Source organism: Pyrus communis, chromosome 2 (assembly GCF_041283825.1).
Source record: "Pyrus communis isolate YQ-2024b chromosome 2, ASM4128382v1, whole genome shotgun sequence".
Taxonomy (NCBI): domain Eukaryota; kingdom Viridiplantae; phylum Streptophyta; class Magnoliopsida; order Rosales; family Rosaceae; genus Pyrus; species Pyrus communis.
The window spans coordinates 8,578,168-8,650,256 of NC_142566.1; the positions used below are offsets into that span (position 1 = coordinate 8,578,168).

The 72,089-nt window shown below is 36.4% G+C and overlaps 4 protein-coding genes, 1 long non-coding RNA gene and 2 pseudogenes across 5 annotated transcripts; 3 read left to right on the plus strand and 4 right to left on the minus strand.

Moving 5' to 3' along the window:
• The first annotated feature begins 14,985 nt into the window (after positions 1-14,985).
• LOC148698521 (homeobox-leucine zipper protein HAT3-like) lies at positions 14,986-17,760 on the plus strand. Its single transcript, XM_088683931.1, has 4 exons — positions 14,986-15,392; positions 15,626-15,930; positions 16,041-16,120; positions 17,072-17,760. Exons 1-4 carry the CDS (start codon positions 15,212-15,214, stop codon positions 17,427-17,429), a joined length of 924 nt encoding a protein of 307 aa, XP_088540057.1. The 5' UTR covers positions 14,986-15,211; the 3' UTR covers positions 17,430-17,760.
• A 790-nt stretch (positions 17,761-18,550) lies between these two features.
• On the minus strand, positions 18,551-20,700 carry LOC148698522 (actin-related protein 2/3 complex subunit 5A). The gene is made up of 4 exons (XM_088683985.1): positions 20,500-20,700; positions 20,320-20,392; positions 20,029-20,129; positions 18,551-18,874 (listed from the first exon to the last, which is right to left on the minus strand). The coding sequence occupies exons 1-4, from the start codon at positions 20,595-20,597 to the stop codon at positions 18,739-18,741; spliced, it is 408 nt and encodes a 135-aa protein (XP_088540111.1). The 5' UTR covers positions 20,598-20,700; the 3' UTR covers positions 18,551-18,738.
• A 2,390-nt stretch (positions 20,701-23,090) lies between these two features.
• On the plus strand, positions 23,091-26,104 carry LOC137733157 (uncharacterized). The gene has a single exon (XM_068472319.2). The coding sequence runs from the start codon at positions 23,206-23,208 to the stop codon at positions 25,912-25,914; it is 2,709 nt and encodes a 902-aa protein (XP_068328420.2). The 5' UTR covers positions 23,091-23,205; the 3' UTR covers positions 25,915-26,104.
• Positions 26,105-26,948: 844 nt separating this feature from the next.
• Positions 26,949-30,563, plus strand: LOC148698523 (peptidyl-prolyl cis-trans isomerase FKBP20-2, chloroplastic-like). The gene is made up of 7 exons (XM_088683991.1): positions 26,949-27,115; positions 28,151-28,229; positions 28,334-28,554; positions 28,689-28,798; positions 28,930-29,038; positions 29,202-29,278; positions 30,213-30,563. Exons 1-7 carry the CDS (start codon positions 27,079-27,081, stop codon positions 30,333-30,335), a joined length of 756 nt encoding a protein of 251 aa, XP_088540117.1. The 5' UTR covers positions 26,949-27,078; the 3' UTR covers positions 30,336-30,563.
• On the minus strand, positions 28,786-30,267 carry LOC148698524 (uncharacterized). The gene is made up of 2 exons (XR_015955659.1): positions 30,154-30,267; positions 28,786-30,116 (listed from the first exon to the last, which is right to left on the minus strand). It is a non-coding gene; the product is annotated as an uncharacterized LOC148698524 (long non-coding RNA).
• A 1,418-nt stretch (positions 30,564-31,981) lies between the features above and the next one.
• On the minus strand, positions 31,982-34,032 carry LOC148698525 (uncharacterized; annotated as a pseudogene).
• Positions 34,033-65,205: 31,173 nt separating this feature from the next.
• LOC148698526 (ethylene-responsive transcription factor 2-like) lies at positions 65,206-66,081 on the minus strand (annotated as a pseudogene).
• Positions 66,082-72,089: the final 6,008 nt, after the last annotated feature.

Below are 72,089 nucleotides of genomic sequence, written 5' to 3' on the forward strand. Positions count from 1 at the left end.
AAAAAATTTGAATCCAACGGTAACTGACGTCAGCTAGCCGTTGAATTCAAATTTTTCTTTAAGCAATCCTGTCAGATATATCCGACAGGATTGCTCTGATTTTCTGGCCAGGCTTTAGAGCCAGCCCTTTGGTGACATACCCCGACCCAGAATGTCCACTAGGGCTCCGAATTGAGATGTGTTGGCCGACACCTAGAAGGTGACGAAGCCATAAAATGTAGTGATGTGGAAAATGTGAATAAATTTAAACCTAAGAGTGCCTAGATACCAGAGTACGCTGGTGAACGGGAATGAACTCATTCACATGTGACGTCAGAGCTTAAGTAAAGTACAGTAAAGTAAGTAAGGATTATACCCTCAGACGTAGCCAATTATACTGAGACTCGCCAAGAATCCTTGTCGATATAAACTTTCAGCAGATAAAACCTAGAGGGGCGAAAAACAGAAAACGTGAGTGGGCTTTTGGTTTTATACACACACACACACACACACACACACACACACACGTATATATGCTTTACATTTTCCCGTGGCCAGGGCCTAGCCTTCACGTGATCGTTCACCTCCCGCATCACACGCTCAACTTGGATCCAAGTCAGGTGCTAGCCTGTTGTACAAACCACATTAGGTGGTTCTGACTTGTAGGTAACCTGCAATTCGTCAAACAACCTCCACATGATCGTAACACTTGAGCGTACTTATTTACACATAGCCTGACGTACAGACCACATTAGGTGGTTCCGACTCGTGTGCAAGAATTAGTAGATGAGCTATAGGCTCAGCCGTACAGGTCACGTTAGGTGACTCCGGCTGATATATCAGTTACATTGATTTATTTCACATGGCTTACTTATTTTATTGCTGAGATACTTGACATGGCATAAACTTGGTTTTCACTACGCTCAAGCATGATTTCTACATAAGTATGTATTACTATTTTTTGGGAAATTATACGGGTTTTACGGTGAAGTGTTATTATTTTTTTTGGGAAGAGAAATGGTTTAAAAAAAAAACATCCCACATCGCCCAAGGGAGTGGATCATGTAAGCCTTATATGTATATTCTCATCTCTACCTAGCACGAGGCCTTTTGGGAGCTCACTGGCTTCGGGTTCCGTAGTTAAGCGAGTTCGCGCGAGAGCAATCCCAGGATGGGTGACCCACTGGGAAGTTCTCGTTTGATTTCCCAAAAATAAAACCGTGAGGGCGTGGTAGGGGCTCAAAGCGGACAATATCATGCTACGGTGGAGTCGAGCCTTGGATGTGGTGGGGGCCCAGGATGGGATGTGACAATTTGGTATCAGAGCCAATCCTTGGCCGGAAGTGTGCCGATGAGGATGTCGGGCCCCTAAGAGGGGTGGATTGTAACATCCCACATTGTCCAAGGGAGTGGATCATGTAAGCCTTATATGTATATTCTCATCTCTACCTAGCATGAAGCCTTTTGGGAGCTCACTGGCTTCAGAGTTCATTGGAACTCCGAAGTTAAGCGAGTTCGCGTGAAAGCAATCCCAAGATGGGTGACCCACTGGGAAGTTCTCGTGTGAGTTCCCAGAAACAAAACCATGATAGCGTGGTCGGGGCCCAAAGCGGACAATATCGTGATACGGTGGAGTCGAGCCCGGGATGTGATAGGAGCATATTTATGCGACTTAGTTAGCTTGTTTTCTTGCATTTACATAGATAGTTTCTATTTATTATATTTAAACTATTTTCTCGTGTTTGTAGGTTTAAATGGAAAAAGAGGTAAGAAATTGCATTTTGGAGCAATTTGGAGCATTTTTGGGCTTGGAATGGATAGCTTGCATATGGAGTAAGGTGGATGGACAAATTTGAAGATCAAGAGAGGCTAGGAATGTGCTTAACATCTGGAGAAACAAATTTGGAAGCATTGAAGATAAGGAATCAACTACAAAGAAGGAACATTATCCAAAGAACCTTATCTTATCCAAACCTTATCTAATCTTATCTTATCTTATTTTATCTTATCCTATCCTAATCTTTTGCTACCTTAATTCCTGCTGCAAGGGGGACATCCAAATGACATTAGAACACCTAAATATCAGGTTTCTAGAAGCCCTATCCTTCTCCTACATTGGTGCCGCAACTAGCCCTTTTTAGAAGCCTAAATCTATGCAACATGGTCCCTTTAGTTTTTCTTCTAGAAGCCGTGTATCCCCTATCCCTATTCTCTTTGGTTTCTGATTTCTAGATGGCCTTTTCCTTGTTGATTTGGAGTGTTTAATTCTTCTCCAAAACAATGACTTTATGCTGTGTGTTTTAGCCCTACTACATTCTGCCACATAAATCAACCATCACCCTCATCCATCCATTCACTCATTCAAGCATTCATTCATTCAGCCATCTCACACCACATACACCTAATTCTCCCTAGTGCCGCAGCAAGGAAAGAATGAGGAAGAACTTGTGCCGTGCAATCTGCCATCCAAAGGGAGCCGTGCTTGCCATTGGAGTATGGAGCATTTTTGGGTTCTTTCTATCCTTATTTTTAGTTTGATGTTTATTTTAATTTGGTTTTCAATTATGATGAACATGAGGAACTAATTTCTTTTTAGTTAGAGGTGAATTTGAAGCCATGATTATATGTTTTATATGAATTGATTACATCCAGTTATTGTTTCTTGAGTCTTGAATGTGATTTGCTTATCTGAGTTATCAAAACTTGTTTATGTATGTTGATTGAGGGTCGACACTTAATTTGCATGCATGAATTTGATGCTAGAGTATAAGGGAGTTTCACCTAATCGTTATGAACTTATATTCACAAGTAGTGGAGGTTGCTAGTCATAATCGTGTTAAGTAAATCCTTGGTATGAGTATCATACTTTTCATAGTTACGAATGCCTCGTCAATGCTTATGGTTTTCAAAGAACTTAATGACCTTTGATATGTCTTTCTATCATGCTTTTCATAGTTAGGGAACTTGAGAAGGATAATTTGGTTGTGATGCGTATCCTGTCCAATTCAATGAGTTAAGGAAAATCTGATGGTTAATTTGTGCTGTCACGGTTAACTTGGGGTGTTGTCATTCATAGTCTAAAGGAATAATAACTGGAAATTGGTGTGTATGCATATGTCATGTGTGGAGAAGAACTCTCTAACTAGCCTTTCACCCTTTTCAATTTACCAAATTCGTTTTTATAAAGTGTTTTATGCAAAGTTTCTATTTTAAGTTTTAAATTCGTCAAAAACAATCCCCCTTCCATTGAGTCTTGTTATTTGAGTCAAAATCTGTTTTCTTTTAGTCTCTTGAGTCAAGTTAAGTCTTATTTCCATCAAAATCACTTATTAGGTCTAGAATTGAGTCTTTTTATTGTTTGTTGCTGTTTTAAGTGTTTTGAGTCAATTTTGAGTCTATAGAGTCTAATTTAGTGTTTTTAAGTCTTATTTGTGTTGATTAGCATCCCTAGTCAATCCCTGGTCTAGAACGATCCCTACTTACATATATACTACAATTGATAAATAAATATTTAAACTATTCAGTAGTACAATAAATAAACAGTTGAAATTAAAATGAAAATATTAGTTTCACTTACAAATTTAATAGATATAAAACGGAACTATCCACTAAAAAATCCTGACCATTAAAAATGTATCCTAAGACATTTAATCTTGTTGTCCTTCGAGTAAATATAAAATTCCTCATGAGATAGCTCTTTGATTTGATCCACGAGATAAGCCCATGATCTGCGAGGTAAAGCCGTAAAGGAGTGGCGCGTGAGAACATGTAAAAGCTTGAAAACAAAGAGAGAGAGAGAGAGAGAGAGAGAGAGAGAGAGAGAGAGAGAGAGAGAGAGAGAGAGTATCCCATGATTGAGAGAAGCATGTCTAGTTATGAAGAGACCAAAGTGACACGCACGAGGGCAATAATGGGGCCACGTGGCGACGAAAGGCATGTTGGTGCACGTGAATGTCCTCTCCCCACGTGATCTCACATTTTTAGGGTCATTCCACAGAAGAATGATTCTTTCCCTTCCCAATCTTTCTTTTCTTTCTTTCTCTTCTACTTGAACAATTATGATTAAGTCATGTCAATATTTTACATTGATTTTTTCATAAAGGTAATAAGACAAAAAGTAAAATAAGAGAGGAGAAGAGGGAATGAATGGAAATAAAAGAGGAGAAAATCTTAATCCTCGTATACAGTCCGCTGCATAAGTTACGACAAATTTTATAAAGAAATATCAAATCTTCCAAAGTGATCACGTTAAATTTGACATGAAAATTTGACGATAAATGAATGTTATTTAATTGTTTTGATTACATACCTAAAACCCTCTAATCTTTTAATGTCATTTCAAATTGGTCTTAACATTTTTAAACATTCCAAACAAGTACCCAACCTATTAAAAATGTCATATCCGTTAAGCTCATGTTAATTTTTCAAACATAGATTATATTCAAAACCCACCAACTAGGTATATCATGGACAATATTAATATTAGTTCCCTCAAAATCTAAAGTTCAAACATAGATTATATAATATGGAGCCCAATAATCAAACATATGTTGAACTAAATAGAAAATGGACTCAAATTGAAATTACATCAGAGGCAATCTTTTAACAAAGAAGAGGGTTAAGAATTCAGATAGGCTTTCAAGGAGCTTGTCTCTGCTCATGTGATTTCTCATTCGCTGATTCTCAACTTGTAAAGTTTCCAATTCTTCTTTGTGAGCAATGAAGATGGTGGTGGCCACATCATAGCAGTCCACACCATTTCAGCAATCTCTATGTCATTCTTCTCAATGTTGGTAGCTTGAGCAGTAAGGTTGAGTTGGTGGGAGTCGTTAGTTGGTGAATGCTCATGCTTCCATCACCTCCTATTGATTTTAGAGACAAAGTAAGCCTAGTTAATCTAATAGATTTTTAACTGGGGCTTAACAAATATGACATTTTCAATAGATTAGGAACTTATTTGAAATGTTCAAAAAGGTTGAGTCCAATTTAAAATGACATTAACAAGTTGGGAGTTTTTAGTACTTATTCCTAATTGTTTTTATCTTAATTCTTTTATATTAAATTTAAGAGCAAGTGACTTTTTTTCAGTGACCAAACAATCAAAATTCCTTATTTTAATTGAAATTGCACAGATAGTTTATGTGATTGTAGAGAGATGTCTCAAAATAATCGGAAAGATTTAACAATATTCATGTGGTGGAATTAATTGTCTATATCAATCTAAAATTGAGATTTTCGTTAAGGCTTAAATGTTAAAATGGTTCCTATGTTTTAGTCATTGGGCAATTTAGTCCTTGTGAATTTGGCCAATTGGTCTTTGTGTTTATCTTTGTTAGCCAATTAATGACATTTCCATCTAATTTCTGTAAAATAACTTATAAATTATTATAAACTTATTTATAAAATTATTTATTTGATTTAAAATATTTAAAAATTAAACAAAATTAAAAATTAAAAGGAAAATTATTCTCCTCCCAACTCCCCGACCTCCTCCCTAACATTAACCCTTCTCTTTTCTATGTCACAACCTTAATCATTTTTTAGATTGGAAGCTTTTATCTCTTATATGTGTTATTTCTTATTGATTTGCATTTTTATGTAAAGAGAAAAGGGTAATTATATCTCATATAATTTTTCTTATGAATTTTTTAAGAGAGATTGAATGAAATGTCCTTAATTGGCTAACAAAGACAAACACAAAGACTAAATTAGCCAAATTGAAAACACAGGGACTAAATTAGCCATATGGCTATAACACAAGGACCATTTTGACATTTAAGCCTTTCATTAAGGTTTTGTTCAAAAGTTTGACACGATATTAGTCTAAAAAAGCCATTTAATTTTGATTGTTTTTACGTGTGTGACCTTCATGTCACATCCCGGCCTAGGATGTGGATGATGATAAAAAAAAATATGAATTAATTTGAACCTAAGAGTGTCTAAATACCAGAATGCACTATGAGCGGGAATGAACCCATTACACACGCGATACAGAGCATAAGTAAAATACAGTAAGGTAAGGTAATGATTATACCATCATAAGAAGACACATGAACTGAAAAGTGCCAAGAATCCTCATCGATACGGAAACTCTGCTATTAGAACCTGGAAGGATGCAAAAATATAAAATGTGAGTGAGTGAAACAAAACTTTTCAAACCAAATTTCAATTACCAAATGCAGTAACCCTTCGCCGTAATACCTGTATAATTTCCAAAAAAATCATATTACGTAGAAGTATGAAATCAAATGTATACAAACAATAAATCCAGAAATATACCACCACTCAGCATCTCATTAGCAATATAAATAATTAGGTGCTTAATAACCCATACTAGCATGTAAGTGTGAAACATCTATGGTGCCTAGTACGACTGCACCTATATATCATCAATCAATGCTAGCATATAAGTAGGGGGTCACCTATAGTGACCTGTACAACTTATCCATATATCATTAATCAATGCTAGCATATAAGTCGGGAGTCACCTATAGTGACATATATGACTTATTCATATCTCATCAATCAATGCTAGCATATAAGTCGGAAGTCACCTATAGTGACCTGTACGACTTATTCATATCTTATCAATCAATGCTAGCATATCAGTCGGGAGTCACCTATAGTGACCTGTACGACTTATCTATAGCTCATCAAACATCCCTGCACACAAGTCGAAACCACCTCTAGTGGTCTATACGACAGGACTGGATGTAAATAAGTACGCTTAAGTGCTACGATCACGTGAAGATTGTGCGAATAATCACGAGTCACCTATGAGTTGGAACCACCTATAGTGGTCTGTACAACAGGCTTGTGTACCTACCTTGAGTCTAAGGTGAGCGTAAGGTGCGGAAGGTGAACATCACATGAAGGACTGTGCCCTGGCCACGGGCGAAAGCATTAACATCGGGGTGCAGGTTTATGAGCTCTCAATGCATCTCAATATAACATGTACAACTCATGGGCAACCAGTACGACAGTGTCGGAGTTGCCTAAAACTTACATGTAGTCATGCCATAACTCCATCATTTCAACTAATACCATAAACTCACCTGAACTTACTTGTGCATCCTGCGTTCACCTTTACACTTCAGAGCGTTCACCTTTAATTATGTGCAAGTAACATACATATGGATATACTAGAATGTAAATCTGAAATTCAACCATATCATAATATTTCCAAATATATAAACATATATACAAATGGCATAATATGCGTAAGGTGTAACACCCCATTCCCAAACTATTTACCTTCGGAAAATAATTATCGGTGATAAGCCCAACTAAACACTAGTTAAATTAACTATCATTCCTAACTATTTTTCACTTCAATATTACGATTCTTCACACATTAATTTATAACCAACATTTAACCACCAATAAATAAGGTTAAATCTCACATTTTCCATCAATCTCCTTCACATTGCTCAATTCCCCAAACAAGGCTATTGTCTCAATTATTTAGTCTTATTTATTGTATGGCTACATCTAACGTCTCGTTAGATTGCCTATGTACCCTAAACAGGGATCAAGCCATTCGTAGTTCACAATATCAACAATAACATAAGCAATCACTAGATGCATATTCTAAAACATAAAGCATATATGGTGTGTTCTATATAAAGCACGAAGGTTGAGGCGTCACGAACAATTGGCGCCTAGAACAATTATCAAACCATGACTCAGAATCCTTATCAATAAAATACATAATTTATGTAGAACACACCCCTACGATTTGATCTGGAAGATCCGCATCCCAGATTTCCAATCTGAAATTTCCAAGGATTCACATTATGCTTCTAGAATAATATACTGAAATTTCATTACGATCCAACGGTTGGATTTTCGCCAATTTCGATTTCAAGTGGCGATTAACTTTTTATTTTATAAACTTACAATTCCAATTCGGAAAGATCCGTACGTTGGATTCCCGATCCGTACATTCCTATGATGCTCAAATATTACGTACTATAACATATTAAAGTTTGGTGACGATCCAACGGTTGGATCGTCGATACATATTTTGACCTATTCATGTGTCGAAATGAAACTAAGTCCAAATAATGAAATTACGTCATACGGATATCAAATATGAACCTAGGGCATCTAATAGTACTTTAAAATAAATCATTGGCCCACAGGCCACGTGCCGCCGCACGTGTCACCACGGGTGGTGGTCAGCCGCCCCGACTCGCCGGAAAATTCAACTATTTTTTTTTTAATTCTCAAAAATTAAAAAAATTGAAGATCTCAAAGAGTAGAGTAAACTTTATACCTGTGGCCAAGTCCAATTTAGCCTAGAAAGGCTCCAATTTTGCTAAAACCGTACGAAACCCTAGAATTGGATGTGATTTGATTCGACCTCCAAACTTGCTTCGATGCCTCCACCACTGCTTGGGCTTTGTTCCTGGGTTCTAGGGGAGTGTTTTGGTAGTGGTAATTGAAGGAAAACATTTCACAAATGGGTGGATTTCGAGTAAGTTTCCCGCAACACCCATAGGTGTTCTTCGTGAAATTTCTTCCATTTCATGCAAATTTTGGTTAGAATTGAATGTTGGGATATGGTGATAAGGTTTGATGGTGGTGAATGGGTGAAAATCACCTGAAAAACAGGTGAGAATCGCCAGAAACCACCCCGGGTCAAAACCGGGTTTTTGGGTGTTCGAAGGCCGCGGGAAGAAAAATGGGAGGGAGGCTGAGAAGCTCCCTCTCTCCTCCTAATTGGTTGATTCTAATCTCCAAATTTTCTGATTGGTTCCCCTTCCCACAAAGTGGGAGTTAACACTTATAATCTAAAATACAATTAACTAGTTTCAAACGTCCATAACTATACCGTTATAATTCGAACTCGCAAATCGCTTTTGCCTATGCGTTCGTAAAGAGGAGTACTACAAGGACATACTAAAAGAATAAGTCCCACATGTCTCTAACCGATGGTCAACTAAGGTCAACACCCTCGCCTCTAAGGGCATTTTCGTAAAATCACGCTTTTAAAATTTATAAAATTGTAAAATTAGGGACAAGTTGTCACATTCACGCGCAATTTAATTTAGACAGAATGTGAATGAATACTTGCAATGTTAATTAACTTCAGTAACACTATGTTTAGATGATGAAGTTTAAGATTATTACGGAATTTTAAAATGATAGAAATTGAAATGACGAGATTTTATTTTCTAGAATTTTTTAATTTTCTTGTTTGGTTAACCTAAAAGAACAGTGAAAGTGAATAAGAAATTTGTTATTTTAAAACTCTCAATCATAGAAATTGAGAAATGACACATATTTACATTGAATTTAAACTTGGGAATTGGATGTCCCAAATTCTAAGTTTTTTTTTTCCATGCGGAAATTATAAATTTATATGCTTATGAATATAAATAAGAGAATTGGTGCATGTTAATTTATAAATTCTGATTTTTACTCAAATTCCAAGTTTATTTCTGTCATCTAAACGTAGTGTAACTAACAACAAAAGGAAAAGAAGGAAAGGCCGATGGACGGGCATGTTAATGGATAATAAATAGAAAGATTGGTTGTGTTAATCCCAATTAATTGTAGTCAAAATTGAGATTTTCGTTAAAGTTCCATTAAAAGTTTTACACGAGGCTCATATGCATGGTCTAAAAAAGCCACATCATGTGTATTTTTTTTCTTTTTACGTGTGAGCTTTTTTGGCACAACTTGAGCAAAAAATTGTATTTTGACTAAGATTGGTAAGTGATAAGAAAAGGTAAAAAAAAGGAGGCCGAAGCAGACCAAATTAACAAATAAGAGTAGCTCCAAGCGAGGAGTCGATTCGACGAAGGAGATGCCAACAAGCATTTTGACAGCAAAATCCAATCCAAGTGGAGGACTTGTGTAATGAGGTTTAACTTTTTGGTACACCAAAGAGGTTTGGACACATATCTTGAGCATCTCCAACACAAAATGCAAAGTGCCTTAAAATGAGCATTTGGCATTTCTCGTTAGCCGAAAAGCTCTTTAATGAAATGGATGAAAAATTATTAACCATTTTGAACGAAAATGTAAATAAAAAAAATGTAAAATACAATGTAAATGTAACTTTGCATCTCAAAGTTGCACTTCTTAATTACAAATGCTCTTAGAATCAAATAAAGAATTTGAGTGCAAATTTCCTACTGCATCGGAGATCACTTTATTGTTAGATTTCTTTCAATCAACCATAATTCTCCAATCCTTGTACCAAAGCAGTAATAGAATAAAGGCTCATTTGAAAGCGTTTTTAAAATAATTGAAAACGTTTTTAGTGAAAATGTTCTTAAAACCAATTCTTAGTAAATTTTTTAGCGGATTCTAGAAAAACACTTAAAAGTACTTTTTGGAAGAAGCATCATATATGTGCTTCTTCCATGAAGCAACTTAAAGTGTTTTTGGAATCCAAAATCAATTTCACCAAAAGTGCCTTCAATCTTCTGAAATACACTTTCAAACGAGCTATTATAGCAGGTGCAATCAATTAGGAGTGTGTTTGTTGCGCAAACTATCTCATATTAGATTAACTTCAAAATAAGTTCAAAATTGTTTTAGTAGGCTGATTTTTTTGGGGATCTCGCTAAGACCATCTACAAGGTCGTTAGTCCAGGTGAGTCTGACTTAATCCAATTAAAGAAGTCTCTACAAGTAACAAATACGGGATTACACTAATTCTTTGTCCAGTTCAGTCCAGTCAAGTAAAAACTAATAAGAACAAACAAACGCAACCTAGGTTTGCATTTAGGGATTTTTTAATTTTATTTTTTATTCTAGAGTATAGAATATTCTCTCAACTTTTTAACCGTGATATTTTAGTCAAAACATAACAAACTAAGATCTAACGATAAAATGATCCGGAACATCCGAATGACCATAGAAATATTAGTTACGTCTAATCTATGACTCAAGTAGGCGTTACACACAAAAGCAAACAAAGCAATGAGAAGAAAATGGGAATTCACGCCCTTAAATTAATTACAAAACCAAATTGCCCAATCCAATCGCTCGAGTGTTTGACTAACCAAAAACGAACATGAAAAAGTGTGTGAATTATTTTGACATTAATTTTGCTTTCAATTTGGAAACCAATCTCCATGTTCCCACTTCTCCCAACTTCACCAAAAATCAAACTGAATGCCAACCAAATCCCCCAATCCTACTTAACTATAGTGTATATTTATTATACATCTAATTAATTAACACATATTTTTCACTTAATTGTAGTTAATTTTCACATTGAATATTATTTTTCAACTTTTGAAGAAAATTAATTAAAATGCACTAGAACTTATAATGAGGAGCGAAATGCTCCCCACTTTCTTCGTCATCATTTCCCGCGGACCAAGACAAACGAAACGTACAGAAACCTCCCCACGCCCACCATTCAATCCACCGTTCAATCTGTGGGGGCATGCATGACCTGATTAAACCTCATCATGATCCGATGATTTTGAGGCGCGTGAATGATTCTCGCATGACTGTTGAACAATCCCCTAATAAAGCTTGTGGTCAACTTAGCATTCAAATCGTTTACCCTACTTCTTTTTGAGAAATTATAAGGATGGTTCTTTTAAAATGTTCATTAATTTTCTGCTATATCATAAATTAACGTTAATTTTTATATCAATAATATAAAAATTATGCAAAAAACATTAAGGGTAAATAGTTCTACATTTGAGAAAGTCTTCATAACATTTCTCTTTCATTTTTGGTAAAACATTTATAGTGACGTTACACCCAACTTAAAGGGTTATTTTTTTCACTCACATTCTAATCTCATCCACTACAAAAAATTAAAAAAATTAAAATGTTATTTTCTCATCCACTATTATTTTCAACATGACCTTTAATATATATTGAATTCTTTTTTAATATTTTAGAAGAATAAATATTAGAGTGCTGATAAATCCAACCGAGCCTCCACTCACCACCAAGGTCTACCTTCTCGATTTTTATTCCGATCAGTAGTTCAAAATTTGATCATGTCCAGATCTCCAGCCTATTGCAACTCTCATTCCTTCACTCTTTCTAGACCCCCAACACAACCTCCTTCCCTCATCCTTCCAAATCCCACGACAAACCGCATGTCGCATTTCCAAAATTTCATCCTCATGCCCCATTTCTAAATTCGCAACAACCCAATCCACTCCTCCAAGCTCAATTTTATAAAAAAAGTGGTGGGAATATAAAATAGTGGGATGAGTCTATCAACGCTCTCATTTAATATGTAAACTCTTTGTTAAAAAAAAAAAAATGTAAACTTCCGTTTTTTTATTGTCCTACATAAATTAATAATAATACCTATAATTTTGAGTTCTTTTGATAATACGATGAGATGTTTATGTTAAGAGCATGTTTACCCACAAGAAACAGTAATTTAATCATTTGATTCTTGTTTTCAAGTGTTTACCTACACCTAAAATCGAAAAATATAAATTCTCCTCTGAAATCCGTAATAAAATATCTAAAATTTGATAATTGTGGATGCAAATTTCTTCATTTTTGTTATTGGACAAAATTGCACCTACAAAACAAATAACACCTTAGGTCAAGGCCAAGAGCCTCATGCACCCACGATGAATTTTTTTGGGGGGGGGGGGAACCTCCGATGCCAAAGTTAGAATTTTGAGAGAAAAGTGTTTGGAGAATTTAGCAAGAGGATTCAACTTGGGTTTTTGGAGAAAATAGGGTGATATTTATAGGGGTGTGGCCAGCCCCTTTGGGAGAGATGGGAACCGGCCACTTGGATCGTTTTTTGGGTGTGATTCACAATTTATTAGCTAATTAATAAATTAATTGAGTAATAAATCAATTAATTAGCTAATTAATATAATTTGAAAGCAATGATTTGGGGTTACCTTGTGGAGAAGATTTGATGAGTATGGATGAAATAGGTTTTGAATAATTACCTATTTTGAGCACTTTTGACCTTGATTAAGTCATGATTGTCCATTGCTTGTACGTAGGAGTTCCGATGTGTCTCCAAGGTAATCTTATTTTTTTTACCCAAAAATCCATGTGTCGCCTCCATATTTTTCTTGATTATTTTTTGCTCCACAATAATCATATAAACTAGGGGCTAGTTACCTTACTTTCCTCATTTCTAAGTTCTCTGATTCCTTCATCTTCGTATATTTGTCAAGTAAACATACTCTAGCTTCGTCTAAAATACTGATAAAAGAATTCGAACTTGAGTGAATAGATAGTACACATGTTAAACACATATTAGGCTTTTTAGCTAAAATTGTCCTTGAGATTTGTATAACTCGTCACTTTGGTCCTTAAGATTTGAAATCGATAGAATTGGTCTTTGAGATTGTTCACCATCAATCATTTTGGTCATTTCATGAAAAAACTCCATTAAATAAGAATATATGACAAAAATACCTTCAATTTTTATCAAATCATTTTGACCTGTAGTTTATTAGAGTGAGGGTATTTTTGTCATTTAGAACATTATATAGCATAACTTCTTACAGAATGACCAAAATGATTGATGTTAGACAATCTCAAAGACCATTTCTATTAATTTCAAATCTCAGAAACCAAAATAAGGAGTTATAAAAATCTCAAAGATTATTTTGGCTAAAAAGCCAAAATATCGCTATACATGTCAAATTGTATTATTAAAGAAAAAGAACAGATATCGACTTGTAATTTATATGAAAAGTTAAGAAAATGTTACTTTTGAAAAGTAATCTACGAATTATTTTCCTTTATTGTTAGAAGACGTCACATCGTTATCTCAAACTTTTAGATAATTTTCCATTAAACAAAACTTTTGGATAATTTGATCGTGTTTCATCTCCTTGCGTTGCGTCCATTCCATGCCTAATTTTTAATTTTTTAATTTTTTTTTGGATTAAACAGGACATTGGCACATGAATTGAATTTTAAAAAAATTAAGAAAAAGTACATGATATTCTAGTATTATTGACAAATTAAAAGCATGAAAAGGATATTTTGCAACTCAGGGTGCATCCTGCTAGGGTTTCACATATTTATTGACAAGCCTGGAATGATAGAAATAATCTTATTTTTTGTGATTGCAAGCCGCATGCTACTAGGGTTCCTACGGTTGTTGCTACAGTTGGCAGACAATATTACCTTGCCAATAAAAACTTAAGATCAGTTCATACCCAGATTGCAACTCAAATTATCAAGTGGAGACCGCTTCATTCTCCCAAACTCAAAATTAATTTTGATTGCTCTCTGGTGAGTTCTAAGGTTGCTGCTGGTTTTGTCATCAGAATCTCTAACGATTCACCTATTGTGGTTGGCTCCCTCAATCTTGGGGAAAGTACAATTTTTGTTGTTGAAGCTCTGGCTCTTCGTGATGCTTTGAGGTTTGCAAATGTTAAAAGGTTTTAAGAAGATGTGTGTTGAATGAGATTCCAAACTCATAATTGATGCAGTTTTGAACAAATGTATTACACCTTGGCAGCTGAGGATCATCATTAAAAACATTAGATCGTTGGCCACTTCATTTTCTTTTATCTCTTGGTCTTATGTCTTTCGTGAGGCTAATTTCATTGTTGATGCTAATTTCATTGTTGATGCCATTATTAGTATTGGCCACTCAATAAAGGTAACTCATATTCGATATAGGTTCTTAAGAGATGTTTATCTGATTGATTGTACTGGAAACGGTTGTATTAGAAGTTTCTCTTTTTAATTAAATTTATTTTTCCATGAAAAAACAATCCCGCGTTCATTATCAAAAGAAAAGGAAAAAACATTAACCTTGCAATTTCTATACTCATTTTAACCGTGGTTAAAACCTTACACCTAATCATGGTTAAAAATTGTTGGTAACTGAGTCTAGTAGTAGTAAAAATGCCAAAGCCTATAGAGCCATCATGTCATATCATTGGTAGAGCCAACAGGCAATAGGGTCTGTCTCTTCTGATACAAAATCATGATTAACTCTACTACCTCCTACCTATGTCTTTCCCTCTGTATCTATACACCGTATCTATATATACACACATATAAATATATGTAGTCCCCATCATCCTTTTACTCTTACTGCAAAAAGCAAAAGCCCAAAGGCTGTGACGACCCTCTTGCTCCAAAGCGCACCCATTTTTTCCACCCCTTTTAATTTCCTGGAATCCAAACAGTAGACAAAACCAACCCAGATACCCCAACATGGAAAGAATGATCCTTTCTTTCTTCTCTCTGTAATCTGGGAGCCGGGTTTTTCTTCTTACTCTGTTTGGCTGCTGAGAAAATGAGTGAGAACATGAAAGATATGAATGGGTTGGGGTTGGGGTTGGGATTGAGTCTGAGCTTGGGATTGAAACCCAATGGGAGTGAGCCTTGTTTGCAGTTGAATCTCATGGAGAAGCCTTCACACCCCATGCAGAATCACCCTCACAGAACTTCATGGAATGAAAGCTTCCAATTTCCTGGTAATTAATTATTCTTTGTTTCCTCTATTTTTCAGTAATTTTGATTTTTTGGACGTTTTAATCCCCGTTTTCCTTGAATTATTGTTATGATTTTTTTTCAGATCTGATTTTCTGAGGGGTTTTTTTTTTTTTTTTTTTGTTTTTTTTTTTCTCCCCTTGTGTATAGTTATGAATTGGTTTTGTTCCACAATGACGTCTTTATTTACACCCTGCCCTTTTGAATTCTTAAACAGATCGAAACCCAGATACGAGGTCGTTTCTCATAGACGTGAACGAGGCGCCATCGATGGTGGATTTCGAGGAAGAAAACGGGGTTTCATCGCCGAACAGTACGGTGTCGAGCCTGAGCGGGAAGAGAAGCGATAGGGAGCCCATCGTCGACGAGAACGAGGGCGAGAGGACCTCGTGCTCCCACGGCGGCGGCAGCGACGACGAAGATGGCAACGGCGGCGACATGTCAAGGAAGAAGCTGAGGCTGTCGAAGGAGCAGTCTCTGCTCCTCGAGGAGACGTTTAAGGAGCACAACACTCTGAATCCGGTTAGTTATTTTCCTGTTTTCTCAAGGGTGTTTTGGTCTTTTCCGCTCGACCGAACAGTGGCAATTTTGTTAATTTGGTGGTGAAGCAAGGGTGTTACTTTGTGTTTCAGAAGCAGAAGCAGGAGTTGGCAAAGCAGCTGAACCTAAGACCAAGACAAGTGGAGGTCTGGTTTCAGAACAGGAGGGCAAGGTGAGAAATTTCTTCGCTGAAACAAGGGTGAAATTGTCTTTTGGACTATTTTATTTCGAGTGTTGCCACGCCCACCTGTTTTAGAAATTCAAACCTTTTATATTTATAAAGAAAAAAAGAAGAATTTTTAGAATGTTAATAACGGTTCATTTTATAAATTGGAAAATTTGTAATTAAATTATTTATTAAGAAGTTGGTAGGAAAATAAGACAATGAGATGATTTTATATTTTGGTTTCTTGTGTAACGTACCAATTTGGTGTCACAGTTCTCATGTGTTAGCATTTAATGAGATGAGTCCAAATGTAGATGTTTCCCATACATAAATAATGGTATTTTGGGTCACTCTGGGTGCCTATTTATTGAAATATGAACATAAGAAAAAGTTGCCATGGATTTAATTCATGTGATTGGTTTGAAATTTTCTAGTATGCATCGGGCGTACACTGCACACAGCATTTGTGTTCGCTGGATCTTCCATTATTAGATAATTGACCGCACAATGAACACTTCATTCACCTGATGGAATTTAACAACAAACCTGAAAATTCTACGATGCTCCCGCATTGGAGGCTCAATATATTTTATATTTTGTATCCGACGGTCCAAAACACTAGTGCATGGTAGAAAAACCCCAGCATTGCGTGGTAGAATTTTCATTTTTCTGGTAAATTTTGTTCCAACTAAGTTTCTTGTCAAGCACTTTCCTTTTTCGGGTTTAGAAAAGAACTTGCTTATCTGGGAAGTCGTTGGCGCAGGCGCGTGATCCTAGTGCAGTCGTCGATCTTTGTATGTTTACGGAGTGAGTCCCGCAAACACCAATGTTGGGCTAGCGTCACGAGCAACTGATGCTACTGAAATCCAAACTTTTATAGTTGGATTGTGTGAATGTGATATTAGTTCCGACTCTCTAATTTAGTTGAGCTTATTTGTGTTTTTTTTATAACTGCAGGACTAAGTTAAAGCAAACAGAGGTGGATTGTGAATTACTAAAGAGGTGCTGTGAGAAACTAACAGAGGACAACAGGAGGTTGCACAAGGAAGTGCAAGAGCTTAGAGCACTCAAACTCTCACCACAGTTCTACATGCAGATGAACCCTCCCACAACCCTCACCATGTGCCCGTCATGCGAGCGTGTAGCCGTCTCATCCTCGTCATCTTCTGCTGCTGCTCCTGCTTCCTCCCCAACTCTTGCAAATGGCCCGACCTGCCAAAATGGTCCGCCTAATATCCAACGCCCTATCCCCATCAGCCCGTGGGCGAAATTGCCGATCCAACATCGAACGCTTGATGCTTCCGCCCCTCGGTGATAATTTCCGGTTCGAAGTAGGGGGAAAATTGGAAAACTGATGTGACTTGGACAACATTTTCCTCATTAGGAGGAAATGGCTGACAATGTGTTTGGTAGACCATGTTAGGAAATGGTTTTGGTAATTGAAGGCCCCTCTGTTTTTTGTTCTTTCAAAAATTTGGGCTTTTACTAATTTTATGGTAGGCAAAGTGAAGAAGTTGGTGAGCAAGCCAAAAGAAGTTATTTGATATGTTTCAAGTAGTAGTAGGACAATTTCAAAGGTAATTAACAGAGGATAATCTAATTTGTTTATATAATCTCAGTGGATAACTTAACCTTTTGAATGTCAATTGTTAACTTATTTCATAATTTTCATTAGATCTTGACTGTTATAATCTCTCCCTTTCATCTTGCTATGGATTCGATCATGGGGCTTGACTATGAATTACCCATTAAAATAAAGGGCAATCCCAAGTCAACAAGGTTCCTTGTTTTGTGAGGATCGGGAGAGACTTGTCGTATGTAGCCTTACCCTTGCTTTCCAAAGAGGCATTTTCTATGACTCAAACTTGTGAACTTTTGGTCACAAAGAAGCAATATTTCTATTGCGCCAAAACTTGCCCTCAATAGGTTAAAATAAAATAGTATACTTTCACAAACTCCTTACATTTAAAAAGCCACTATCGCTTACAAATCTCAGTCTGATCCATATATAAAAATAAATATCTTGTTAAAAGGGCGGCAACTTTCTATTTAGGACTTGATGAAATCTTCTCTTGACAAAATAACAAAGGGGTAAATTCTAACAAAGGAGGGAGTAGCGTGTGGAGGGCTTTTCTTGCTTCGTAAAGCTTGAACTTTTTTTTATTTTTTATTTTTTATAATTTAATGAAAAGGTGATTCGAACTTGTGATATCTTTCAACATTGGTAAGATACCATTAGACCAAGACGCGTACCTAAAAGAGAGTAGATCAAAACTTAGCTTCACCTTATTTTCTCTACAGATAAAACACATTTCTTTTTCCATGACGATTGGTTTAAATTTCACTCACATTAAGGGTTATGATTCACATGAAGCCGTTTCAAACAAAACCAAATGAAATGAAGTAAAAAGTGAGACGCTAGAAAGACCGAGGTCCTCAGGAATCAAGTATGCCTACAAGGACAAATATATTGAGGATTTGAGTGTCGCAGAGCTATCTTAAACAGAGAAATAAAACCAACATTCAAAAGATCTGGAGTAGAATTTCTGTAAAGTTTCAATAATCACCGAAAGGACGCTGCATGCAGTAGTTTGCTAAGTGAGGATATCAACATTGTCTTGAGATCAAACCGTATTCACAGTGTCTGCAAGGCACCGCAATATGCATCCCAAACCAGCTTTCTCTGTTAGTTTTTCATGAATCCGAAGGCACTGGTCGCATGTAGGCCGGTCTCCAGTAGACAATCCTCTATACAAGTACCTTCAGTGAGAGAAACCCCCAAATTGTAAATGTCCTAAAGGTCAGTATATGTACCAAAGATGGAGAAACGAAAGGCAGGAGAGCATTCCTTATTGGAAAAGGAAGAATAATAAATAAAACTCATGAGAAAAACATCAATAAATCAAAATCACAAACTTAAATACACACACACACACACACACGCACCAAACATCGTCTAAAATTTTGGGGTAGAATACTTGCTCACCAAAGTAGGGCATATAAGAAACGCTCTAACGACTATAATCTGACTTCTTGGGAAGCAAAAGCAAAATAGATGAAACCTACATATATTTCGTATAATATGATACACATGCATGAATGTGCGACACATATAATACGTCCCAGTTTCTACTTTGAAGCCTATTTCACTATTTTATTTTCTAGACATTCCATGAAGCCAATACTTTGATTACCAAGAATGAGACTATTCGTTTCCCACTAGGTCCCAATCTCAACCATAAAATGCTGTGAAATGTAGACAGTCAAAGTGTGTTGAATGCCCGGAAAGACTAAAGAGCATAGGATTAGGCCTTGCGAGGATGCAATGCTGTCACGAACTTAAAACGGAACCTTGTTCTTGAATTTCCCTTAATCTCATTCACTAATAATTCAAGTTAGGATCTTTCAAAAATAAAGAACAATGAGATTTTGGAAAATAAAGAGCAAAGTTCCGTTGTAAGTTAGATACTCAACTGCCATATTTGATTCAAATAAATCTTTCTAAGGCCTGAATGATGGACAGTTAAGGCCCCTGTTTCTTCGTACCCTAACAAAGCAAAAGTCTACCTAGTCAAATTCAAGTTCATTTCTAATTTTCTATTGCTCACGACAATTTGGTTCTCCGTATGGGGAATTCTAGACCAGTTTAACTCAAACACTGCAGTATACTCATTACATGTACTCTATATTTGGTTAAAGAAATTCCAATGATTCTAAGCTCATTGAATCGTGCAATAAAACTATTACCAACCGCTAACAACATCCGTGTTATATACAGAAAACAACTCTATACAAAACCACCTTCTAGCAAAACACAGTTAATTATCTACATAAATTTCAAATTTGAATTCAATGGATTACGTCAAAAACTCGAAAGCAAAATTGGATGGCATTCATAAGGTATAACCACTCACTTCATGAGAATGTCGTAGTACTCGGGATCCAAAGAAGAAAACATTGCATCCACATCTTTTATAGCCATGATAGCTCTATGCACCATTATCCAATTTGCAGACTGCAAAACTCAAAAATAAATAAACAGAACAATTGAAGTGTATAATTAAACAGGGGAGAATTCTGATTGGTACCCAAGAAACCCACTGGAAAAGGAAAACTAAAGATCTAACTCGCACATCAATTTTCTTTTCCATCGATTGATTTTCTCGGCAACAAAACAGAAGATTGGAAAAAGAGAAAAGACAAACCTTGCAGCGCTCGTCCTTGGTGTTGAGAGGCGATCCTTCAAGAGCAGTTTTTAGAGCTTCCACTGTCTTGTACCTAGATGAAAAACGGATCCAACAGTTGAGGTTTTTGGTGAATTATCAAATTATTAGGGGGTTTTACAGAAAATTGTATGAAAAAAGAGGAAGGGATTAGAGTGTTACTGTTTGAGTAAGCTCTCGATCTTTCGAGACTTTTGTTCGATTCTGTTGATTATGGCCTCTGCATTATCTGCTTCCACAAATTCCTCCGTTCCTGCCATTTTTCTCTTTCTCCTTTTTCACTGTGATTTTCTCACCTGGCAATTGGAGAAGACTTGAGGAAACATTTTCCCGAGAAAGTGACACGCCAGGTGAACCAAACGGTGTATATTGGGCTGGAGCCCAGGTCGGCCCAAAGATAACCTTGAATTCGGACCCTTTGATGGCCAACTTTCAATTCTGTAGTTTACTATGGCCTCGTTTGGCACGTCGTATAAGACCACAGGATAGTATTAATAGTACGAAACGGGTGTTTGGTGAGTTTCGTATTAAATAAGCACCAGATTACTTAATTCGAGCCCACTTATTTTATACATCTCCTCCCCGCTTGTTTATCCCAACCAAAACCTTCAGATAATTTAGTCGGGTATAATGACTCTCCTCGCTTACTCCGTCCCTCTCTATCGCTTCTTCGTACCTCTCATTTTCTTGCAGCACTCTCCTTCCACTCTCTTACATCGCATGCACTCTCTTGTCTGGATCCCAAGTTCATCTTCACCTTCTTCTTCTTTTCTCTCTGTTCCTCCCTCTTCCTTACACATGCACACGCACCTCCCACCTCATCTGTTCGCCTTCAATCTCTAACAAGTGACAACAAAACCTTCCATGGGTTGAAGGAGGAAGACGATGATTCGAATTCTTCCGATCTGGGTTCTGACGAGGAAGGGAGCCGGGCTCCGACGAGGATGAGGATAGCAATTCGGATATGAGCTCCGAAGAGGAGCCTGTTGGTTTATTACCATTGAAAATATTCAATCTGGGATTTTAATTTTGGTTGGTGTATCGATGAGTGGGTTCGTATGGAGGGTGGGATTTGATAAGTTATAGTAAATATTTTTGGTATTATTTTAGGTATTTTACCATTTGGAAGAGAATTACTCCAGTGTGGGACATAGGTTTACTGTCTAATCTTGTTCTTATGTTCAATGCATCTGGTTCTTTAGCATGTATTTTTTGAACTTGTTTCTTCCTGCCAAATAACAATAGGCATGAAATTTATTATGAATGCTTTGTGAATGAGTTGCCTTGCTGAGCATTTTCACATGATTGCCTCTTATTATGCAGGTTGTGTTGGCAGCTAATGACTTGCCTTCTATCAATGATGTAACTTACACTGAACTGATTGAGATTATATCAAATGATGTAACCTCCCTTTTCTTATTCGGTTCAGTACCAAACACAGTATAAATAATACAGTCATTAGTCCAATACTGCACCAAACATCCGACTAATTTAGTCAGTACTATCCGGTGGCTATTTATCCTATCCGACAGAAATAGTCAGTACAGTCCGAGCTACCAAACGAGGCTTATATAAGAGAAAATTGTAGCAATGATCTCTAAACTTTGATACAATTGGAGTAATGTTCTCTTAATTAAAAAGTCATGACTATTGGTCTCTTAATTCATTAAAATGTGCAGCAATGATTCTTTTCATCAATCCGTCAAAATGAGTTGGAAGGACTATTGCTACAATTGGGTAAAAATTGAGGGACAATTAGTCCAATTAGGTTAAAGTTGAGAGACCATTGTTACAAATTTTCTCATTTGATTTTTCATATTTGTCCCTTAATTCAGGGCCACGTGCGTGACACGTGACTTATTTGGACACAAATTATAACAGAGTTGACAAAAAGACCATCGTTGCATGTTTTGACGAGTTAAGAGGCCAATAGTCATATATTTTTAGTTGAGAGACTATTATTCCAATTGTGTTAAAATTAAGAGACCATTGCCACAATTTCCTCTTATTAGAATCTCTCTCAAATAAAAAATGTTCAATGAAAAAAAAATATACATATTTTCATACATAAATTTTTTCAAATTCACATTTAGGTGTCGAGAAAAACACGTGTAATCAATATTGTTGCATTCGCATCTACAAACAAACCAATCAATAAAACTAAATAAAGTTTCAATTATAATTTTGGTTTGTATACACATACTAAAATTCCATTATCATTTTCTCCCTTGCACTAAGTTGTTTGTTTGTGTCTTCTTTTTAGATGTATTCACCATACAACTATAAATAGATGAATGAATGTTAAAACAAAAACAGAATGCGAAAATCGCTTTCTTTTCATTGTCTTGTACAATCAATCGATCAATCGATCAATCGTTTGTTACAAAAAAACAGAAAAAGAAAAAAAACAAGAAGCCAGATGTCTATAAGCAAATTTGTATGTTGATGACTCATGTTTTGTTAGGTGCTCAATGAGCTCTGTGTTGCACTCTATTTATTTTCCTTTTCTTCTTTTCTTTAAACGACTTTTATGTTCCTCCGTAATTAACGGAAGGGCCGCATCGTTTTTCAACTAGGACGCTGTCGTTTACATTGTTCCACAAATTTGCTTTCGTTTTGTCCTTTGGTCAAATGACCTCCAAGACCCAACAGACAAGATCACCACATTGCATAAAATCCCGTAAAACCACACAAAACGCAGGGCTAATAGCGTCATTTCAACTAATCGGTAATAATTATACACACCACTTGTTGAATTCCTCTCCCCTCCTCGCACACTTTTTTCCACTCTTTCTTCTTCCGTGCCTGCAAAGTCTTCCTTGCTTCACACAAAATCCAAAAGCTCCGCAGAAGCTCACCTGTTCATCAATGGCGGACTCCATCCCCTACCGAAAACCCCACTTCCCATTCTCCGATCCGCGCCCAGAACCTCACAGAAACCCGATTCGACACGGTAAGTCCTACACCATGCACTTTCTCCTTAAAGCTCTTACCTTTGCCGTTTTCATTGTCCTTCTTCCACTTTTTCCCTCACAAGCTCCCGAATTCATCAACCACACGATCCTCACCAAGTTCTGGGAGCTCATTCACGTTATCGTCGTCGGCATTGCCGTGTCCTACGGCTTGTTCAGCAGAAGAAATAGCGCTGAAATGGGGTTTGAAAATAGCTCAAATGTAGGTAGTTCTGACTCTTACGTGCCTAGATTTTTTCCCGTTTCGTCGAGTTTCGAGGGCGAGTGTGAACACGCATTTGGGTATGGTGAGAAAAGAGAGGGTCAGAGTTGGAATTCTGGGTATTTTGTGGGTAACCCTGTGGCAGCTGTGTCTGAATCTTGTCATGAAAGCAATGTTTTTGATGCCCAATGCAAACCCAGTTCGGGGATTTGTGAAAGTGGGGGTGAAAATTCATGTGGGTATGGAGAGAAAAATGTTACCCAAGCTTGGAACTCTCAGTATTTTCAGGGTGAATCCATGGTGTTTGTTGCTCAACCAAATTATGGTCTTGATGAATGGGGAAAACCCAGATCAATTGCTGATAATCAGCCGTTGGGATTGCCCGTTCGGAGTTTGAAATCGAGGGTGAAAAGCCATGATAGTTCTGAGTTTGTTGCTAGGGGTGAGTTTAGTTTAGGTTCCAAGGGTTCTTTTAATAGCTCTGATGGGGTTGAGAATGGGGATATGGGTCATCTAAATTTGGAAGATAAGTTAAATGAAGCTGCTGCGTCACCTTCTCCGGTTAATTGGCGTTCGGGTTCTGGAAAGATGGAGAGGGGGAACAGACTAGGTAGTAATGCTCGTCCCTCGCGTTTGAGGCTGTTCTCCGTTGATGAAACTCAATTTGAATCAGTGAAAACTCGGTCTTTCCAGTCCGCATTGTCCTTTACTTCTGAGTCTTCTTCTCAAACTAGTTCTCTGTCTTCTTCCCCAAAAGAAGACTCTTCAGCGTGCTCCATGTCTTCGCAGGTGCTTAACTCAAAGTCGGAGAATGTAAAGAAAAGAAGGAGTTCCCATTCTCAAGGGTCTTCTTCTTCTTCAGGATTTGCATCATCACCACCAAAACCAATGAATGAAAAAGCTTCATTGAGTGCATTGCATTCGCGGGGCTATAGCATTGGTTCTTTCCATGAGGAGGACTTAAGGAGAAGCTCAGAAAATTACTTGAAGGATTTGAGTGGGAGAAGAAGTGGAAGTGGAAGCGGCAGGGGAAGCAGAAGGGGAAGCAGAAGCGGAAGCGGAAGTGGAAGCAGAAGTGGTAGCGGAAGTGGAAGTGAGGAGGAGCAATTGAAAAGCAAAGAATTGGGGCATGGATTTTTGGGATTGAATACGAAACCTGCAAGCCTTGGTAAATCCTCAGAAAATTACTTGAAGGATTTGAGTGGAAGCAGAAGCGGTAGTGGAACCAGAAGCGGAAGTGAGGAGGAGCAATTGAAAAGCAAAGATCTGGCGCAAGTTTTTTTGGGATTGAATACGAAACCTGCAAGCCTCAGTAAATCCCCAGAAAATTACTTGAAGGATTTGAGTGGAAGCAGAAGCGGAAGGGGAAGCAGAAGCGGAAGTGAGGAGGAGCAATTGAAAAGCAAAGATCTGGGGCAAGGTTTTTTGGGATTGAATACGAAAACTGCAAGCCTCAGTAAATCCTCAGAAAATTACTTGAAGGATTTGAGTGGAAGTGGAAGCAGAAGCGGAAGTGAGGAGGAGCAATTGAAAAGCAAAGATCTGGGGCAAGGTTTTTTGGGATTGAATACGAAACCTGCAAGCCTTGGTAAATCCTCAGAAAATTACTTGAAGGATTTGAGTGGAAGCAGAAGCGGAAGCGGAGCCAGAAGCGGAAGTGAGGAGGAGCAATTGAAAAGCAAAGGTCTGGGGCAAGTTTTTTTGGGATTGAATACGAAACCTGCAAGCCTCAGTAAATCCTCAGAAAATTACTTGAAGGATTTGAGTGGAAGCAGAAGTGGAAGCGGAAGAGGAAGCAGAAGCGGAAGTGAGGAGGAGCAATTGAAAAGCAAAGAATTGGGGCAAGGTTTTTTGGGATTGAATACTAAACCTGCAAGCCTCACTAAATCCTCATCAAGGGGAAAATCGGTTAGAACTATCAGAGGTAGTAGACTTACCACTCCTGAAAAGGTTGAGAAGATGCGAGACATTGGTGATTTTATACCTATGAGAAAAGATACAATGCAAAACGGAGGAACCAATGTGAAAAATCTCGGCACTGCAACTACTAAGCTCGATTTTGGCAATCCCTTGCAGCCAAAGCCAGAAATTCCAAAACATGAGAAGAAGCAGATGCGAGAATTTCGTGGCAATGCAGCTGCAGAGTCTGAAGAAGAAGAAGACTTGGAAAGTGAGGCGGAAAACTTTGAAGTAAGCTCGGATGATGAAGACGAAGATGAAGCTCTTGCTGCTGCTGCTGCGGCTACATGTAGTAACTGTGTGGATGTTGGAGCAGCAGACTCAGAGGTTGATAAGAAGGCGGGCGAGTTCATAGCGAAATTTAGAGAGCAGATTAGGCTTCAAAAAGTGGCATCAATGGACCGATCAAGAGCGCAAGACATCTCTGCTAATTCGTTTAGGTGATCGTATAATTGCAATGCTTGATGGAGAGTTATGGAAAGATGGATTTTTCATCCTGTTCTAGCTCAAAGTATTATCTGTTTATCAATTTATCTGTTTATCAATTTTATTTACACATTTGATGAACATTTGTTCTCTGTTGTACCATTTTGGATGTTTAGAAAGCATTTCTAATGGTTTAATTTTACTACTAGGGTTTGTGTTGCATTTTGGAAAAAAATAATGCCAAGGAGACCACAAAACATGTTTCGACTAACGGGGCCACAATTAAAGTCGGCCTATTGTGATCCCGTTAGTCGAAATTGTGCAAAAAGAACAAGGGTTGATATTTACGCGTTGGTAGAATCATGATTGCCTATGGATTGATTTGAATACAGCATTTCGGGTGCTTTGATAAATATTCCTACTCACTTGAGCTACAACATCTTAAACTATAGTTCAATGAATTTTACCTAAGTCCACCTCCTTTCTCATCAACGATAAGTGCACCCTCTTTCTCATCTAGTTGTGGTCAAGGAATTTATACAATCACATGTCATAATCAAAATCGTTTATTTTCTAAATCATTATTTAAATAGGAAACAATTATTTAAATATAAAAATTTTTGAGTGTACAATTAGATTTTTGAAATGTCAATTACAATTCTATTTAAACATCATTATATGCAAAAAAAAAAAAAAAACTAATCAAATTGAAGATTGTTTAGTGATCTATATGCATTGAACATATCGAAAATTTCGAGTGTTTAAATCCGCTTTATGGGACCACACAATATTACGGTCTGGTGATATTTCTCTCCACTTGAAAGTGAGAGGTCTTAGGTTCGAATCTCGTGGATGGCAAATTCAATACCAAATTAGGTTGTCCATTGTGTACTTTAGCCGAATTCCTTATTCTAGTGTAAAAATATCGATGTACTAAAAAAATGGACCCCAAGAGAAGAAAGATGGGTCTGGGTCAGCCTGGACCCCTCCGGCAATATTGAAGAATCTTGGGGGGAGGAAATGATATAACAAGAACCATTGGGGAGTCAAATGATATTTACTTATTTGTCTCTTTACCAGCAGTCTGAAGAGATAACATCACCAATTAACGGTTTCTTTCCTTCTGTGTTTGTGTTTAGCTAACTCCCATACATGCCGGAAACTTAAAGCTCGAGCCGAGCCATGCTGATGATTCCCTCTTCTCTCTCTTTTAAACCCTGTAATCTCTCTCTCTCTCTCTCTCTCTCTCTATATATATATATATATGTATGTATGTATGTAGAATATTGGATAGAGAAGTGATTTCCGCACACTCAGTTCTCCCTGCACACTTGTTATTTGAATTAGATAAACCATTGGAGGATCGATGCACAAAAAATAAACAAGGTTGTGCAAAATGAGAGAAGGGCGTGCGGAAATCATTTCTCTACAGGATAATTTTAGTGGGTTGGAATTTGATTTATACAAGAAACGTACATTTCTTAAAATTGGGCTTTTTTTTCCCTTAATGTTTCTACTTTCTTGGCTTTTCTCTGTTTTGCTACTGCAACTTTTAGTTTATTGAAAACCCAGAAATCGGTTACGAAAAACTGCCTCTAATTATCTTGTTTGCAGCGTATGGTAATCTAGTATCTTTGTCAATTACAATTCAATAAGTTTTCGAAAGCGAAGGAAAGTGGTGTCTCAAGGACTTGGTTTTCTGTTAAATTAGATTTTCTGATGCCTACTAAAAACTACTTGAAGAGCTGCAAAAGCTTAAAGATATTCGAGAATGAATCAACAATGTATATCAAGTTAAAACCCTCCTCGCGTCCAACCCCGTCCTGTACCGAGAAATTGATAACCCGAAAATGGTGGAGTGAGACTGACTGTGAGGGGCTCGAGGTTTCTTCCTAGGGCTGGTTCTGGGGTGAGACTGACTGTGAGGGGCTCACGTTCAACTTAAACGTCTCCGCTATTCCTTTCTAACACTAGAAGCCACTTCAAAGAACATTGACTCGAAGAATAGCAATGCCTAATAAAGAGCTTCTATTAGAGATGCAACTATAAACCGCTGTGAATGCTTTATCTTTGTTATACTTGCCAGTAAGACTGAATGAAGCTATGAAACTTGCCAAATTCTTACTATTTCCATATGCTTTGACTTTATAAAATTTTCACTCTCTTTTTTATCAGCAGCTAAACCATGAGCGTAAATATGTTTTTGTTATCTTTCTTGTCAATTTCAACTTACTGACAAACAGAATTCTTCCAGCTCCCTTACTAAGGATTCATTTGAATCAGAATAACCAAATAATACAATGCTGCTCGCGTCATGACTCGAGACATCACAGGTTAGATTTTCTTTAATCGGTTTACAAATTTTATCTAGTTTTTGGCCCCCTTATTCTGTTGATGAATAACAAAAATTCCTGTTACGTAAACCTTTGCTTTGCAGAACTGGGGAAAGGAGCCATGGCTTATCACATTACAAAGAGAATTTGAGTCGGAGGCTTCTCCTATTTCTTTCGGTCACAACTAGCTTGTTTCCAAATTTATCTTCTTCTGCAAAGACAAAGAGTAAAAGTCCATTTGATGAAAGGCGCTTACTTGAACAAAACAAGCGCATACAGAAAGAAAATAATGCACCCGAAGACTTTCCAAGTTTCATTAGAGAAGGTTTGTATCACTGTTGCCTTTACAAATACAAACTCTCGATATATTTTTTCCTCTAATTAATCTGCTGTTACCGAGTCATTGTTTTTTTACGGATCCCAGCAGAATCAATATGTATATATGAACGTGTGTATCAGGTTTTCAGGTTCAGGTAGTAACGCCACCAAACTACATCACAAGAGACTCGGGGCTTATATTTCGGGATTTTGTAGTTGGTGAAGGTGATTGCCCAGAGGCTGGTCAGCAGGTTTTTCTTTCATGCTTTTTAAAAGCTGTTGTTTTCCTCTCTGAATAATACTAAAATTTGAAAAATTTACCCAAAAAGGGTAAAAGGTGACAGTAAAGTTATGAGCACCTCTGATTCAAGATACTTTGCAGGTGATGTTCCACTATATTGGATACAACGAGTCAGGCCGGCGTATTGACAGCAGTTACACGCAGGGTTCTCCGGCCAGAATCCGCATGGGCACAAATGCATTGGTCCCAGGTTAAAATTACAATCAACTCTCAAGTTCATAAAATCTTGTGTACTTTGTCCTTTGCCCTGGCTCCTCTCCTCCACCCCAAGAAGGAAACGGAGAAGAGGTGGAGAAGAGGAAGGAGGAAAAGATAACTTGTAGTTAAAGTTGCTAAACTAGGAAGTACTGCAGGATTTGAAGAAGGAATTCGTGACATGAAACCTGGAGGGAAAAGAAGAATAATCATTCCACCAGAACTTGGACCACCGGTCAGTTTACTCAAATCTCTAATTTTCTTGGTTTACTGATAAGTTGGTATTGTTCCGTTGTGTATACTTGCATTCTCTTCCTCTCGTAATTTCAATCTTATTGGTTGATTGGTATCCATAACGAATAAGGGATGCTAAACATGTTGGAGCATTCAAACAAACTGTAAATGGCTCCAGGAAAGACTCCGTAGTCCAAGAAGTTTCGGAATTCATTATAAAATGTTGAAATGAGTAGCCTTCTACGAGTAGTTTGTGTACTTGTGTCCGTTTTATTCTTGCGTAGTTCACCTCACCTAAGATATTTACGACATGGCCTAGGAGGCAAAGTTTTAGCAGACTTACGATTTCAAGTTACTATTTCGATTGTGGTCCTTTCCTTTTACCTGCATTTTGAAGGCAGTCCTCTATACTGTGATAACTTAGTTTAAGGTTCACCAAAATTCCTTGAATTCGCAATATCTTTTAAGGTTCCCCGAAATTCCTTGAATTCGTAATATCTTCTCTATTTGAGCATGAATACTGCAAAATCTGCACCCATAGATCCAACTGTCCTGGCTGTTTTGCCATCCAACCCTGTGAGTTTTGATCCATTGTTCAACATCTCGGGACTTGAGAATTCGAAGATCAAGGTCTCAACAGAAATGTTGTTGTCTGTATTTCAGGCGGATTCGGTCTTGAAATGCAAGAATATCATGAATTTTAACCCTCCAAAATCCTTGACAACCCCAGAATGACATGAACACATTAGATCATTAGATTAGTTCTTTTATACAAGAGATCCTATTTACCGAAATCCTAAAGTCGGAGTTGAAGATGTTTTTGTTGCACAAACTAGTACCTAGAGTTGAAGGTGTTTTTGTTGCACAAACTAGTACCTAGTATTTTTGTGTTTGAATTTCCTCGTATACTTGATAAAAGACGATTGGTTTTACAGGTCGGACCATCCACCTTCTTCAGCTCGAAACAGTTTGAAGTTTTTGATGTGGAACTACTAAGCATTCAGAACTGTCAAAGGAGGACAGTCCTAGCTTTCTACTCCGATTTTGTATGCCAATAAATTATGAAGCGAGGCAACATTTTTACCGTTGTATGGACGCATCTCCAATCCATGAAACGCAGTCTGCGGCTGATGCTTTGGTTCTTACTGTGAATAAATTCCGAATTTGGTCCTTGGAGTTCGGGGTTTCGCTGATGTAGTTTGGAAAACGAAGATTATGTAACTAAAATTCATTAAGAATAGTTATGCTACTATTTACCAATTCTTGACGAGGAATGTGTTTACAAATTCATGTCTCACAGATGTAAATTTATTCACTGTTACTATCAATATGCAGTGGGACAATTTACCTCTCAATAGAAGGACTAGAAGCTGTGCCACTGAAGATCGACAAAAAAAAAAAAACCGAAAGCAAAATCTTGGGATGAGAACGATCTTTTCCTAATACTCTCACTTCGATCTTAGATTGCCACGCACTACATTGTGCAAGCTGCTATTTTCTAAGTATTAGAATAGTGTCGATCTGCTATCCTATTAAATTTCCCCAAATTTGGACAATTGTGAAATCGTTCAGACTTCATAGGATTTGATACCTGAATATTTCCAAGGCTTTACATCATCCTACGCTTGAACCAGAGGAGAAAGCAAGAAGGTTGCAGCAAAGGTTCTCCGTCGAAAGACCAACTTAAAAGCTGTATAGTGTGGCTCAGGTAGGCTTTGGGAGTGCAATGGCCAGCAGAGGGAGTGCAGTCAGTGGTGCTCTTCTACAATATTCTTTCTCCACTCAGAGTGAGAGCTCAACACAACCTTTTTCTTGTAAAGCAAGAAACCATTGTCAATAGTGTACTTTCGCAAAGCTGAACTACCTGTGCCACTCATTGAAGAATTAACCACTTCTTTCTTTTTTTCTATAATCGCTCGTCATGCTCAGTGTTCATTCTCAACTCATCTATCCATCCATGGTAAGGGTAAGAAATAGCATTGCATTCCCCAATAGATTGAGAAGAGGTTTCTGGTAATTGAGGTGCACCCTAAAATCTAGATAATGCATCTGCAACTACATTTTTGGAACCATTTTTGGACTATATTTCATGGTCATACCCCAATAACTTTGGAAACCCACTTATGTTGAAATGCAGTATTGGCTCTTTGATGCAAGAAATATTTAAGACTGTTGTGGTCAGTCTTAATTATGAAATGCCTACCCTGCAAGTAATCTTGCCACTTTCTCATTGCAAAACCCACTGTAATTAACTCTCTTTCATAAGTAGAGAGTGCTTGATTCCTTGATCCCAATAATTTGCTTGAAAAAGCAATAGGTTTCCCACATTGTTGCAGCACAGCCCTAATGCCACAGCCTGATGCATCACACTTTAGCTCAAATGGCTTGGAGAAATCTGGTAGGGTAAGTACCTGTGGAGAGATCATGGCAACTTTAAGTCTTTCAAAGGTTTGTTTAGCTTTTGTATCCTAATAGAACCCATCCTTTCTTGTCAATTGGTATAAGGGTTGGCAAATTTTGCCATAGCATGGCATAAACTTCCTATAATAGCCAGAATCCCCTCAATTCCTTAACATTCTTTGGTCCAGGCCAGTATAGCTTGTATTTTCCCAGGATTAGGTGCTACTCCTTCTTTGGAGACAAAGTGTCCCAAATACTCAACTCTACCTTGGCCAAAAGAACATTTGGATTTTTTAAGGAAGAGTTAGTTGTGCTTCATTATCTCAAACATCATCTGCAAGTGAGCTAAATGGGTTTCCCAGGTCTTGCTATAGATGAGGACGTCATCAAAGAAGACTAACAAAAATTTCCTAAAGTGAGGTTTGAAGAAATCATTCATTAAGCTCTGGAATGTAGTAGGAGCATTTGTAAGCTGAAAAAGGCATTACTAGGAACTGATAGTGGCCCTCATGAGTCCTAAAGGCAGTTTTCTCAATGTCTTCAGGTTGCATTAAGATCTAGTGATATCCAGACCTCAAGTCTTACTTAGAGAAGTAGAAAGATACATGCAATTCATCAAATAGATCATTGATAAGGGGTAGGAGGTACTTAATCCTTAATGGTGAGTGCATTGAGCTCTCTATAGTTTATACACATTCTCGATATGCCCTCTTTCTTTTTCACTAATAACACAGGGAAGGAAAATGGGCTATGTCTTTGCCTTATAAAACCTGCATCAAGTAGCTATTGGATTGTTTTTTCTATCTTTGTCTTCTGTAATAGACCATAGTGATATGGTCTAATGATTGTGGGTTTAGCACCTTGCACAAGAGGGATATGATGATCATGTTTTCTCTGTGGGGGTAGCTTGTTAGGCAAGACAAAGAGCTCTTCAAATGCACCCAAGAGTTGTTGCAGCTCCTGGAACTGAATTGAGCTCAATTCATAGAATTCTAACTTTTCTCCTTTCATAGAGTACAAGAATAACCCCAAGTTAGAATTGACTATTTCCTTGTCTAAATGGTGGAGAGACACCTCCTGAATCCTAGTTGCAGTGGAGGAATTGTGAAACAGTTTGTAGGTGTGATGGTTCTTGGTGAATTCCATAATGAAAAGTTGGAAATCCCATAACACATGGCTCATTGTGGAAAGCCATTGCACTCCCAAAATTACATCACATCTACCTGATGGCAGGGATTATAGGTTCGTGTGCCAGTGGTAACCTGCTAGTGATGATTCAACAGCTTTGAAGCAACCAGAACTTGTAACCTTGCCCCTATCAGCTATCATGACCTTAAAGGACTTGGTAGTTTAAGCTTACCATCCCTAATGTTTTAACAATTTAGAATCTATGAAGTTATGAGAATTGCTAGAGTCGAGAAGGATTTTCATAGTGTGACCATTAACTTGACAGAGAACCTTCATAATTTGGGTTGTAGAACCTCCATGTGTGCCATAAAAAGCACACTCATTGAGCTCCATATGCTGCAATTCAGGTTGGTCCTCCATTGTTTCAACCTCAACAACTTCAGAATCCATTATATCCATCATTAATAGTTGCTTTTAGCCCACACTTATGCCCTCTTACCCACTTATCATTATAGAACCAACATTCACTCATTTCTCTCTTACTCTGTAACTCATTTGGGGTAAGTTTCTTAATGGCAAGATTGCTAGTTCTAAGGACAGTATGGTAGGGAGGTGCAACAATTGTATTAGAACGTCTAGAGGTTGTGAAAGTTCGAGAATGAGGCAATTTAAGCTCAGTGAGTTTGGAATCAAGTTGCACTACAATGGCAATAGCCTCATGCACATTTGCAAGTTTTAAAAATTTGACATCATATCGCAACTCTTTTTTCAACCCTCCTAGAAAGCAACTTTTCAGCAAAACCGCCAATCTCAGGAGACCTTGTAGCCAAACGCCTAAATTTAGCTATGTAATCATGAAAAGTACCTGTGTGCTTGAATTTGAAGAGAGCCTCAACACTATCCTCGAACTTAGAGGACCCAAATTCACGGAAAAGAGCTTTGGTGAACTCCGGCTAACTCGGAGTGGTTTTGGTGCAGTCTATCCAAAGGAACTAGTGAAGAAGCTCACCGTCAAAATGGAAGGAGGCAGTGAGAACACGTTGAGAATCTGGAATCCCATAGAAAGTGAAGAACTGTTCAACTTTGTAGATCCAGCAAAGAGATCATCACCTTCAGTGAATCGGGGAAATTCAAGCCGTAACTGCCATGACGGTCGAAGATTCTAAGTACCACTAGTCCACATAGGACTTCGCGGTTGATGAATTGGTTCCAGATCAAGAGGTACATGATGATCGGTGAGAGGAGGATCGATGAACTTTCACCCTCTCTGAGTTCATGCTAGAGCTCGTGTCGGAACTGCTCAAAATAGGTCGGAATGTGCAAATGGAGTTGGGTGGAAAGCTTTGTGTCAAAAGCTGTGTTCACCACATCCATGATAAGAAAGGGTAAATCAGCTTCGAAAGCAGCAAAACAAACATCCATGGTTTTGGGACAAGTGTTTGGCTTAGGACGGGGCATACACAGTGGGAAAATCTAGGATTGGTGGGTGATACCAATTTTAGGACCACATGCGAACTTGAACCATATTATTACTAGCCCATTTTGAGACTTAGCCAACTCCCTTACCTCTTAGTGTAGATAATATTATTTGTTAAAAAAAAAATATTATTGATCTTTGAAGTACTTGATTTGGACTATTACTATGGAGAGGTTTTTTAATGTACCTACGGAGTGGTGCGCCACATGTATTATATATTTCAAGGAAAATTTCTTTTTGCAAGTGTCCCTTCAAGGAAATTTTCTTTTTGCAAGTGTCCCTTAATGTAGATAATATTATTTGTTCAAAAAAAATATATATATATTATTGATCTGTGAAGTACTTGATTTGGTCTGTTACTGAGAAATCTCTTGTTACTGTGCATCGGCTCATACTTTTCACTTATTTCTTACTTTAAAATTTTCTTATGGTAATTTAATGTGCGTGTTTTTCCTTTAAGAAAGGCTCCTCAATGACTGTAGTCGATTTACGGATCTTTATGTTTATTAAAGAAATTGTTCATATTATAAATTACTATGGAAATATTATTTTTGCAAAAATAAATTAAATAGAAGATCATTTAGTCATCAAAATGTATGAAAACAACCGTAGTTTTAATTAATTTAGTGTAGATATGATTTTACAGAGTGGGTCATCAAAAACACAAATAAATTTCCTTTTAATGAGGAGGAATGATCGTATAACTTGTAAGGATTGCAAAGTTATATCAGGAGAGTGCCTGATAGGAGCATATTTAGGTGACTTACTTAGCTTGTTTTCGTGCATCTATGTTGTTAATTCATAATTGTTTTAGTAGTTTAAGCCATTTTCGTGTGTTTTTAGGTTCATATGGCTAAGGAAGCAAAAAGATGCATTTTGGAGCATTTTGGAGCAAAATTGGGCTTGGAATGGATAGCATATGCTTGGAGCCAAAGTGTTGGACGAATTTGAAAGCCTTGTATGCACTTTGGACATAAACCAAAGGACCTAGCCCAATCAAACAATCCTTTGAGCCATGCAAAACCTCTAGCCCAATCAACAACCCTTAGCCACATGCATTCACATGCATCACAACCCCAAAACCATCAAGAAACACCATTCACACACACATGCACTTACTCCTTCATCATTACACCACCTTCTCCATCTTTATTCCACATGCATTCATCATAATTCACCCTAGCTACCACCATTCACACACACATGCACTTATTCTTTCATCATTGCACCACCATTCACACACACATGCACTTACTCTTTCATCATTGCACCACCAATTCAACACATGCATTCACACACCAACAACCTAGCTCTTTTTCCATCATTATTTCATCCACATGCACTCTCAATCATAACAACCACATTCACTCTTAAACAATCACCCACATATTCTCCCATTCCCCCTATAAAAACCCATGCATTCATACACAAAAATCTCATCTCATTTTCATACACAAGACACCACAAACACAAATCCCCTTCCATTTCTACACAATCTCTTCTTGGCTTCATTCCATTCCATACACTCTCCCATTCGCAGAAACCATTCAACCTTAGCCGCTCCACCTTCATTTACAACACACTTGGAGCACCCACACCGAAGGCAACTCTTAAGGGATTTCGACATCAGTTTTGCTTCAAGGGTTCTTTCTTCTTAATCCTATGTTCACTCATGATATATATTTTTATGTCAAACCTTTTGTAAACATGAAGTGTAACTAATCTCTCTCTAGGGATTCGATGTAGCCTTGCAAGATTGCCATGTAGTTAATTCAGAATTCTCATTTAATCTATCTATTTCTTGTTTCATTCTCCGTTTTAATTGTGACTTAGTGTGTTGATTTTAATGCTTGATCATCATTTGAATTAACCACAGGTTGTTTAGCCAAGATTAAAGCACACATCATGCATAATCTTGGTGGATATGTGAATGAATGAAGGGAATGTTTTGCAAACATCCTGCCGAGTGTTCCCTTTGGTTTTGTGAAAGTTTCTTGTGCACTATATATTCTTGATTAGGAACCAAAGTTGCACATCACAATTAGGCTCATGATTAGAGACATTTGATCAAATCCACACATCATATGGTTGATCATATCTAAGTGAAACAAACTCAAGAAATAGGTAGATGGATGAGTATAATCTGATTCAACAAGCATGGCATTGGGTTAGCAATGGTAAAATCGAATCCCTAGCTTCATCTCCATTGGTACTATCTCATTTTATTAGTTGTTGATTCATTCATTTTGTGTTTACTTCATTTCCTTATGCCTTCAAGTTACAACAACAAATCTGCCTACATTGATTAGTTTTATTTCTCTAGTAAAGAGTTCTTGCAAAACAAGTGATTATATAGGTCCAATTAGTCCCTGTGGATTCGACACCCTTACTTGTGCCATTATACTAAACATATTCTAGCATGAAGAAGGAAAACAACAATCAGTGCCTAGCTTACCAACATTAGTTTTTGGTGATGGATATACATATCAAAAGAGATAGAAGAAAGAACATGACCTTGAAGTGGCCAAGGACTAGATAATGGAATCTAAAACGAGAAAAGCAAGTCAATTTCAAAGAGCAAGTACCCACCTAGTGCTTTTGGGATATAGAGGGGGATGCTAGCCAAATGTGGGGTTCCATGGCTAGCTGTATCCGACTTGCAAGAAGGGTACTAGGAAAGTTCAAGGGTTTTGCTCCACATCAAAAAGAATCTTGGTGTGGAAGGAGGAGGTACAAGCAAAGGTTGAGGCTAAGAAAGATTGTTGTAAAGTCTTTTAAAAGGATAGAACCAATGAAAACTGTGAAAGGTATAAAGTAGTGAAGAGGAGGTGAATAAAGCCATGAGAGAAGCAAACCTAGCGGTTTTTGATGATGTGTATAAGCAATTAGATACCAAAGAAGGGGAGTTTAAATTTTATAAACTAGCTGGAGCAAGGGAAAGGAAGAGAAGAGACTTGAACCAAGTAAGGTGCATCAAGGATGCAAAAGGAGATGTTCTAGGTACAGAGACCGTGGTTAAAGACAGATAAAGAGATTATTTTCATAATCTTTTCTATGAAGAACATAAAAGGAGGACTTCTTTGGAGGAGTTGAGTAACTTAAAAGATTGTAGAAATTACTTATTCTATCTCAAAATCAGGAATGAAGAAGTGGTTGTAGCTTTGAAAAAGATGAAGAATAGAAAAGCAGTGGGCCTGGATGATATACCGATCGAAGTGTGGAAAGTCTTGGGAGAGACAAGTATAGCATGGCTCGCAAGCATTTTCAATAAGATTTTGAAATAAAGAAGATGTCAAATAAGTGACGAAAAAGCACTTTAGTGCCTATCTACAAGAATAAGGGCGATATACAAAGTTGTATTAACTATAGGGGTATTAAGTTAATGAGTCATACAAGAACAGAGGTTCAAATGAGTTAGGGGCGACAATTGGAGATCAACAACTACCAAAGAGCGAACATTTCTCTATCTTGGATCTATCTTGCAAAATAACAGAGAATTGGATGGAGACCTCAACCATAGAATACAAGTTGGATGGATAAAGTAAAATAATGCATTGGGTGTGTTGTGCGACCGTGGTACGCCACTAAAGCTTAAAGAAAATTTTTATAGGATGATAATAAGGCAAGCAATGCTTTATGGCACGGAGTGTTAGGGGGGGTCAAGCATTAACACATACACAAAATGAGTGTAGTTGATATGAGAATGCTTTGTTAGATGTGTGGGCACATGAGAAATGATAGGATTAAGAAGGAGGATATGTGAGGTAACATGAATTTTTCACGGTTCTTAAGTGACTTTTTACTTCTATCCACCTCTTCCTTCAACAATGGCTTCCTTAATTCGTATTGGCTTGGAGGTTGGTAACTTGGGCCAAATTGACCAACCGCTTCCACACATTTTTTGTAGTTATTATTATCGATAACATGAAAAGGAATGCATATTATACACGATCGAGTCAAATATTTATAACATCATGTGCTCTATCCTTCCAACTTACATCATTGAAATTTTGCTGCTGAATTGCTTGCTTCCATCATTTGAAGAATCGAGATTGATGGCAGATGCAAACTTTTATCCATAGGCCTAAGATTGCGAGGCATTTTCCTGATCAACAACTTCAATGTCTTCACCTTCTTCTACAATATTTTGAAGTTGAACTTCTTCCCTTACTTCCCTATTGTCACTATTATAAAATTAGCTTAATTTGTCGGAGTATGGTGACAGTTTAATACGGTATGCTTTCGGATAAAACATTGTCGGATAAAAATTTAATGATGTCGCTTATAGTAAACATAACCTATAAATGTCGTATATAACCGAGATAAACTCATTATTATTGGACATGAATAGTGAAGCGGCAAAATTCCCGCCCTTAACTTGTATTCCTAGCAAATAGTTTTTATTTTTTTAAATATTTTTAACCAATCCTGGTGGATATATGTAGATAATAGGGGTGGGTTCAAAAAACCGAAAACCGAAAAAAACAGAAAACCGAACCGGACCGAGACCGAAAAAAACCGAACCGAAAAAAAAACCGAACCGAAATTGTCAAACCAAACCGAACCGAATCTGACCGGTTCGGTTTCGGTTTTTGAGGCTCGAAAACCGAACCGAACCGAACCGAACCGAAATATATATATATATATATATAATTTTTTGAATATTTATAAATAGTTTAGTCATACAATCATAACAAAACAGAACCTGTTGCCAAGTTGGTTTCAGTGAAACTTTACAAGCATGGAGGCATGGGTTCGAACCCTCATGCCTCCAGGATTTGTGAGATTATTTTTAATTTTTTAATCTTTTTAACAAAACCCTTAACTGTAACCCTAACCCTCCTCCTCCTTATTTTTCATTCCGCCTGGCCTCTTAATATGAATGTGAACTTTCATATTTCCTTTTTTTTTTTTTTAATAATTTTGGAGGGAGAAGAAAAAAAAAAAAAAAAAAAAAACCGAAAAAAACCGAAACCGAACCGAGAAAAACCGAACCGAAAAAAAACCGAACCGAAAAAAACCGAAAAAAAATTGAACCGAACCGAACCGAACCGAAATTTCGGTTCGGTTTCGGTTTTGAGAAAAAACCGAACCGATTAGAACCGAACCCAGCCCTAGTAGATAATGACGTTTCTATCCAACAGGATTGGTTTAATTAATTATTTTCAAATTTCATGTCAGTTAGATACAACTGGATTGGTTCTCTTTATTTATCTTGCGCCGCTTTTTCTTCTTCTTCTTCTTCTTCCTTGCACATCTTTCTTCTTTCTTCTTCTTCATCTTTGTTTTTTTCCTTCTTCTTCATCTTTATTTTTTTCCTTCTTGTTCACCCTAAGTTCAATTCTTCTTCTTCCTATTTTTTCTTCTATTATTTTCATCTTATTCTCTCATCTTCTATTTCTTCTTTCATTCAGCGCCTCTTGTGTTTAATTTTTGTTTCCGATTTGATTTTGCAGGGGCTTTATTTGAGTTGGCTAGATACATAAATGTGACATCCCACATCGCCTAGGAGAATAGATACTGTAAGCCTTATATGTATATTCCCATCTCTACCTAGCACGAGACCTTTTGGGAGCTCACTAGCTTTGGGTTCCGTAGGAACTCCGAAGTTAAGCGAGTTCACACGAGAGCAATCCTAGTATGGGTGACCCACTGAGAAGTTCTCGTGTGAGTTCCTAGAAACAAAACCGTGAGGGCGTGATCGGAGCCCAAAGCAGACAATATCGTGCTATGGTCGAGTTCGGGATGTGGTGGGGACCCGGGCTGGGATGTGACATAAAGAATAGATAGACAACAAAATTCTTCAATGATTCAGGTTTCTATTACTGAATTCCATGATTTTTAAATTGTTTACTTAAGACACACAAGTTTATTTATTTAAAAAAATTAATTTAATTAATTAGATATATTTATGTTTAATTAGTAAATCTTTAATTAAATTAATTTATTTTTTCACTTAAATTATTATGAATAAATAATATTTATAAATATTTATGGTTTTTTTTTTTTTTATTTTAATTTTTAGAACGAATGATATCTACACTAAGGGGGAGGGTGTGAACTTAGCCTCATAATTGGCTAGCAATAATGTGGTTCAAACTTGTCTTTGGCGAGAATCGAACCTAAGACTTCTCACTTACAAGTGAAGATAAATACCACCAGACTTTAGTACTAAGTGGCATAAATATTTATGTTAAGTTAACAATATTTAAAATAATATAAATTAGTAATATTTACTAACGTAGGCATATATTATGTTAAATTAATTTATTTTTTTCACTCTAATTGTTATAAGGATATACAAAACTTGAATTTAATGAATAATCAAGATTAGATAAGCATAATTTGATTTTTTTTTTAATTTGGTTTTACTATAATAAATGTTGGAAATTAAAAGATAGCAAGTGTGATAGAGTTCGAGGGTTGAAAGATAGGATTGAAAATTCTAATAGTTGTGCCTACATGATAGGGATTGAAAGATTGTAGGGATCTTAGTGTCAACTTAATATTTTGCCCTTGTGAAGTAGTAAAACATGGACAAGAGTTGGTTGAAGATACCGCGAAATTTGGACATGTATACAGATGAAATTACTTTGTTTTTGGATCAAGCAGTTGCGAATGGTGTTGGCCCCAATAAGTCTAGATGTCTTTGCACAAGATGTTGCAATCGATATACTTTTGTAAGAAAAACTATTGTCAAACATCTTGTATTGTATGATATGGATAGAGATTATAAAAAGGCTTGGTGGCGGCATTATAGGGAGCCTAACATTGGAGAGAAAAATGTGGCAATTGGAGAAGATGAAACAGGAGATAAGGTGACTGATATTCATGATTTTTTTTAATGATGTGTTTGTCCACGTTGGTCTGTATACCGAACCCCCTATATTGGGGAAGGGTGTCCTGAAGAGGTCGAAACTTTTTTTATGTTGCTTGAAGAGGTAGATCAAGATTTGTGGCCAAGTAGTAAGGAATTTAAGAAATTGGAGATTGATGTGTGTCTTAATGATTGCATAATCTATTGGAAAGACACTTTGAAGTTGACTGCGTGCTTGGTGTGTGGTAAATCAAGATATAAAAATGCCAATGAAAAGAATATTTATAGAAAAAAATTGCAACTAAGGTTATGTGGTACTTTCCTTTAAAATCACGATGGCAACAGTTGTATATGTCGAAGCATATGGCTAAACATATGAAGGCACACAACTTAATGTCCTAAAGTCTAAAAATGGGTTTATGAGACATCTTTCAGATGCTCCAGCATGGAAGCATTTGGATAATTTATATTTAGAGTTTGCGTCAGAAATTGGAAATGTCTGATTAGAGTTAGCAGTGATGGATTTCATCTTTCTGGAAAAATATGGAATGACCATAGCACATGGCTTGTGGTGCTTTCAGTTTACAATTTGCAGCCCTAGATGTGTATGAAGCAACCAAATTTGATGTTGTCTTTGTTGATACCAAGACTGCTTAGTCCCGGTAATGACATTGATGTGTATTTGCGTGCATTGATTGACGAGTTGAATGAGTTATGGAAGGTGGGCACTCCCACTTATGATTCATATTCCAAATAAGATTTTACAATGAAGGATGTCGTCTTATGGCTTATAAGTGATTTTTTGGCTTATGGAATGTTATCTGGATGGAGTCATATGGATATAAAACCTGTTCACATTAGATGCATGATAAATAATCTATTTACTTGCCAGCAAGTTGTAAGCTTTGCTATTCGGGGCATCAATGCTTTCTTGCAGATACTTATAGATTTTGAAGGTAAACCACAACTTTGAATGGTCATCGAGAGCATCGTAGTGCACCAAGGCAATTGACTGGTTTACAATGTCTTGAAGAACTGTCTACTTTGAGATTTACTTTTGGAAAGCCAAATAGAGATGCTTCGGTTGGGCAACACAGAGGAAGAACTTCGAGCAGTTGAAGTGGTAACGGTTAGTGGAAGAAGAAATTTATTTTTTATGAACTATCTTATTGGAGGCCTCTGTTGACTAGACACAATCTTGAGGTTATGCATATTGAGAATGATATAAGTGACAATGTGGTGGGAACAATGCAAGCTATAGATAAAAAAAATCTAAAGATGGATTGGCTACACATGGAAATCTTAAAGTCTTGAACATAAGACATAGCTAACACCCACATAGAGAAGGAAATAGAACATTTCGACCTCTGACATTGTACACATTGAAAAGAGAGGAAAAAAATTGTATTCTGCAAAGTGTTGTCTACTATTCGAGTCCCCGATGGATATTCATCAAATTTTTCATGACGTGTGCATGTGAATGAATGAAAAATACATGGGTTGAAAAGCCACGATTGCCATGTTTTAATGCAACAGTTACTCACACTTGCAATGCATGTGATTGTGCTTAAATCTGTTACTGTGCCTAAATCTGTTACTATTGTATTATTAGAGTTACAGTGTAATCTTCAGACCGTTGTGTAGCAAGATGAAGTATGAGAAGGACTTAAGCAATTGAATTCAAGAACTGCCTTAACATTATGTCAACTAGAGAAGATATTCCCTCCTGCATTTTTTTTATGTAATGGTGCACCACCCAATTCACTTGGTAGATGAAGCAGCTCTTGCAGGCCTCTTTAATATAGATGGATGTATCCAATTGAAAGGCAATTAACAATTTTTTATAAATTTTTTACAGTTGTACTCATAACTTTGATTACTAATTATAATAATTTGTGTTTCGAGTTATAATTGTAGGTGTTTGCAAACACTGAAGCGTTATGTTCGTAATAAGGGTTGTCTTGAAAGTTCTATTGCTGAAATGTATTTGGTGGATGAGTGCTTGTTCTTTTGTTCCATGTATATTAGAGATGTTGAGACTCATCGCAATCCTAGAGGTCGAAATGCAAATGGTAGTGGACGTGGAGTATCTAGTGGGTTATCGATTTTTGACTCCAAAGGATGTTATATAAGTTCAGGAGAAAATGTGGAGCTCTATTTAAATGTTTGGGGATCAATGCCACATATACATTTTATATAATTGTAATGAGGTCAACCCATTTAGAAGGTAAGAACGTCTAGTCATACATCTTAAAGTTTTATCAGTTTTCTTAACTTTGAAAAATTAATTAAGTAAATTTGGTCCTAATTGGGTAGGCAACATGAAGAATTCTTGAAAAATAAACATTATCAAGAAAGGTTGACTATGCGACAAATCAGGGAGCTAAGCAAGAAGGAATTTCCATAATGGTTTAAGCAACATGTGAGTTGATATAACAGTCACATTATTTACTTATTTTTTTACATTTTAATTATGACGTGTATATAGTTGTCCCATCAATTTAAATCTTTGTACTTATTACATATTAATGTCCAGCTAATGACATGTTGATATTTGAAGATTTGCATTGGCTAGCTAATTATCCTAGTAGGCTTATGAATAGATATAAAAGTCACATTATTAATGGGTTTAGATTTTGTACAAAATATGTGGATGATAAGCATAAGAATCAAAATTGTGGTGTCTTTGTACCTGCAAATATCCTTGGTGCATGGGCAAGTGAATTGTTTGGTAAAGTTGTAGATAAGTTTGAGGTTGGATAATGTGGTCCTATTGAGGCAGGAGATATGGATCGAGCTGTGATGTTGTTTAAGTGCGAATAGGTTAATAGTGAAAGTCCAAGAGGTATGAAGACCGATCAATATGGCTTTACTTTGGTGAATTTCAATCAATTGAGATTTAAAGAGGATCCTTTCATATTAGCTTCACAAGTATTACAAATATTTTATTCGGAGAACACAATTGAAAAAGATTAGTATGTAGTTGTTCAAACTCATTCGATAGACGATCGGGTACTTAACAATGAAAATTTGCATACAAGGTTGGCGTGGAAGAGACACCTTTTCATGAAGAATTACCATTGCCTACCAAGTTCGTTAATTCGGTCAATGACAATCATGAGCTTAATGGATGGTGACTTGGAATAATTTTGTAATTTATTTTATGCTTTTTAAATATTGATTAGACTATAATTTAGTTTGTGTGGTGACATTTTCATTTTCCAATTTTCTTTTCGTTCCTTTATCGCATATTTATTTTATCTATTAAAAGACTAAAATATTAGAGATATATACATAAGAAAAACTCTACATGAACTCATGCCCACAAAAACACACAATCAACATACAATAATTTTTTTTTTTTTTAAATAAGTATTCTTGTCGGATAAGGGAGCATTGGAGTTGGATTTATCCAACATGATTTTTCTAGCCTGTGTTAACTTTTGGGCGATAAATTTCATGCTAGTTTTATATGGAATAGGAGTAATGTTGGTTCGTATCTGGCGTCATTGGGCAATCCTGGCGGTTATTAGTAATTCGTGCCGGTTAACATTAATGAACTTTTATTTTTGTATTTTTGATTCATGTTGATTAATAACCGACACCATTGAGCAGTTCTGTCGATTAAGTTGAGTGGTGTCATTAATATCTGATGCAATTGAGCATTCTTGTCATCTATATTCAACGCTAACCCTAGATAAAACTTCCCTTATGCCATTTTTCTTCCTGCGCTGCTACATTCCCCCATCCTGATAGGAGCATATTCATGCGACTTAAATGGCTTGTTCTCGTGCATTTACGTTATGTTTCTTTAGTTATTTTAGTACTTTAAGCTATTTTCGTGTGTTTGTAGGCCAAAAGGGCTAAAGGAGCAAAAAGATGCATTTTGGAGACGTTTGGAGCACTTTTGGGCTAAGGATGGAAAGCTTATGCTTGGAGCCAAAGTGTTGGACGAAATTGAAAACCTAATTGAAGACCAAAGTGTTGGAACCTTGTTCCCTTTAGTTTTAGGATATTTAAACCTTTCCTATATCCTTAGTCGTGCATAACATTCCAACATTCCACTCCTTCATTCACCACTTATCATATCATACACTTATCTTATCATCACCACATATCATTCATTTATTACTTATCATATCATTCATTCATCTACATATCAATAACCACTTATCATTCATTTATTACTTATCATATCATTCATTCATCTACATATCAATAACCACTTATCATTCATTTATTACTTATCATATCATTCATTCATCTACATATCAATAACCACTTATCTTATCACTCAACATATCATTCATTTATCACTCAACATATCATTCACTTATCACTTATCTTATCATTCACTTACCACTCAACATATCACTCAACATATCATACACTTATCACTCATCACACTTCATCATTATACCACCATTCATTCTTTAAAACACATGCACATTCACACACACTTCACACAAACAACATTCACATGCAAACACAAGCTTTAACCAACAAACAAAACATACACACACATGCACTTACTCCTTCATCATTACACCACCTTCTCCATCTTTATTCCACATGCATTCATCATAATTCACCCTAGCTACCACCATTCACACACACATGCACTTATTCTTTCATCATTGCACCACCATTCACCATTCACACACACATGCACTTACTCCTTCATCATTACACCACCTTCTCCATCTTTATTCCACATGCATTCATCATAATTCACCCTAGCTACCACCATTCACACACACATGCACTTATTCTTTCATCATTGCACCACCATTCACCATTCACACACACATGCACTTACTCTTTCATCATTGCACCACCATTCACACACACATGCATTCACACACCAACAACCTAGCTCTTTTTCCATCATTATTTCATCCACATGCACTCTCAATCATAACAACCACATTCACTCTTAAACAATCACCCACATATTTTCCCATTCCCCCTATAAAAACCCATGCATTCATACACAAAAATCACATCTCATTTCATACACAACACACCACAAACACTTCCATTCCTTCTCTTTGCCGTGAGTCCCCTTAGAATCCAAAACCATCTTTCCATTTCCATCACTCCTCACTCCATTCCACATTTCCATAATCCCCCAAACCTCACCTTAGACCTTGTGCTACAACAACGAGGAAGAGAAGAGGACCTAAACGTTCATACAATTCAAGTTTGAGTTGTTGGAATGTTTAGGTGATTCTTTGATTTCAATGTTTCATTTTAATTCTCTTTGTTTTGTACGTATAAGGAATGGAAGAGAAGAGTGCCTAAACGTTCATACAATTCAAGTTTGAGTTGTTGGAATGTTTAGGTGTTTCTTTGATTTCAACGTAATGAGGAACTAAAACCCCCTTTAGCTAGGGGGTGATTCGAAATAAATGTTTATGCTTGCATTTTGATTTGATTACTTCTAATTGCGTTTCATAAACTCAAAGAATGCAAAACTAAACTTTAAAACACTAAGACAAACCAAAGACTCAAAATGCTTTAAAAACACAAAAATTGATTTCTAACTAAATTGAACAATAAAGTAAAGGGGGATTGAGTTTTGGACGAGATTAAACTAAATGCACAGATTCTAATTAAAACAGATTGTAAAAACGAAATTGATGAAATAGAATGATGAGAAACTAGTTAGAGGGTTCCTTATCCACACATGAACATATGCATATAATTTGATTCCCAGTTATGACTTCAACAAACGATGAATGACAATGCTCCAAGTTAATTAGGTCCGCTTAAATTAACTTTCAGATTTCCCTAGATTCATTGGATTGAATGGGATACGCATTACAACCAAATTATTCCTAATCAAAGTCCCTAACTATGGAATACGCATGATAGAGACATTCAACAAAGATCATTAAGTTCAACGGAAATCATAAACATCGACTAGGCATTCATAACTATGGAATACGCATGTTAATCCAGCCTAGGGTTTACTAAACACAATCGTGACTAGCGATTTTTACTACTCATGAATATAAGTTCATAACGATGAGGTGAAATTCCCTTATATCCTAGCATCAAGTTTAGGCATGCAAATTAAGTGTCGACCCTCAACCCACATACATAAACAAGTTCTTAATCAAAACAGAAAAGTAAACCACATCTAAAGTTCATGAATTCATAACTGGAGTAAATCAAATCATAACCAACATATGTCCATGGCTTCAAATTCGCCTCTAACTAAAAAGAAATTAGTTCCACATGTTTAACATAATTGAACAACAAGTTAAATTAAACATGAAAACAGAAACAAGAGAAGAAAGAACTTCAAACACTCCAATAGTTGCAGATTGTAAAGATGAATGTGATGATATTGAATGGATGGGAAGAATAGCCAAGGGGTTATTTTCCACACATGTTACACTTGCATACAAGATTGAATCTCAGTTGGTCTTTCGATAAATTATGAAACTCAACGCCCCGGGTCAATTAGGTCCGCTTAAATTAACCGTCAAGTTTTCCTTAAGTTAATGAATTGGATGGGTTTGCGCAACGCAATTCACAACATTCTCCAAAAGTCCTTTACGTGAAAAGCACAATAAAGATACAATCAAAGATCATTAAGCATTATGAAAACTATAAGTGTTGACGAGGCATTCGTTACTATGATGAGCATGAAACTCGTGCCAAGAATTCATTTAACGCGATTGTTTATAAGCAACCTCCACTACTTGTGAATATAAGTTCATAACGATTAGGTGAAACTCACTTATATTCTAGCGTCATATTCATGCATGAAAATTAAGCGCGCATTCTCAATAAACATACATAAATAAGTTATCAATCAAACGGTTAAACAAATTGAATCCACAACTTATGAAATTCCAACCAAAGTTAATCAATTCATATTGCAAGCATAAACATAGTTTCGAATCACCCCCTAGCTAAAGGGGGGTTTAGTTCCTCATACGTACAAAACAAAGAGAATCAAAGAAACACCTAAACATACCAACAACTCAAACTTGAATTGTATGAACGTTTAGGCCCTCTTCTCTTCCATTCCTCATTCGCACAAAACAAAGAGTATTGAAATTAAGCATTGAAATCAAAGAAACACCTAAACATTCCAACAACTCAAACTTGAATTGTATGAACGTTTAGGCCCTCTTATCTTCCTCTTCGTTGTGGCACAAGGTCTAAGGATAGGTTGTGTGATGGTGTGAAGTGTTTTGGAGGGATGGGAAGGTTGAATTTCTGAATGGATTGATGGGGAAGGCACGGCAATGATGGAAGTGTTGCTGATTTTGGTGCTGGAATGGATGGTTTGCACGGCTCCAAGTGGATGCAATGGTGTGTGTTTTTGTGTTGTGAATGAATGAATGAATTGTGGCTGCAATGGATGCTTATTTATAGGTAAATGAATGATTAAAAGAGGGAACATGACAGCTAGGAGATGGGTGGATAGCTGGAAATGCAATGGGAGTGCACGGCATGGTGGTGTGTTAGGTGATGGGTGCATGTGTTGGCTGAAATATATTGTTGGGAAATCATGTGCAATGGCTGGAAATGAATGTGTTTTGGACGGCACAAGGGTGGAAAATGAATGTGTGGCTGCATGGTTAAATGATTAAGAGTGAATGCATGTGAGTGACAACTAGATTTGCTTAGTGGAAAGCTGGAAATGAATGGGAATGCACGGCATGGGTAGTTTTTGGTGCATGTGGCTGCAATGTTGTGCAATGATGGAGAAATAAGTGCATGTGGTTGAATTGGTGGTGAATGTGCATGGCAAAGAATGGATGTGGCTGCAATGGTGTGTAATTGGGCTAGGGTTTAAGTGCATAAAATGGACCCAAATTGCTCCCCCTTGCATGGCAAGGAATGGTGTTTGTGTTAATCCCACGGCAAGGTGTTATGTAATTGGGTTAGGGCCATTGTTTTGTGTCCTCAAGTGTATACAAGGCCTTCAATTTCATCGAACACTTGGGCTCCAAGCATAAGCTATCCATCCTTAGCCCAATAGTGCTCCAAAAGGCCCCAAAATGCTCCACAATGCATCCTTTCGTCAAACACGTCTTATGATCCTGAAAACACACAAAACTAACTTAAAAGACTTAAAGAACTAAGAAATAACAACGTAAATGTATGAGAATAAGCCATTTAAGTCGCATGAATATGCTCCTATCAGACACCTCCACAATCTAAAGTGAATTGCGCTCGAAAGAAACCTATTGAAGATGCCTATCAACTGCCCAAGACAAACCTACCCTTAAGGCCACTGCTTTTGTTTGGAGAGGTGAGAAAACATCCTCTTCCCTACCACATTTGACTGACACAAAATCCCCTGTTTCATCACGAACAATGCCAACAAAACCAGCCACATTGCGTTCCCTGTTCTAAGCCCTATCAATGTTCATTTTGAGGTGTCTTGATGGTGAAGCAGCCCACTTGGAAAAACTTTGCATCGGAGCATCATGGCCTGGCACCGAAGTTTTAACGAACTCATGCCACCACTGTGTAGCTCGAGTTACACAAACATCAGAGAGGTCGATCCTATCATTCCATAGTTTTCCATTCCTTGCTCCCCACAAAGACCAACAAATCATGAAGAAAAGCTCAAAATTTTTCTTTGAAACTAACCTTGCCACATCATCCATCCATAATAGGAAATTTGGATGTTGGGTATTCCTCAATAAAGGTCTAAGACTTGAAGCCAGCCAAGCAAACTTTGCAAAAGGGCATTCCTTCATAAGGTGGATGGTTATCTATTCATAAGTGTTGCATAGGACACAACCCAAATCTGTAATTATATGCTGAAATTGGGTATTAAGCGGAATATCCGGCAAATAAAAAATTTAACTTTGCACAGTAGACTAATCAAATGAGCTGGTCAACTATTTACAAGTTAGTCAGTGATAAAAAATGCAGTTGCAAGAGCAAAACTTAACTGACCAATATGTTCAACTAATTAGAGACTGCCTAGATTAGTTTCACGACAATAATCCCTAAACTTGAACACATTTACATATCAGTTCATTACGCAAACAGTAATGACAAAGCAATTATGAATTAAAGCATGCTAGATTGGCTAGTCAAGCTCACCAGTCAACTAAGTACATATTTGTATCAGTTAAACAAACACAAATTTATGAATCAACAACAATTCAGTTCATTGCTCATAATATATAGTGTAAACTTTGAAATCAAATGTACTGGCTAGTCAAGCATACTAGTCAACAAAGTGCAGATTATTAGGTGCCCACAAGCATATAAACTAAGCAAAGTTACAAAGCTAAACAAGACAGTGTGATCTTCAGTTATGTTTTAGCCTTGATTCTCGAGTTATGTTTACTTAGTTAACAATGTGTCAATACTAAAAAATCCTACAATGTTTATCTCTAGCAATGGTTATTACGTCATAAAGAATGCTATGTAAAGTAATGAACACAAGGAGGTTTTTGGCCAGAAAAACCCACCTCTTGGTTAAAAAATCTGGGACTCTCCACTGAGTCCAATCTGTTGGAAGTATGCCCACAAAGCCACTCATTTGATGTAATAGCTTTTGGAATACTTATTGTGTTAAACTATTATATGTTTAATGAAGGGCAAAGTTTATTGTTAATCACTATTTATTGTATTATGTGTTTAAGCAATAAGGGAATCCAATGAATGTATTTAATCTAAGAGAGAAGTGATCTAAGTAAGTTAGATTAACGAGACCTTTCTCTTATGTTCATTCCTAAAATGTTCCTAGCCATAGGATTACCAATTGGGCATTGACAATCCGCTAAGGTTAGTGTGTGTTATGTTAACTCAAGCATGAGTATGACTAGTCTTAAGTCATTTAGTGTTGGACACTGAGACAAACACATAGGTGCTCAAAAGGTAATTGAGTACACTGAACTACGATCAAAAGAGAGTTCAAACATACATGTCATGTAAGGACTCAAAAGTTGCAATATGCAAGGTAGTCCTTTGACCTGAGGCATCATAGATGTCTAATGGTTAGGTCCTTGATCTTTGATCACATCAAAGGCATTCCATCGAGAGTGTCCACGACATTGTTGGGGCCAAGTTATCTAGTCATGTAGGCATATGAATGCACAACAAGGGATCTCTAACATTCCATGGTGAAGGGAGAATACTCTGAGATATGATTCGGGAGTCTTTGACCAAAGCATACGAATATGAGTTAGGAAGTTTGTTCCAAATCATATTCAATTGAATCATGTAATAATGATAAGAGCATATTTAGGCGACTTACTTAGCTTGTTTTCGTGCATTTATGTTATTAATTCATAGTTGTTTTAGTATTTTAAGCCATTTTCGTATGTTTTTAGGTTCTAATGGCAAAGGGAGCAAGAAAGTGCATTTTGAGGCTATTTGGAGCATTTTTGGGCATGGATTGGATAACTTAACCATGGAGCAAAGAGGATGGACGAAATTGAAGACAAGAAGAGCTAGGAAAGGCTACAAATCTGGTGGAAGAAGTTCTATTCCAATGAAGATAAGGAAGAAGCAAGAAACAAGGAACCTTATCCAACCTTATCCAACCTTATCTTATCCTATCCTAGAAACCTTATCCTATCCTAACTCTAACATTATCCTATTCTATCCTATCCAAATTAGATTGGGACTTAAACCTAGCTAATTAGGGGGAATCAATTACACATCTAAACACCTATTTTAGTTTCTAGAAGACTTATCCATACCAATGCCGCAAAACACCATTCCTTGTAGGTTTAGGAATCACAATCCTTTTCCTACTCTTATATCACATGTCCTAGGCCCTTTAGGATTAGGAATCTGCCTTAAACACAGTTTCTAGAACACCTTATCCTATCCCTACATGTGTGCCGCACCTAGCCTTCTAGAACTCCCTAAATCCTAGCCGAAATTCCTATTCCCAATCCCACTTGATTTCTGCCTTGAATTGACCCTTTTTCAATGGGATTATGCAATCATTTTCCTTTACTAAGTGTGCCAAACTAGCCTATATAACAACCCTTGCCACACCATTTAGACCACCACCCCTTCACACAACATTCATACATTCATTCATCAACCCTTTGCCGTGACCTTGCAAACACCCATCCATCATTCCCCTACTTCCACACCACCATCCCAACCTCCATACACCACCATCAACCTTTGCCGCACCACCATACATACCTAAATCCATCCAAAACCCAGAAAATCATCCACAAACCCACCATAGACCTTGTGCCGTGACTTAGCAAGGAGGAGGATAAGGAAGACCAAGCCTTGGGCGTTTGTGCATTCAAGTTGGAGTGTTGGACGTTTTTAGGTGTAATCTATCTTTTATTGTTAATGTTTAAATCTATATTGCTTTGTTTTGTCATGAACATGAGAGGCTAAACTCGTTTTAGCCTAGGGATGCTTTGAAACCATGATTACATTTATAATATGAGTTGATTAAGTCCAGTTGTGATTTCATAAATTATGAACGCAATTTACTTAACCGTTTGATGGATAACTTATTCTTGTATGTTTATTAGGGAGGCCTACTTAATTTGCATGCTTGAATTTGGGGCTAGAATATAAGGGTGTTTCACATAATCGTCACAAACTTATATTCACAAGTAGTTAAGGTTGTTTTCACAATCATGTTAAGTAAATTCCTAGCATGCGTATCATGATGTCATAGTTACAAGTGCTTTGTCAATACTTATGATTTCCATTGAACGTAATGATCTTTGACCGTATCTCTATTATGATGTCATGTAGGGGACTTTTTGAAGAATGCTTTGGGTTGTCGTATGATGTCATCCAATCCACTAACTTAAGGGAAATCTGAGGGTTAATTAGTGATGTCACGGTTAATCTGGGGTGTTGAGGTTCATGGTTTATCGAAAAAGCAACTGGAAATCAATTTATGTTAGAAAGTATCATGTGTGGAGAAGTATCCCTTGGCTATCCCATCATCCATTAGTTTTACTCAAATTCGTCCAAAAATCTGTTTTAAGTTTTAAGTTACTTGTTTTCTTTTAAATTCGTCCAAAAACAAATCCCCCTTTCTTACTTATTCCAAATATTTCCAAAAGTGTGTTTTAGAGTCTTTTGAGTCAAAACAAATTGTATTTTCGTCCAAACTAGTGTGAAGTGTTCAAAACTGCCCAGATTGTGTTTTTAAGGCAGTTTTGAGTGTTTTGTTGCTGTTTTGAGTCTTTTGGTTTGTTTTAGTGTTTTAGTGTTTAGTTTTACATTCTTTGAGTCTAGTTTAGTGTTTTAACCTTTGTTTTACGTTTTTGAGTCAGTTTTTAAGTGTTTTAGCAACCCCTCCTAATCCCCGGTTTAGAACGATCCCTACTTATACATATACTACAATTGTCAAAAGAGGGTTTAATTTGTGTGCTTATATAATTCGCATCAAATAACCTGGGAAAAAAAATTTAAATATATGAATTGGATATTCATAATTATGAATATGTGGAAAGAATCGAGAATTTATATTAATTTATTTGAATTTAGTTTTAAATTAAACTAGTTACGAAGTTTGAAGTTTGGAGATTAATTATTTAAAATCTGTACACCTTTTGAGGTCACAATTTATATTTTTGAATAGAACTCAATCTCACAAACATGTAGGGCAAACCGTTCATGAAATGAAATTATAATGAAGAAGTTATTAACGTTTAAAGGTAGGGATATTTTGGTAATTTTACTTTATTTTAGAAGGCTCCATAAAATTTGGAGCAAAGAGTTGTGCCACGTGTGTGGTTGGGATGAAAGCAATAAGAGAGATGGATGGCTGGGATGGAAAGTAAAGAATAGAAAAGGAGAGAAGGAAGAAAGGAGAAAAAGAGGGGGGGGGGGGGGAGGACCAATCAGAAAGAAAAAAAAGAGGGGAAATGAGAGAAGAAGAAAAAAAAAAAAAAAAAAAAGGGGGGCCCGACCCGCATAACCTTCGGACCCGACCTGTGTAGCCTTTTCTCGGGGCTTTTCTGTCGATTTTCCAGCGAATCAAACCACCTAACCACTTGGTAAACACTCTAAGACCTTCTTTCTTTCCATTCCACCCTAAGTTTGATGGAATTTGGCCTTAAAAATAGTGAAACCCCCACGGTGGGTGCGTAGGGTTCGTGTGTAAATTCCTTAAATCCTAAAATGTTTTCCTCCAATTGCCACCACCATTAGACTTCCCTTGAGGCCTGGAATAAAGCCCATGCATTGGTTGGGGCGTCGGAGTTGTTTTGGAGTCGAATTAAGAACACCCAAATCAAGGGTTTCCGACGATTTAAGGGCGAATTGAGGTGTTTTCCGGCTGAATTGGACTTCGGCTCAGGTATAAAAGTTGTTCCTCTCATTGAACTCTACTTGCCTGTAAAATTTGGGAATTTTTAAAAATAGTAAAATTTTCTGGTGAGTCAGGGCGGCTGACCGCCACTCGCGACGGTGTGTGGCCAGTGGGCCAACGCTGCCTTTTTCATGAAAATTTTGATGTTTTGAATCCATAATTGATAACAATTTGATTTGATTTGATTGTGGAAGGTAAAATGGAATTTGGTTAATACTATAATCTAATAGAAAATGGAGAATATAATGAATGTGAACTACGAAAGGCTTGATCCCGCTTAAGGGTACGTAGGCAGTCTAATAGTGTTAGATGCAGCCTTAAATAATCGAGAATTAATCTTTTGTTGAGAAGTTTTTTTGATAGAAGAAATTTGGGAATATAAATCGATAATTTAATTATATGTTTTGAAAATTAAAAATATGGATAGTTTTGCAAGAAATTAAATGGTTTGGAGTATAAAATGTGATTAATGGAAATAAATTAACCAAGATTCTAAATTAGGCTTATCATCGGAGTTATTTCTTGAAAATAAGTATTTCGAGGGCGGGGCGTTACAAATCATATAGAGAAGTATCACATTGGATAGTAGACATGAAACAAACTATCACTCAAACAATGTGATTAAGAGTATTGTATTAGAGAAGGATTGTATTGCATTGTAATTGTAACTGGATATGTTCTCCAACCATTCTACTTAGATTGGGTAGCCATGACATACTGCTTGGTGTCACTCATGGTTTGTGGAAGCCTTGAAGTTTAGCAAACACTAATCTTCATCATAGGGAGTATTGAAATATAGTTTCAATTCACAATCGATCGTTAAGAGTAACAATCGCCCACTGCCTCGCTAATTGGAACCTAATGGATCGTACACCGAGTAAGGATGAAAGTGAAGAAATATAAATAAGATGGATAAGCAATTAAATGGTTTAATTGGGAATGGTGAACAATTAATTAATTAGTTAATTAATTATACGAAATGTTCGTATTGGACTTTCAAGTTAGTTTAGGGTCTTGGGGCCCAAAAGGGTTTTGGTCCACAAGGCTCAATTTGTTTAAGTTGTATCACAACTAAAACAAATGGGCAATTAGCCCAATAACTATAGGATGGCCGGCCAAAGGGTAAGTGGTAATGGACTTGGCTTAATTGCAAGTTTGCCACTCACATGTGAGGTGGTATAAAGGCAACTTCATAGACATTCTCTCACTAGGGTTTTCTTGAGACAAAGAAGAGAAACCTTTTCTCCTTTTTTCTCTAAAGAGGCCGGCCACTTAGGGGAAAAATAGCTAGCAATCTTTTCTTCCTCTAAGTCATCCATTTCATCTTCACATCTCATCCTTGGTGTGGAGACTTGGAGACACTAAACCTATGGTGTTCTTGGAGATCCTTTCCTCACATCCTCAAGGAGCAAATGAGCATCAAAAGGGAAGAAAATCACAAGGAAGATCTAAGGAGCTAGGAGGTGACTTGAAGGCCCTCAACTTGGGTGAATCCCTTGTGTAAACAAGGATGAGCTTCAAGGGTAATGAATCTCAAAATCCTTTCTTCTCTTTAATGTTGTTAAAGAGTCTTGTGGTTCACCATTCACTAGGCCTTGAAAGTCATGGGTTTTAGAATTGTTTTTGAATGCATGCCTACTTTAAAGTGTTAATAGTTTGCTTATGTCCTTTGTGGTTCTGATGTATTAAAGTTTTAGAACAAACACCAGCTAAAATTTATTATATAGCTTTTTGCCTTTTAATTGGTGCTTCGGTTGAACTTGATGCAGGATTTCTTGCACTTTGTCATGATCAGAACCTCACCTTCAATTGAGTATGCCTACATGCCATTTGACAACACTTCAGTTGTTATTGAAGCATTTAATATGAGCATATTATGCAGCTATAGGACAAGTTGCTTCTAATAGACAAGGTTTTAACGGCTAATGGAGATACCGAGAAGATGTGATCGAACAAAAGATAAAGTTCCCAACAATATTGTTGTCTTGGCTATTGTTTTGAAGAGAGCACAAAAGTGTCTTTCAAATATTGACAAATTAGATCCTATAAAAAGAATCATATATTAGGACATGCTAATACATGTTTTTTAATCTATCAAGATAGAGAGTAATATTTTTCTTAATTTTATTCTTGACGTGTGTTAAATGTGACAAATGTGTAAGACGTCTGTTGTGTGCATGTTTAATAAAGCCTCTCACACAAATTATATAGCCAACTAAAAGAGAACTGTATGTATTTATAAATCAAATAAAATAGAATACGAAAAAAAATGAAGGACATGTAGAACACAAAAAAATCTATTTAAATAAGGCAACATAAATAGTTCATTAGCATACCTTCAAAGCTTTTGCTTTACATGTAGACAACACATTGATAGAGAAATAAAGGAAAACCTCAAATTACACGAATTATGTATTTTTTCATGACAAGTTTTTATAACGTGCATGATAAAGAAAAGATCTCTCCCTTGCACAATACATTAAAAATATATTTTGACAATTACAATAAGAAACAACTAACATAAGCCATCTTTAGGGGCATGAAGCGCCTGTGATTAAAAAAAAATGCCTCTCGCGCATGCAGAGAGGCTAGTATATATGAAGTGTCCTACAATGTTTTAGGAGTGTGTCGCGCCTATCATCCATCCATTGAAGTTGCTAGAATTTTCAAAGTTCTTTCTATCTTTGTTTTAAGTTTCAGTGTTTATTTTTTTATTGCTTTTCAGTTATGATGAATATGTGTAACTAAGTTTCTTTGAGCTAGAGGTGAATTCGAAGCCATGATCATATGTTTTATATAAATTGATTACATCCAGTTATTGTTTCATAAAACATGAATGCAATTTACTTATTTGCTTTATAGAAAACTTGTTCTTGTATGTTTATTAAGGATGCATACTTAGTTTGCATGTAGGGATTTGATGCTAGAATATAAGGGAATTTCTCCTAATCATTATAAACTTATATTTGCAAGTAGTAAAAGTACTAGTCATGATTGAGTAAAGTAAATTCTTGGCAGGAGTATCATGCTTTTCATAGTTACGAATGCTATGTCAATGCTTATGATTTTCACAGAACTTACTGATCTTTGAGATGTATCTTTATGAAGCTTTTCATGGTTAGGGAACTTGAGAAGAATAATTTGGTTGCGTCGTTGAGTCCAATTCAATGGACTTACGAAAATCTAAGAGTTAATTAGTGTTGTTCATAGTGAATTTGGGGCATTGTCATTCATGGTTTATAGGGAGAATAACTGGAAGTCCATTTGTATGCATATGATTCATGTGTGGAGAAGAATCCTTTAGCTATCATTTCATCCATATTTCATTCACAACTTAATTTACTTGCAGCCATTTACTTTTGTTTTAAATAAATTTGTCCAAAATCCCCACAGTCATTGCTTTTTTGTTAGTTTAACGTAGTTTTTAGTTTTATAAGTTTAATTTGTGTTGATTAGCATCCTTTCTAATCCTTGGAATAAAACGATCCCAACTTACTCGTACTACGATTGCATAATTAAAGGGTTTAATTATGTATTAGTTTATACCACATCAGATGGTTAGATAGCTGTTTTTCAACATAAATTTTCTTTCTAAAGACCCTCCAAAGTGGTGAAATTGTGTTCCAAAAAGATTGATTGTTAAATGTTGGACAAGGTTCTTCCAAAAATTCAATTTCATACACAAGGTCACAAGCTGACAATGAAAATGAATGGCTAATTTTTTCACTCCAAGGTTATTAAACAGATATAACAACCACAACACAAAAGCACAAGTAAACATGACAAGATCACAATTTGCATTCATATAAGAAAGAGAAATATACCTTGGATTTTCAATGCATATAACAATCAACATTGTCTTTATCTTACCACGAAACATCATTAATGTTTGAGCACTAAGGATCATTTCAACCAAAAGTGGAGCTTTGGAAATTCCAGTGTAAGAGACTCTTGCCTTTAGGAAAAACAAGATTGCAGCAATTGTCATTCGATCTTGGAATAACCAGCACGTTCATTCCATTTTTAACAATAAATCTGCAACATATTAGGTACCAAACATTTGGTTTTGGGACGTAAAGAGCACAGTGAGTGACCAGACATATATCAGAAACATTTCAAAAATGACTTGGACAAGACCTGATATTGCCAGAGCTAGAAGAATTAACAAATTGAGCCATTCTATTGAGTTCCACTACTAGTTGATCAACTTGATTATGCAAGTCTTTCTTCCTTTTTTAGGAACGTTTTCAGCACCTAGGTCGAATATGACCAAGTTCACCATGGTGATGACATATGGGAAAAAAAAAATCTTGTCTTTGAAGAAGTACAGACTATAGGAGTCATTAGCAATGATTCCTTCAAAATTTTTGTGCTTGTGCCCATAGAACATGAGCCACTTTCCACTAAACCAAGACCATTCTTGACACCACATAAACTTCCAACACATAACATTTTGTTAGATCATTCAGCATCAAGAATCAAACAAACCACTTTTTACATACATAGTCTCAACCAACTTAGACGATAACTTCAAGTAGACCTCATGATACATTTTGTTGTTGACTTTCAACACATGAACTTGATGTAAGAATTTTTCTTGAGAAATCATCAAATCTGGAACATGAGCTTCACAAGTAGCAATCATCTTGACTTAAGCCTCAAGAGAGACAACTTTTTCACTCAGTTCCATTTTGACTAGTCAGAGAGACTCATTTTCTTCTTGTAGCACATAAACCTTCTTAGTCAACCCAATATTATCTACTTATGCAACACAAGTCACATCAAATAAGGAGCTATACTTAAGGTAACAAAGGCAATGGCTTTCTCCTCATCATCTAATGACCTGTCAGAACAAACAAAATCTTCACTCTCGCTATCACTAGGTAGCCATCATTGTTTTGTCATGTTTCTGATGTGGTTTATTGTTGTTTGCACACTTAGCATTCCGATGTCTAATACCACCACAAGAGAAACAAGGTCCATGTTCACTAGTAGAAGGCACGCCCATATGACTGATAATTCTTTCTCATTTCCTACTAGCCATGGCCAATGTGACATCACTTGGGGACCAATCAAACTTTGTTTTTTCAATAGATTCGCCATCCATAATCTTTGGGAAGCCCTTCATTCAAAGATGAGGTGATCAACTGCAATTGAATCTTGTGCCTTCAAAAAGATTTGAAACTTTTCACACCATGCAACATAGTCCGTTCTGTTAGATTCCACCAAATACCAGTAACTCCTCTATGTATATCTAGAGCAAGGCTCTGATACCAATTGAAATTGGGTACTAGCAGGAATATCCTGCAACTAAAAATTTAGCTTTTCACAGTAGACTAGTTAACTAGTTACAATTTAGTCAGTGACAAAAAATGCAGTTGCGGGAGGAAAACCTAACTGACCAATATGTTTAACTAATCAGAGACTGCACAAATCAGTTTCACAACAATAATCCCTAAGCTTGAACACATTTACATATCAATTCATTATGCAAACAGCAATGACAAAGCAATTATGAATTAAAGCATGCTAGAATGACTAGTCAAGCTCACCAGTTAACTAAGTACAAATTTGTATCAGTTAAACAAACGTAAATTTACGAATTAAACTTAGTTCACTACAAGTTATCCTAGTTAACAACAATTCAGTTCATTGCTCATAATATGTAGTGTAAACTTTGAAATCAATTGCACTGACTAGTCAAACGTACCAGTCAACAAAATACAGATAGTTAAGGCCCACAAGCATATAAACCAGGCAAACTTATAAAGCTAAAGCAAGACAATGTGATATTTAGTTATGTTAGCCTTGATTCTCGAGTTATGTTTACTTGGTTAACAATGTGTCAATACTAGCAAACCCTACAACGTTTATCTCTAGCAATGGTTATTTGGTCATAAAGAATGCTATGTATAGTATTGAATATAGGGAAGTTTTTGGCTAGAAAAATCCACCTTTGGGTTAAAAACTCGGGGACTCTCCATTGAGTCCAATCCATTAGTATAATCAGTGTTCATACAAAGACCACACAAGCTCAATTCCTAGATCCATATCTACAGAGTAGCTTTACCTTTGTGCAACCTTGCCTTACATGAGATGGATTCCTTTGATCTTCATGAAATGGTAGCTTCTTCTGAGCTCTTCACCTTGTGGCACCGAAATGGTGTTGTCTCCAGTCTTTATAAGATGGCAGCTCTTCTTGACATCTTCACCTTGTGGCATCGAGACCAACACACAAACTATGCATATGATGATATGGCAATGATATGAAAATCTAGATTCGATGTGTAGTCCGTTTCACCAGTCAAACACTTGAAAGATGAAACTAACGAGAATCTAAAAATCAGGTCAGTTCACTGACTTGAAACTTGGAAAAACTTGACCTAAAATAGAAATCAAAATCACAAAAACAATGCTACCCTAATATGCAATGATGTGGGTATTTAGTGCATGAGTGTTATTTTGTGGCTATGGTTTTCAAGTGAGAACATAAGATATAGCTCAAAGCTAAAAACAACTCTTTTCTAAAAATGTAAAACTCCTAGCCAAAACAAATGAGCATATAAAACGAATTTAAGCAAGCAATTTCAAAGATAGATTTAGAAATATTCGATGAAGAACATTACCCATAAAATTTGCTTGATGCTCCTAGAAAATCTGAGATGAAGATGAAAATAAAACTCTCAAAAACTTTTCCAATCTCAAACCCCAAAAACCAAAAGAACCCTAACATGATCTTTAGAAAGAGGGCTTTAGGTTTCAGACAAGAAAGGGACCAAAAAAGCCACGTGTCATGTCCACAAACAATCAGGAAAGATCTAGGGATAAAAATCACTTTCATAAAAAAGGTGTCAGTTGATCCATGTGGCTGTCTTAATGTGTGTGCCTAGAAAACTGGAAAACAGCGAGAAATTGACTAGACAGAATGAACTAGAAATAATGACGTGAAATGCATATGTATGAACAGACCTTTGATGTAATATGTTAAGTTCTTAAAAGAATATTTCCAGTCGCAAGATCCCAAAAATGACATTAAACCCTAAATCTATCTAAAGCATGTATGGTACAATTTACAAGATTTGACAAGGAAAACCAAACAATAATTCTAGACTTTACATATGTCACTTTCCCATAAGTGCTCGAGCAGGTATGAAATCATTGTTGAGCCTCCATAAACAACCTCCATAAACATACCTTAACCTTTGGTGGGACATTTGCATTCCACAACCTAGACCATAGTTTGTTTGCTACCTGCTGGGTTGATGAAGAGGCTCAATGGTTAGATGGTTGCAACCAGTTGCAAGCAAAATGGTATGCACACTGTGCACTGTGAACCTCCCATGTTTCTCATAATGCCAAGTTAAGTGGTCCAGTGGTTAGCGAATACTTAACAGGATGGAACGAACTGAGGTTTCCTCTTCCTTCGAAAACATACATGGTACCAAATCAATCTTCCATCGATGTGTGATGGGGTTGATAAGTTCGTTGACAGTTCTCAACGTACACCCCGATGGCTTAGGAGGGAAGGGGTGAAAAGATGAGGGGAGTGGGATCCATGGGTCCTCTTAGATACGGATGGTGGTACGACCTCCCACTTTCCAATGTGATCCTAGTTTAATTACATTTCATGCTGCACATATACTTTTCCAACAATGTGAAGAGCTAGGATATAGAGTTGCCTAAAAAAATTGCTCATTTGGGAAGTATTTCGCCTTTAGTATTTTTGTAACCAATGATTGGGGATCACAAATCAGCCTCCACCCTTGCTTTGCTAGCATTCCAAGATTGAATGCATATATGTTTCGAAACCCAAGTCCTCCCTTGGCCTTTGACATGCACAACTTCTTCCAAGAACACCGATGCATTTTTCTTTCCCCCTTTTCCTTATTCCATCAAAAAGACGCTATCATTCTATTTAGATCTTCACAAAAGTGGTTAGGGAAGGAAGCAGCTCATTGTATAATTTGGGATTGCCTGGGCCATCGCTTTGTCCAATATTTCTTTTCCTGTTACACTTAGTAATTTTCCTTTCCAACCTTGCAATCTTTTCCATAGTCGATCCTTCAAGTACGCAAAACATTGGCTTTTGTTTCTTCCAATTAGAGTTGGCATTCCTGAGTACTTTTCTTGGCGTTCAACCCGTTTTACCCCTATTAGGTTAACAAGTTTTGATTGTACTTGTCTTTTGACATTCTTGCTAAAGAAAAGTTTACTTTTCTCAAGATTAATCTTTTGCCCTGATGCATTCTCTTACAACTCGTGAATTTTCAGTACATGGCAACACTCTATCTCAGGAGCACGACATAATAAAAGACTATCATCGTTGAAGAGTAAATGGTTTACTGATGGAGCTGCAAAGTAGATTTGGACACCCCTGATGGTACCTTGGTGCTCATGCTGGGCAATCAGCCGACAACCCCTCGTCATAAAGAATAAAGAGATACGGTGATAGTGGATCTCCTTGTTGTAACCCACATGGTGGGTGGATGTAGCCACATGGATTGCCATTTATAATTATGGAGTACGACACCGTTGATACACAAGTCATAACCAACTTTATCTGACACCATTGATACACAAGTTATTACTTGAGTGTTGATTATCGTGCTTATTTTCTATTGGTGACAAGTCATATGATTTACAAATTTGGTCTACCTAGCATTATTCTTTGTTGAAGGTTAGACTTGAATTGGAATGAATGTCTTAAAATTGCAACCTACATAGCTACCAACAAGTGATTATTATCAAACAGGGGGTAAAAAAAAATTAACAACGAAACATAAATTTGTAAATATTGGAAAGAAAAAAAACACACATAGCATTTCAAACCCAAGACCTCCTCATTAATTTTAAATAGCAAAACCAACATTTTTTGTAAAACTTCTTATTCATTTGACCAAATTTTGTAAATTTATACTCTGATGAAAAAAATTCATAAAAACTGGAAAGTAAAAAAAACATACATAGGGTTTTGAACCTGCAACCTTCTCTTTAATTTTAAGAAGGCAAAACCACTCCTTGTTAAACTTCTTGATTATTTGACCAAATTTTGTAAATTTATACTTTTATTAAAGTATATATAAATATACCGCCCTGATGTTTTGGTGCCCTTGATTTTTCAGGCCTCGGATGATTGACCTGCTCGTATTGGACCAGGGCTGGTCCTGACTTGTACTAAGAGCACTTCCAATGTTGGTTGGAGCTCAAGGGACAGGCCAGCAAACAGGGCCCGAGAGCCTGGCCTATTGACTCCAGCGTGTGGGAGCCCAAGGGACAGGGTAGGCCCGGGCACCAGGCCTGTCATGAATTGCCAACTCGTGAGCCCGAAGGCTATCTGACGCAAGGCTGATGTCAGCCAGGCATTAGCCCATTTTCTTACTTTTTTTGTCAAGCGCGTGCACTGTACCCGCGCGTGGGGGTGCGTCACCCGACATGTTTTCAGCGAATGGAGCCTGCGACGCAATTTCAAATTGTTACCTTTGGGAAGCTACATGGCTTCCTATGGTCTGTTGGATCTCAACGGCAAGAAAATGTGGACCGTCAGATTTGCAAAGGTAAAAAAAAATAAAAAAAATCTTATTCTCCTTTATAAATAAAAAAAAAAGAAAAAATTGTTTTAAAATTCAGAAATGTTACTGTTGTGCCACGTGGCACAATCTGGAGTGTTGGAATTCAATTTTTTTTTAAAATCCAACGGCAGAGATTAATTAGTTGAATAAAAAAATTTAAAAAATTGTAAAAAATGAATAAAAATCGGAAAAAAAATTTGAAATTTTTTTTAAAAAATTGTTTTTACTTTTCTATAAATACCTTCCCATTATCATCTACCTTACACCACAATTTCATATTTTCTCAACTACTTTCAACCACATTCCTATCTTTCTCTCAAAGTTTCAATCCAATTTTTTTCAACAAAATGACTACTGATGCAAGTACGAATTGGACGCTTCTTGAAGATGTTGCGTTGTGTACTAGCTGGGTTGAAGTTACTCATAGTTCGCTTACGGGTAATGAGATGCAGAAACTATGAATCATGATAGAGATTTTGGTGAAGAAGGAAGCATAAACTATGAATAATGATAGAGATCTTGAGAAAATTGGTGTGAGATTTGTGAGGATGGATGGTAGATTATATGGAGGATTCAGAAAGGATTAGGTTGTAGATAATGCCACGTGGCATGTCGTCATTTGTTAAAAATCTGATAGAAATCTATCCTCAAAGATTGTAAACAGATTATGACACGTGGCGCTACGTGATTGGTTAATAATCTTATCGGAAATCCACCACCAATAATTGTATTTTCGGATACTGACACATGGCGCAACGACTACAATTAAAAATCTTATCGGAAATCCATCACCAATAATTGTCTTTTCGGATTTTATAAAACGTGGCGCAACAAGAACGATTAAAAATCTTATCTGAAATTACAAATAAAATTATTTTGTATTATTTTATAACTTTTCGGATAATGATACGTGGCGTAACAAGAACGATTAAAAATCTTATCCAAAATTACAAATAAAATTATTTTGTATTATTTTATAAATAAAAAAATATTAATATTTTATTGCCTAGTGCCAGGACTATTGAAGTGCAACGGTGGAGATGCAAAAAGTGGTTACTGTTCATTAAGGGCGGTTACTGTTCACTGGGTGGATAGCATAGTGTATTGGGGGTTCCCACGCTGAATTGCTCTAAAAGTGCTTCTGAGCATAAGTGCTTCTCAAAAAAGCTATTTCAAGCGATTCCTTAGACACTTTTTTGTATTTCTATTTGTTAAATTGGATAAACAAAAACAAAGATCATGATTAAATAGTAATGTGCAGGTACACAAAAAATGTGTATCAATCATTTACCAAGAGTTATACACGATGAAATATGGTCAATTATGTTTGGCTAAAGTTACTTCTATTGTCTCACAGATACCGAAAGAAGGAAAAACAAGAATCATCCGATTTCAGATGGCAGAAAGATCGTTCAACTCCTCAACCAAAATTTGGCTGCCAGGTGCAGCAAGTGCTGATGTATCCAGTTGGAATACTTGAAACTGTTCGGCTGCTTCTTTCAACTTAGGGGTTTTAGCCGCCAAGCCAACTCCACTCCTTCTCAGCTTAAGCATCGGAGAACCGCCATCATCTGATGAGCTTGCTGGCGACGATGATGGCTCCGATAAGCCACGCTTAGGGGCCACACGACCCGGCTCTAAACCATGCGTCCCAATTAAGTGAGGAAAATTAAGCTTGGCCTTGGAGCCACGAATTTTAAAAGCAGCGGTCGTAAGCCAAGCCTGCATCCGCAGCGGTCTCATAGGTTCCGAGCCACACTCTCGCCCCGTTCTTCATAGGATCCCTTATCTCCGCCGCATACTTCCCCCACGGGCGCCGCCTCACGCCCCTAAAATGCTGACCTTTCTGTGGTGCGTGCTGCTCATGCGCCGCCCCCTCTAGTATATTTGATGTCTCCAAATCGTGGTTCACTCCCATTGTGGCACCCAAACCCTCAACATCAAAAGGAATACTATTGCTAGGGTTTGAAGTACCTCGACAGCTACTTTGTGAGTCCTCCTCGACAACATTGACCAAAAATGTTACCTGGGTTTCAAAATCATCGTCTAACAAGTACTGACGAATTGATTCCAAGAGAGCCCGGTTGGAACATGAGCTGGCCTCTGTTGACATTTTTCTGAGTTCAGGTAGCAAGGGATAATGCTTTTTTCTAAAGAGTTGATGGTGACGACTTTGATTTGTAAATCTGAATGGCTTTTGATGCTGTGACTTGTTAGGTTTGCTATATATATAGATGGAGAAAGGCTTATCAACTTTGCGTCGTAACACATATATGTTATTATATTGAGGTGGCTAATCTGTTCCTATGAAACCTCACTGGTTTTTCTTTTCAATCGATCACATGTTTGGAATGTTTCAGTTGTATTTTATTCGTTTTGTTTGTCTTGAAATTGGTTGTGTTGGTTGGTTTATTAATAAAAAAGTTTAAAATATTTAAGATACCAATTGATAAAAATTGGAGTATGCGCATTAATGAATATTGTAAATTTGTATTTCGAAGTGCATGAATGAATGTTGATGTTTGCATTGCATCTAGAAAATAAAATAAACCAACTCTTTAGAAAGAAGCTTGACGACAAATGGCCATTTGCTATAGCAGCCACTTACCTTTGCACCTATGAATTATTCTTCAATTATGTTAATTATTTTAACAAAAAAGCAATTCTTCTTAAAGGATTTATTTTAAGAGATATATTCTATTAATCAAATAAAACGAAGAGTGTCATCAACTTGGAATACAGTTCCATGATTAAAAACACAATAAAAAATAATACAAAATTTCAACTACAACTACATTCAACCACACGAAAAGATAACGCAAATGAGGACAAAATCTTACATCACTTTCTGATGAACAACACTCATTCGGCAAAGAAACCCTACAGTAGTAGCAAAATTCTACCATCTTCGGTCTTCACGAAATTATACATACAAAACAGAATAACACCTTTAATCAAGGTCAAAGCTTCACGCGACCACAATGTGGGGTGGGGGTGGTTTTGGTGAATGGATCTTTGATGCTTAAGTCAATTTCTTTGAAAAAAGCGAGTGTTTAGGCTTAATTGCATAGCAAAAGCTTATAAAAAAATGGTGGAGATGAGGTATTTATAGGGATGTGGCCGACCAAGGTAGGGTTGTGCCCTACACGTGTCGGCTTCCCACATTGACCAAGGCGAGTTATTCGTATGATGGATGAGGAAAGAATTATCCTAAAGATATTAATTAGGAGATAATATCTTAGGATTATCAGGTAAGTATCCTTGATTAATGGTGATGAGGGTTGTTTACTTGTTTGAGTTGATCTTCAATCAGTAATGTATTAAAGATAGGATTTGGTGATTAATCCTATCTTTAATGCCTTTGACTTTTGCTCCATACCACAAGCAAGGGAGCTTAGTGATGTTGTTGTCCATTCCTCAAGCCTATAGGGACATTGAATTGCGCATAGGAATAGTTGTGGGCTTGCCCATTTGATAAGGGCATTCTTCTCTTATTCGAGAAAAAAATTCACGTATCATTTTTGGCTCCACAAATGCCACCACACCTGCTTGGCTGCATGCAGAAAAGGGCAGGAGGTGTAGGAGTTCTAGTTGAGTAGGTCTGCAAAAAATGGGTTCTTTGACTACATTAGATTCTGAGTTATGACTTGCAGTAAATGTCTTCTGGGAGATGGAGTCAAACTTCTTATAGAATTATTTAATTCCATCTTAAGTAGGGGATTAAGTAAACCTATAGAGCAATTTTCTTCCAAACAAGAAAGAGAGTAAATCAAAAGATATTATTCCCCTTCCTCCAATTTTCTTCTTTGCTTGCCTTGTGAAGAATCGATCGTCGCTGTATATGTGCATAGATCAAAATGTCAAACTATCTATCTTTTTTTTATCGGTTACATAAGACGTGAAAAGCCTAAAATAGCTACACAACTAGGCTTGACAAACGGGTCGTGTCTGTCGTGTTCGTGTCATTTTCGTGTAACACCTATTATCTTAACGGGTCGTGTCGTGTCACACTCGTTATCTTAACGGGTCCTTAACAGGTTGGGTCACTTTACCCAATGACCCGACCCGTTATGATCCGTTAAGAAAAAAAAAAAAAAAATTTTAAATTTGCACATACCACACATTGCCACATAAATATTACTTCAAAACATTAAAATATTTGTCGTTTAAGTACTATATCTACACTCCAAAATAAGAGCCTAATAAAAAAAATAATACATACACTACTAATCTATTACAAATATTAAATGTGCAAGGATATGCAAAATGAAAGAATTTTTGTTTTCAAGATTGTAAACGCTGGTTTGGTACTGAGGTGATTCTGAAAAAAGCTGCTATAAAAAAAAGCTCGGTGCTGTTTTTGTGTTTGGTAAACACTCAGCTTCAGCTTTTTTTCATAGTTTTGGATGAAAAAAAGTCAAAAACAAGAAGCTGCAAAACCTAGCTTTGAAAAACCAGCTTTTTTTTCACATCTGTTTTACATAAAAGTTTACCAAACACTCTAATACTGCTTTTTTTTTTTTTTTCAAAAGAACTTTTACAAAAAAGTTTACCAAACACTCTGCTGCTTTATTTCACAGCTGCTTATTCTCACAGCACAGCAAAAACAACTTTTTTTTCAAAGCACAGCAATACCAAGCACAGCAATACCAAACCAGCAATACCAAACACCCTAAGTCTTTCTCAAAAGTTTACACCTCCATCTACAAAATCTTCAATTAAATTGATCATCATGAAATTGTATTGGAACTTTGGCTTGATCTATTGCCTTCAAGAGTTATGTTGAAGATGTTTTCAGTAAGGTTTTCCTCGTCAGAACTCTCTTCCGCATAAACTAAGTATAGAAAAACCAAACATTAAAAATCATTCAAATTATGAGAAGTTTACCAAAATAATTATGAAAAGAAATAAAATAATAATACTATACCATATAAAAATATATTAAAATAACCGTTAAATCGTGATTTTTTGTTTATAACTGTTGAAAAGCTTTGTCCCGTTACTTGATATCTGAATGTTTGTTTTTTGTTGATGTGATCTCCAAGCATATACAAACAAGTTTGACGGTTTGGATCGTTGAAATTAGTTTTGGAGAATTCGTATCCTATCAAAACGATAGATTGACTAACACTTAGAGTTTATTTATACTTTCATTAAGTATAACATAAGATTTTGTGGTATCCACTTGTTTAAATATTTTAAATTGAAGATCAAATTCATTCATTGTATTCATATAGGGTCAAGGAGTGTAGCTGTAAAAAATCATCAAAATCGGAGTTAAAATAACCGTTAAATCGTGATTTTTCGTTTATAACCGTGGAAAAGTTTTGTCCCGTTACCTGATCTCTGAATGTTCGTTTTTTGTGATTTTTTGCTGATGTGATCTCCAAGCATATACAAACAAGTTTGATGGTTTGGATAGTTGAAATTAGTTTTGGAGAATTCATATCCCATAAAAACGATAGATTGACTAACACTCAGAATTTATTTATACTTTTATTAAGTATAACATAAGATTTTGTGGTATTCACTTGTTTAAATATTTTAAATTGAAGATCGAATACATTCATTGTATTGATATAGGGTCAAGAAGTGTAGCTATAAAAAATCATCAAAATCGAAGTTAAATAACCGTTAAATCGTGATTTTTCGTTTATAACCGTCGAAAAGTTTTGTCCCGTTACTTGATCTCTGAATGTTTGTTTTTTGTGATTTTTTGTTGATGTGATCTCCAAACATATACAAACAAGTTTGACGGTTTGGATCGTTGAAATTAGTTTTGGAGAATTCATATCCCATCAAAACGATAGATTGACTAACACTTAAGAGTTTATTTATACTTTCATTAAGTATAACATAAGATTTTGTGGTATCCACTTGTGTAAATATTTTAAATTAAAGATTGAATTCATTCATTGTATTCATATAGGGTTAAGGAGTGTAGCTGTAAAAAATCATCAAAATCGGAGTTAAAATAACTGTTAAATCGTGATGTTTCGTTTATAACCGTTGAAAAGCTTTGTCCCGTTATTTGATCTTTGAATGTTTGTTTTTTGTGATTTTTTGCTGATGTGATCTCCAAGCATATACAAACAAGTTTGACGGTTTGGATAGTTGAAATTAGTTTTGGAGAATTCGTATCCCATCAAAACGATAGATTGACTAACATTTAGAGTTTATTTATACTTTCATTAAGTATAACATAAGATTTTGTGGTATACACTTGTGTAAATATTTTAAATTGAAGACGAATTCATTCATTGTATTCATATAGGGTCAAGGAGTGTAGCTGTAAAAAATCATCAAAATCGGAGTTAAAATAACTGTTAAATCGTGATTTTTCGTTTATAACCGTCAAAAAGCTTTGTCTCATTACTTGATCTCTGAATGTTTGTTTTTTGTATTTTTTTGTTGATGTGATCTCAAAGCCTTTACAAACAAGTTTGACAGTTGGGATCGTTGAAATTAGTTTAAGAGAATTCGTATCCCATAAAAACAATAGATTAACTAACACTTAGAGTTTATTTATACTTTCATCAAGTATAACATAAGATTTTGTGGTATCCACTTGTGTAAATATTTTAAATTGAAGATCGAATTCATTCATTGTATTCATATAGGGTCAATGAGTGTAGCTATAAAAAATCATCAAAATCGAAGTTAAAATAACCGTTAAATCGTGATTTTTCGTTTATAACCGTCGAAAAGCTTTGTCACGTTACTTGATCTTTGAATGTTCGTTTTTTGCGATTTTTTGCTGATGTGATCTCAACGCATATACAAACAAGTTTGACGGTTGGGATCGTTGAAATTAGTTTTGGAGAATTCGTATCCCATCAAGTTCCAATGGTGTGTGTATATATATATTTATTAAGTAGATTTAAATCTATTTATTTTGTACGTATAGTTGACTGGTACACGAAGTAGTACATCACGTTTGTCATTATAAAAATAGTGAGATATGTCATATGTGTGATAAAAAGTTAATAACTTAAAAAAAAAAAAAAAATTTCTCATCACTTCTATTAATTTTCATTTTTCCCTCCCATTTTTGTTTCCTTTTCAACTTTTCTTATAATCTTCACTTTTCCCTCTAGCATCTTTCCCTAATTCCCTCACTTTTTTGTTTCATTTTCAACTTTTCTTATCATTTTCATTTTCCCTCTATTTTTCTTCAAAAAGGGCGGCAGGAATGGAATGGAATCAAATTAATGGATGCATCATGCATCATGCATATTAATTATTAATTATTATAGTTTTTATAAAATTTAATTTAAAATTTAATATATATATATATATAATTATTATAGATAGTTAATATTTTGGGGGTATAATTATTATAGTATATATAATTGTTATAGACTTTATAGTTAATTTAATATATATATATATATATATATATATTACAATTTTTAGGGGTATAAAATTGTTAAATTAATGTATATAATTATTACAGTATTTTTTTAGGGTTATAAAATTATAAAAATAATATTCTGCTTATCGTGTATCGTGTTACTTACGTGTATACCCGAATTAACCCGTTATCTTAACAGGTACTTATCGGTTTACCCGATAATGACTTGATTCGTTATCGTGTCGACCCGAACACCTGTTAATTTCGTGTCGTGTCGTGTCAGGTTATCGGGTTATGTCAGGAATTGCCAGGCCTATACACAACTATCAAATGATCAAACGGGACCAAGGCCAGGTTGTCACATCCCAACACGGGGCTGATCACTTCCTGGGCCCGCTCCACCATCGTAGCACGATATTGTCCACTTTGGGCTTACCATTCCCTCACAGTTTTGTTTTTGGGAACTCATGAGCAACTTCCCAGTGGGTCACCCATCATGGGATTGCTCTAGCCCCCTTCTCGCTTAACTTCAGAGTTCCTATGGAACCCGAAGCCAGTGAACTCCCAAAAGGCCTCGTGCTAGGTAGGGATGAGAATATACATATAAGGATCACTCCCCTGGGCGATGTGGGATGTCACACAGGTCATTATTTTATCGTCATGACAATTGGTGGAGCTAGAAATTTTTTACCGGGTGGGTTATCTTAAAGATTTAAATCTTTATAAAAAAAGAAAATTTTTCACAATATCAGCTAACTTAAGAAAAT

Coding starts and splice junctions, on each gene's coding strand:
- LOC137733157 (XM_068472319.2), top strand. CDS start 23,206: ATGGCGGACTCCATCCCCTACCGAAAACCCCACTTCCCATTCTCCGAT.
- LOC148698523 (XM_088683991.1), top strand. CDS start 27,079: ATGCTGATGATTCCCTCTTCTCTCTCTTTTAAACCCT. Junction 28,555..28,688: donor TCCAAGTTTCATTAGAGAAG/GTTTGTATCACT, acceptor CGTGTGTATCAG/GTTTTCAGGTTCAGGTAGTA. Junction 29,039..29,201: donor CACAAATGCATTGGTCCCAG/GTTAAAATTACA, acceptor GAAGTACTGCAG/GATTTGAAGAAGGAATTCGT.
- LOC148698521 (XM_088683931.1), top strand. CDS start 15,212: ATGAGTGAGAACATGAAAGATATGAATGGGTTGGGGTTGGGGTTGGGA. Junction 15,393..15,625: donor TGAAAGCTTCCAATTTCCTG/GTAATTAATTAT, acceptor ATTCTTAAACAG/ATCGAAACCCAGATACGAGG. Junction 15,931..16,040: donor AGCACAACACTCTGAATCCG/GTTAGTTATTTT, acceptor TTTGTGTTTCAG/AAGCAGAAGCAGGAGTTGGC.
- LOC148698522 (XM_088683985.1), bottom strand. CDS start 20,597: ATGGCAGGAACGGAGGAATTTGTGGAAGCAGATAATGCAGAGGCCATA. Junction 20,130..20,319: donor CCAAGGACGAGCGCTGCAAG/GTTTGTCTTTTC, acceptor TGAGTTTTGCAG/TCTGCAAATTGGATAATGGT. Junction 18,875..20,028: donor TACTACGACATTCTCATGAA/GTGAGTGGTTAT, acceptor CTCTCACTGAAG/GTACTTGTATAGAGGATTGT.